Source organism: Equus przewalskii, chromosome 1, assembly GCF_037783145.1.
Source record: "Equus przewalskii isolate Varuska chromosome 1, EquPr2, whole genome shotgun sequence".
NCBI lineage: Eukaryota > Metazoa > Chordata > Mammalia > Perissodactyla > Equidae > Equus > Equus przewalskii.
The window spans coordinates 119,553,086-119,605,673 of record NC_091831.1 but is presented as its reverse complement, the minus strand read 5'-3'; the positions used below and the strand labels follow the sequence as shown (position 1 = coordinate 119,605,673).

The window sequence follows — 52,588 nt, the reverse complement described above, 5'->3', positions numbered from 1 at the left end:
AGTGCCTGGCTGGTGAGCTGCAGGTTCATCGGCACGCCCCTCTGTCGAGTGAGGTAGAGAGGGGTTGCCTTGCAAGGGTGACTGTCACGTGAGGCACTGGGTAACTAGTGCTCAGCTGCCTCAACTGTCCTTCCTCGTCCCTGACCTCCTGGGATTCCCAAGGGTCTGCTACCCAAAGACAGAGGGTGCCACTTTTAAGAAAGAACCTAAAAGGGCTAATTCTTATCCAGAGGTCTACAGGAGGGGGGCCTTCAGGCACCCGGTTCTCTGAGCCAGCCCAGCCAAACGGCCTTTCTCCCGCCCCTCCTGCTGGGCTGGGAGGGGTGCAGGGTGGTGGCACACTGCCACGGACCATTTGGGAGAAGCAGCAGGACCCCCTCGGGGCCCAGTTCTCCGTGTACCCTGCCAAGGCCGCCCACACCTGCCGACTCTCTGGGGCCCCTCAGCCTTGGCCTGGGAAAGGTAGTCCCCCTGAACTGTGGGTTCAGTGCCCACAGATGCAGGCCCCAGCCGTAGGCCTCACCCATGTCCCCATGGGAGCCAGGGCATAGGGCGGGGGAAGCAGGAAAATGGGGCACGGGCCAGAGCCAGCACTGGTGGTGGATAATCCCACTTTCCAAGGCAAAGCCTGCATCCTTTCTCTCCTCTTGTTGGGCAGCTCTTCACTGAAGACTGCTGTGTGCCAAACCTCGTATAGGGCCAGAGGGCAGAGCTGAATTCAATGGTCACCAAAAGCTGTTTTAGCAGCCAGCTCTCTGGGGTGCAGCAAGGAGCCCTGATCTGCAGCATTTGCCCATTTCTGTGGTGCCAGTATTCCTACCACAGCAGATATCAAGCCACCAACGCGATGTCCCTGAACACCATTATATAGTGTGTCTCCACCACCAGAAACGGTGGGCGTAAACAAACTCATGGGCATAGATAATAGTAAAATAATTAGGAAATGATGAGTTTTTGGTGTGCATTTCCCTTTTTCACAAAATGTATTTAATTGTAAGTTTATGTAATTTAATTATTAACAATGGCTGCATTTAATAACCAGTTCATAAAACTCCTGAAAGTTTAATCAACTCTCAAAAGTTAGTACAAGCCAGCTCCAGCCCCCTACTGGGAGTTGAATGTGGTTCCCACCCTCAAGGCCACACTCCCTGAGAGAGACAGGCCCCGCCAGGTCGGGTCACTGGTGAGGGACAGAGGGACACACTGGGGCCATGGAGAACCTGAGGAGGCACAGACCCCATGCAGGCACAGTTCAGGGAAGGCTTCCTGGAGGAGGTGGTATCACAGAGACCTGAGGGGAGAGTAAGAACATCCCAGGGCAGGTGGGGAGTGCGCCAGGCTGAAGGGAGTACTGGGAGAGACCAGGAGAGGAGAAAATGCTGGGCATGGGCCCAGAAACAAAATTACAGGTGTGGTCTGGCTGAGGGAAGGCTGGGTTCCAGTGCAGCTCTGCTGTTGACACGTCCGTCACTTGGGGAAAGTCCCTCCCTTCTTCAGGCTTCTCCCTCCTGTCACATTGGGGCCTTGAGCCGGACGAGCCCCAGGGGTCTGAGGAGGGGCCTTGTGGGTAAGTAAAGCTCGTGATGGGGTCTGGACCATCAGGCCCTCCACAACCAAGTCTTCACCTCTCCCCTCCCCCTTTCACCCCCAGGGGATCCCCGAAACTCCTGGTTTGGCTGCAGAAAGTAACCATAATTACAGTCATTTCTAGAACAGTGAACTGCTTCTCCTAATTACCAAGCCGTGCAATTCCAATTCTAGGTCTAAGGAAGCATGTCAGAGCCCCTTCCCCAGGGCCAGCCCGTCAACTGCAGCCCCCAGGCAACCCGAATGCAGTGGGACGGCTGCTGGGCCTCCCCCCTGGGAAAGCCTGGTTCAGAGGCCTGCCCTAGAGAGGGTGTTGGGTGAAGGGAGGCAGGGGAAGCGCCCCAAGAAGAGGGGCTTGAGACCCGGGGAGGGCCAGGCTCTCGCTGGTGATGCAGGAGGCCTCCATTCACACAGCAGCTACGCTGAGGCCATCACAGCACTGAGTCAGAGCCGTTGGCCAGAGAAGGGGGCTTTTGCACGTCTAGGAAGCAATGCTGATTCTCAGGCCTCCTATCTAGCCCCATCACCGCAAAACTCCCTGTAGAGACAGCCTCACCTGGCAGAGGGGCCATCCAGCCCTGCCTCACACACCTCCTCTGACGGAGAGCTCAGGACTCCAAAGGACCCCGAGAGGAAGCCACTGTATCTTTGGGGCTCTGTTGATGAGAAACCTCTCTCTGTGTAGTTCCTACCCACAAGTGCATCTCAACCCCCGGGGCTACTGATCCCACTGTCCTGGGAGAGCTGGATGGACCCTGCTGCCCACTGGCCCTCTCCTGAGCAGGCGTCTGGCTCCCAAACGGTGCCTGGTTCCTCAGCCCCACTGGTTTCTGAGAGGACCCTGATTTATGGCTCCCTGGGGCTTTTCCCTGCACACACGCTCCTGGGTGCCCTCATCCAGTCCTGCCGAGCTGGGCTGGGAACTCCCAAGTGGCTCGACTCCCAGGCCAGACCATTGCCTCCTCCCCACTCCATGGCCCAGCCCACCTGGGCAGCCCGGCCCCCACCATTCCCAGACAGCCCCGCCCGCTTCCTCACCCTGGCCCCCCTCCTCCAGTCTTCAAAGCCTCCAGCTCCAGGACCTCCTCCTCCTCCTCCCCAGGGCAGCCAGACCCTGTCCCTCCCTTCCAGGACCCTGCCCCACTCAGGACCCCAGCCCTGTCAGCTAGACACTGCAGAGCCCCTCGCTGGGCTCCCTACCTGAGTGCCAAGAGGCAGCAGACGAGGTGCATGGTTCCAGTGGATTCCGTTCCCAGCTCCTCCACTCAGCTGGGCTCACAGGCCTTGAACAATTACTTAACGTCTTTGTGCTTCATTTTCTTAATATTGGTACCTGTCTCCTAGGGTCACCTGTGAACAGTATGGTTACCAAGGAATCCAGAGTGGCTGATAGGGAATATGGGAAAGGGGGATAAATTGAGGCAGGAAGCGGCACAGGGGCCAGGTCCTGAGACCTGCAGTGTTCAACTAAGGTCCTTGACCTTGCTCCTGAGGTGAGTGGAGAGCCCTCAGGATGAAGTCTCTGATCAATTCTGTATCTTAGGTGGTACCCAGGGGACAACCTGTCTTCCCTCCTGCAGAGCTGAGAGCCTGCCCCGTGCAGCTCCAGGCCCCGCCTACTCCAGGAGCAGTGAGTAACAGAGCTATGGCAGCACAGTCCTCTCCTCTCACAGACGTCAGGCCTCTCACCACGAGGGACCAGGACTGGACAACAGGGATCCAACCTGAGTTTCAGCCCCGGGAGGGTGCGCTTAAGGCCACCCAGTACCACTTGTGCTGGTGTGGCCCTGCAGGCAGGGGTCTGGGGAAGAGTGATCTCAGGGACCCACCAGAGCAGCCTCCCAGAGTTACTCACTGCCCCTCCCCAGACGCAGATCCACCACCTACGAGGCTCTTCCACAAACATATTATTAGCTTGTTTAATCCCCATAACAGTTCTGGAGTTGGGGGTTATTATCCCATTTTACTACAGGCAAACTGAATAATGTTATGGTCCCATTATGTACCCATCAGGAGCCTGCTCAGAACGTTCAGTGCCTGGGTGGGAGGGCAGACGAAGCCGTGCTCCTTAAGCCCACCGGGCCAGCCAGGCCCAGAGTAGAGGGAGGACCAAGTGTGGAGGGCTGCTGGACGGGAAGGGGAACGATGTCACCGGGAGGCGGGAGGCGGAGGGGAGGTGGGGAGGCGCCTCTAGCAAGGGCTCCCGGGAGACAGATAGGGGAGAGAGGAATGGGGATGGGGACGAGAGGTAGGCTGAGAGAGGGCTCTAAAGCCAAGATCTGAGGGAGACCTCCTTGAGTCACCCTGCTCCTTGTATAGATGGGGAAACTAAGGCCCAGGCAGGAACAGAAACTTGCCTGAGGTCACTCAGCCTGCCAGAGGCCAAGCTGGGACCTGTCTCCCAGGCTGGGGCTCAACCTCTGCTCTCAGTATGTCTTGAGCTGGCCTGGGGCCTGGTGGGGAGGGAGCCCAGGGTAAGGCTGAGTTCCAGGGTGCACCCAGCCTGGCCTTGGGGAGAAACAAAGATCCAGCTTCTCTGGGGCCCCAGCAGCTTGCACTGGGCTGACCAACAGGGGGACTGGGTGAAACTTCCAGCCCCTTGGGCCTCTCTGGGTAGCCAACAGGGAGTGGTGCTGCCCCAGGAGTGAAAGCTTCCAGGCTCCCAGCCACCTCCCAAGGGTCCATCCCAAGGTCCCAGGGCAGGTCGAGGGGTTGGGGGTACAACAGGGTTCCCAGGGGTGTAAGGGCACTCAGGGCTGAATGTCAGCACTCCTGGGCCCCATCCTGATGCCAGTCCCTCCCCTCAGGGTCCAGTTTCCCCACCTGAATGCTGGAGAAGATAAGCCCTTTCCCCATCCTTACATGCCCACCAGCTTAGAGAACGTTTTGGAAATGCACCCAGCTCTGTCCAACCTCTGCTCTCTGGAGAAGAGCATGTGTCCTAGGCTGCAGCCCTGCACTGAAATTGTCTTGCAGAGGAGGCTAGACCTAAGGTGGAACTTCTCGGGGTCTCCACACAGTGCCCCTCAGGGGTTCTGGGGGTGTCCTTTTACCGAAATCCCACCCATGGGGCGAGGAGAATGGTCAGACTACTGTGGGGAGAGAGGGAGCGTATGTCTCTGCTGCTCTCTCAGGCCTCCCTTGGCAGAGGAGAGAGAATTTTCCCCAGGGCAGCCAAGGGACGGGGTGGGGGATCAGCCGCTCCAGGACCCAGGAGAGATGCCAGGACAGGGCAGCCAGCCTCCCCAGGTGAGGGCTCCGTGTCACCTGCAGCCTTAAGGGCTTTCCTGCTGGTGAGGCTCCTGTGACCCATCTTCTACACCTGGTGGCAGCAGGAATCCCTGCCCTGACCTGTCCTGAGGCCCCTCCTCCCTTTACAGTCCCAGAGGTCCAACTTCTAGAGGCGAAAGTTCCAGGACAGGAGGCAATGGACGATCTGGGGCATTGAGGCTATTGGGAGTCCTCAGGCCAGAAAGACCCTGCCGCCCTGCATCCCCTGAGGTCTGAATGCCCAGATGTGCTGTGCCGTGCTGTCGTAAGTCTCACCTTCCCTGGTCCTCAGCACCCAACCTGGCTGTGACCTATAGGGACCGGACCAGATGGTCTCCCAGGGGCCCCTTTCAACATCCCCTCCTTCGGTTCCCGTCAATGTCTCCGTATACCCAAGTCTAGGGTCTTTCTGTGGGGAAGCCCCCTGTAAGGGCCAGTTGCCCCACAGTTAACCCTTCAGTTCTCACAAGCTGACTGGCTCCTCTGCCCAGAGAGCAGACAAGGAGGGGCGGGCGGCAGGGGAGTCACAGCAGGCACCCTGGGGACAGAGGGGCAAGGAAAATGGAGATAGGGACAGGTGGGGGGGCAGCATCCTGGCAGGTCCCTGGTGTGCACTGTCTGGAGGGGCCAGTGACTCATAGGGACTGACAGAGGGGCATTTCCTCCCGGAGCCGAGACTAGACAGCCTGCCCTGCAGCCTTTGTTCTCCCAGGTGCACTTCCAGGCCAGCGTTTCTGTGAGTCACTGTGACCCCTCCTGCGCCTCACACCGACGGGTGACGGTGACGGTGACGGTGACGCTTCTGAGTCTGGTTCACGACCTGTGCTTTTGATTTTACAGTCTGAATACCTCACCCTGCCCCATCGACCCCCCAGCCCCCGTCTACTGCCATCCCCTCTGGCCTGGACCACAGGAAGAGCTTCTACAAATCTCCCCTTTCTGGAGCTTTCATCACGTTGATGATGTGAAGGCAGGCCTCCTGGGGTCCCCGTCTCCACTCCAGCCACCCCAGCTCTTCCTCAGCTCCTTCCACTCATCTGCTTACCAGTCTTTGCTCCTCTGTTCCCTCTGCCTGGAATTCCCCTCCCACCCCCTACTTTGCCTAGTCATTACCTACTTTTCAGGTTTCAACTCATGTCACCTCCTCTGGGAAGCCTTCCTGGACCTCTCAACTAAGTCAAATCCCCCATTACATGTGCCCTGGCACCATGCACCCATCTCTGTAGCCCTTGTGAGAGCCACATGTACTTCGTGAGGTTTAGCTATGTGGTTAGTCGTGAGTGCCTGCCTCTCCCACTAGACCAGAACCAGGTCTGATTGCCCGGCATTGTCTCCGCAGCAGGCGGCACAGTGCCGGGTGCATAGTAGGCCTCAGTAAACATGCACTGAATGGATGGATTCCCAGCCAGCTGATGTCTCACGGTGGGTCTGGAGCCCCTCTCCTCCCACCCCTGCAGGCTCCAGCTCCTCTCTCTCTGTGACCCTTCTTGTCTACGATCTCCAGAGCCTCCCAATGTTTGGGCTCTGTGGTGGGGACAGGGCAGCCTGCTCCCAGATACCAAGATCAAGGCCAGACTCAAGACCCCTGTAAATTCCACAATAAGTGCCAAGGATAGGTTCAGTGACACCAATTGCCCTGACCTAGTGACTCAGATGAACCCAGTCCCCGGAGAACCCAGGCCCAGAAAGGAAGACCCCTCCTCCCTGAGTTTGCATCTGGCTCCTGTTTCCACCTAGAACCAGATTCCCAGAGAAGGTCAGGGCTCAGCCCAAGATCACACAGCAAGGCTGCCACAGAGCTGCACTAAGAATCCAGGGCGCCAGCTCCAGCTTAGGGTTCTCCCGGAGCTAAAATAAATGTGGCTATTTTTAGGACTAATTAGCAAGTCGAATATGACTCCTGCTAATAATAATGCCGCCTTTACGCTTTTCAGGCTCTGCATCACCCCATTTGCTCCTGCAACATCCAGGTGGGTCAGGAAGTGAAGTAAGAGGTGATCTCATTTAGAAAGGTGTGGTCCAGAAAGAGGAAGTGACTGGTCCTCCATCCTGCCAGCCTCGTTCAGTGATGCTCCCAGAAGGACCCAGTGTCCCAGAGGCTCCCCTCCCGGGCACCTGGCTTGAAGTCTCTCAGGTGGCCTGCTCTCCTCAGAGGGCCCCTTACCCTTCCCACCCAGCTGAAGTCAACCTCCTGCTGCTCCTTGTCCCTGGCAGCCCCCACTACATGCTGGCTGCAGCCCCAAACCTGCCTGAGCCTTGGGTGGCCTTGAGGTCTGGCATCCACTGGTGTTTTTTCCACTGCAAATATCCAGCACATGCCAGGGATAGTTCTGGACACGGAGGCATGGGAAGCCTAGCTGTGTAGCCTGGGTTGCCTCTCAACTAGGGACCCCAGTAAGAATGGAGGACAGCTTTGTCCCAAGAGGGGTTGGGGTCAGGTCCAGAACCTCATCCTGCAGCGCCATCTCCTGCCCACTCCCTCCTCCCCTGCAGAAGTTCCTGGGACATCTGGTGGCACCAGAGAGGGCCGGATGGACGCAGACATGAGGTCAGATCCTCAATTGCTTCCTGAGCCCTTCCTGGAGGAGGAGGGCGCTTCCCACCAGGATGCAGCCGGGCCGTTCTGTCAGAGAAATGGGACAGGGCAGGGTGTGACAGAGCCCCTGTTTCTCAGATGGGCAACTGAGGCATAGGCCAGAGTGCTGTGAGCATCGGGAGCCCCTCACCTCTCGCAAGAGCCGGTGCTGAACCCCCAGGGCCCAGCATGTGCTGAGGAGTGTGGTGGGGTAAGATCAAGAGGGTATCTGGGCCACTTCCCAGTCTCGACTCCCAGAACAAGGACCACTTAGGATGGGTCGCTCACCCAGACTCAGGCTGAGGAGCTGCACGGCCGGAGGGCTTCTCAGAAAGGGGGCTCTGTGGGGCTCACGGGCAGCAATCAGGGAAGGCGGCATTGAGACAGGGGCACGGCAGGTGCAAAAGTGTGGAGGAGAGGATGGCCCGGTGATTCCCCTCTCAGACTAATGCCCCTGGCCATGTCCCACCTCAGCCGGGTAGGCTGGCCTGTGGGGGAAGAATCTGAGTGGTTCTCCACAATTTTGGCATGAATGGGCCCCCACATGTGGTAACTGCCCCGAGCACTGCCCCCCATCCCAGAGTCTCTTCACTGACAGGTCAGGCGACTGGTCCCTGTTGGACCAGGAGGGAGACAAGGGCCATCTCAATGGCCATCTCAATGAGGAAGGAGGAGAGGCCTCCCAGGGTGGCCCACAGCTGCCCAGGATGGGACGGGTGGCTCTCCCTCCCTCCTCTACCTGCTAGGATGTGCAGTCCTCACCCGGTACCTAGTCCCAAGCAACAGGGAGCCCCTGCCCTAGGAGAGCTGTGTTGGCTGCAGGACAGCAGCCACGCCTGGCAGCGGACAGTGGTGATGCTGACACAGCAAGAACGAGGCCCTGAGTGAACAAAGAGAGATGGAAAGGGGGGTTGTGTCTGCAGGAGTCGTTCCTGAGGTGGCTGCCGGCACCAGGGGCTACGTGGCTGTGGGAGGAGGCACAAGGTCATCTGTCCCCAAGGGTTCAGTCCAGCGGGTTCCTGATCACATACTTATCAACAGGGCTGGTACAGGCCCCTCCTGGCCACAGTTTAAGGCACACTTCAGCCTTCCCGGGAAATCCCTGTCACCCCCCAACCCCCGCAGGGCCCAGGGTCCTCCTCTCCCCACGGCGAAGGTCTCTGAATTGCCTCTCAATGCTGACAGCGGGGTCTGTTCACCGCCCCCATTTCCCCCTTGTCCTCCCCCCACCGCCCCCTCCAGGGTGGGAGGGGGAATGTACAGTAACAAGGGAGCCCAGAAAGGGCCATGCTGAGCCCCAAGACAGGCAGCACCAGTGGAGGAGGCGGGTTAGACACCAATAGCCTTGTGGCAGATGCTGTGCCCCCGTGAGGGAGGAGCAGGGCGGCAGCACAGGTGTGGGAGCCCTGCTGTCAGGCCTGTCACACAGCATCAGGGAAGGAGCTGCTGGGGCCCAGTGAGGGTTAGGAGCCTCGGGGGAGCTGTGGCTTTTCAGCTGAGTGAGCGAGAAACATTGGCTAAAGTAGAGTCGGTGTCCCACTTTCCTGGCACGAACTAGGGAGGGCTCCGCACTGCCCGCAGGGCCCGGGACTGAGTGGTCCTCAGAGCCAGACTAGGCAGGATAAGAGAAGGGTCCCGGAGAGGTGGGGGCAGGTGCCAGCAGACACCCCTCCCGACTCCGGCATGAGGAAAGTGAGGTACACTGGGTAGGAAGGAAGGGGCTGGCTCCGGAGAGGAGCACTGGTGTCCACGGAGACAGAGGGCCAGCTCCCTGGACTGTGAACTCAGCAAGAAACAGGGACCTGCATCACCCCGGTTCACTGGGGCCCCAGGATGCCTCAAGTGCTGGGATACAAACAGGGCAGGGACATTCATTCCAGGGCCAGGTCCTGGGAGTGCCCTGGAAGGGACATGAACCCCAGACTCCCAGGCTAGACCATCAGTCCCATGAAGCAGGGGGCCAAGTCCTAAATCTCCACTCCTTGTTTCCTTTCAGAGCTGACTCAGTCCTGGCACCTAGCAGCTGACAGTGGGTGTTGTCCCCGGGGGCTGGGGTCCTGCGGGAAGGAAGTAGTACTGACTGAGCACCTTTGGTGAGCCAGGCTCTGGAACAAGCTCCCCTAATCCCCAGAACCCTCTGGGAACAGTGTCATGGTTAGCACCCCCGTTTTCCAGGTGAGGAAATGAAGGTTCAGAGAGCTTACAGGCCTTGCCCAAGGTCACACAAGTGGCTTTGAAGCCTCATCTCTGAGCCCAGAATGTGTGCTCTTTGCACTCGAGTAGGGGGAGAAGTGTGGTGCATTTGTGGGCAGGATGTTTGTAGGGGGCTGGGGACAAGCAGAGAGCAGGCCTCTGTGCGTCACAACTGAGGAGACAGGTTCAGCCACCATTCATGGATCCTAAGCCCCAGCCAACAGCCCCCTCAGGGGCCAATCTGAGTCCCCAGTGGGGTGCCCTAGGGACTGAGGGGCGTCCTGAAGCAAGCTGTGCCAGGTGCCCCTCGGAGCCCTCTCAGGCCCTGAGTGGCCATCGTGAGAGATGGAGGAACTCTCATATGTCCGTGAGAGCCACAGGAAACCCAGGCATCCGGGAAACCAGCGCCCAAGATAGGAGGGGAGATTAGAAATTATCTGGCCACATGAAGCATCTGGCCGGCCATGTGCAGGGGACAGGCCTCTCCCGGCTCACCTCCCTGCCAGAGACCTCACTAGACCCACTCCACAGTGCAGCCTTGGGTGAGTCACCGTGCCTCCCCCAGCCTCAGTTTCCCCACCTGTCAAGTGGGGAGAACAACAGTGTCCTCTCCACGTGGTCTATATGAGGCTCACACCCAGTAGGAAATATCAGGCGTCTGCTCACACTGTGAGGGGGAGGGGAAGGTGCTATAACAAAGGTTAGTTCCTTTTCCCTGACGTTACAAGACTTTCAGAGAAGAGGAAGTAGGTGGATTCCTGAGAAACCTTAGACCAGAGGGGAAAGATCCGCCCGTGGGGAGAGTGTCTCTGATGATTCAGTAGGTGAAGTCCAGGTGTGCCCAGAAAGGGAAGGGGTGGCCAGACGCCAGCAGTCAAAGCCAGCGCCTCTCCCCTGGCCCCACCTCCAGATGTCCATTCCCTCCTGGGACCTCTGGCCCAGGCCCTGGAGAGGGCGGTGAGCACCCGGAGGCCCTCCCAGGCCGGGGGTGGCAGGTAGATGCAGGGCCAGGGGGCATCTCCCATCAGGTCATGCTCAGCAAAGACTCCGCAGCACCCGAGCCCGGCTGAGCAGTGAGTGCCCAGTCACCCCTGCCGGGCAGGCTGGTCTCCACACTCAGGCCTCAGCCTCCCTGCCCAGCAGTCCCTCCCATCCTGCTTCCCAGACGCCACAAGTCTTCCCTCCCTCCATGACTTAAGGCCGCCCTCCCGCCCTGCCCTCCCACCTGTCCCACCTCTGTCTGCAGGATTGCCCCACCTGGAAGCCCTTCTGCTGGGGACCCGCTGAGGGGAGCCAGGTTCAGGACTGGGGGCAGGTGAAGCTGGGAGGGGGCCTGCGTGTGCACACTCAGGAAATTTTTTCAAAAGACGCCCCTGCTTTCATGGGGTTTCCTTTACGGTCTTCTTACCACAGTGGAAACAACCACCATGTTATCTGTAACAGATGTTGACACTTCCCTCCACTCCTGCCTCTGTCCCTCGCTTCACTCTGACCACGTTGGCCCTCCCATAACCTCCTTAGCATCCCTCTCCTCCCTCCTCAGGACTCAGGAGCCAGAGGGAAGCAGGAGGAGGTCACCTCAGCCATGTCCCAGAGAGGCTCCAGCAAACTTGTTGACATTCGCCTTGTCTGCCTGCCCCCCAACCTCCCCCCACCTCCTGCTGCTGCCTCTTGGCATCAAACTGCTGCTTGAATCTTTCCATCCTACAGGAACCCTCTCTCAGCAGTCCCCTCACCCCCATCTCCAGCCTCTGCCTGCAGCTCTGAAAAGCATCCTCTCCACTCACTGCCTCCATTGCCACCCACCTTTCACCTCCTCTTAACCTCTGAGATCTGACTCCCGCCCCAACACTCCACCAAGGTCACTGGTACCCTCTCAGTTGTTACTCCGTGGCCCCTTCTCTGCCCACATCTGACTCGACTTCTCAGCATTGTTCCACTGCTGATCTCTCACTCTCTCTGCTTGAATCCTGCGGCCGTCTCAGCTCCTGAGACCACACCACACCTCCTCCCACCTCCTGTTAGTCCCTTCTTGGTTCTCCCTCCTCCTTCTCCTCAGAGCTCCACCCAGAGCTCTGTCCTGGGCCTTTTCCTCTCCCTCCCCCTCCCAAGGAGACAGACCTCTCCCACCCCCAGCTTGCCCTCCTCCTGCAGACTCAAGGCACCGGCCCTCCGGCTCCTCCCCTGAACTCCAGACCAGATAATTCCACTGCCTGCTGGACACCACCTCTAGGATGTCTCTCAGGAACTCACAGCTTGTCATCTCCCGAAAACCTGTCCTCCCTTCTCTCTCTCATTGTTGTCCCAGATGCTGAGACCAAGCACCAGCTTCACTCTCCCTCCTGATCTCATCCAGTCTCAAGACATTAAATGTCTTCTGTGCTGTCGACACCCAGACACCCAAACATGCACCCCGCCATCCCCCATCCAGACCTCTCCCCAGTTGCCCACTCTGCACTCCACTGATGCCTGAAACATCTCAGATGTCCCAGCTCCTGCTCCTCTGCCTGGAACGCCCTTCCCCCACGTGCCTGCAAGGCTCACTCCCTCACTTTCTTGTCTTCATTCAAATGTCACCTTCTTGGTGAGACTTACCCTGACCAGCCCATTTAAAACCAGAAGCCTCCTTGACAAGGACTGGCAATCCCCTTACCCTTATTTTATTTTTTCCACAGTTCTAACAGACTATGTAATTTACATACCTATTACCAGTAATACGTATTGTCTGCAAAGGCAGTAAAGGCAGAGATATTTGCCTGTTTTGGTGACTGAGTGAGCCCAGTTCCTAAGACAGCCCTGGCACCCAGGGGGCACTCCATCCGCCCCTCTACAGCCCTACACCCTACTCAACCACCAGGCCTTGTTTCTGCCTCCTTAAAAACTTCTAAATCTACACCTGGGTCCTCATCCCAAAAGCCACTCTCCCCCGCCACCCCACACACACACACACACACACATACTCGTCCCACCTCCTCACCGCCCCTCCTCACCTCCCCCCCCCCCCCGCATTGTGTCTTGCCTGGGTTCTTATAAGATCCTCCATCCAGCCCCCTCCAGTCCAGCCACCACTCTGAGAGGCAGGATAGCAAAGTGACGTGGGCTTGGGCTCAGGGCCAGACTGGCTGGGTTCTTTCTCTGGCTCTGCCATTTATCAGCTGTGTGACTTTGGGCTGGTTCCCTAGCCTCTCTGTGCTCCATTCCCTCATTTGTAAAATGAAGATGATGATAATAGAGACTTTCTCATGGGGTTTGGAGTTGTTGAGAAATTTAAATGAGACAACATGTGCGTAAAGCATGTTATACATGTGGGTTACTGCTTTGCAGTTGCCAGATCTCCTTGCCACACAGAGCGGATCAGCACCTACTGAAAACTGTCCCGTGGCTCCTGGTAGTTTTCAGTTTCTTTTCTGAGCCCAGGGGCCCTCCCAAGCTAGTCTCCATGTCACTTGCCCGGCACTGTCCTTTCGTTCCAGTCACACTGAACTCCCCACATCTCCTGAGCAGGTCATGCTGCTTCCTGCTCCCCGCCTGGGCATGAGCCACTTCTCTGCTTTTTACTGACTTGTACTTGCTTTTTCACTTGACAAAAATCCCAGAGCTTTTTTGCACATTCATACATAGAAAGCTTCTACATTCTTTTTTATAGCCGCATAGTATTCCATCATGGGGACATACCATAGTCCAAGCCAGTCCCACGTTGATGGGCATTGAAGGTGTTTCCAATCTTCTGCTGTCACACAGTGCTGCTGTGAATAATCTCGTGCATATGTCATATACGTGCAAGTGTCTCTGTGGGACAAAATCCCAGAAGTGGGATTACTGGGTCAAAGGTAACTAGCATATATGACCTGCTGTTTCCCCACTCTGTCGCCGCCTCGGCACACACCCCAGCAGAGCCTGAATCTGGATCCAGGACTGGGTGACTCCAAATTCATGCCCTCCCCTCTGCACCAACCTGCCTTCCCCAGAAGTAGGGCCTGGGCCCAGGGCGGGACTGAGGGCCAGCTCTGCTTTCTGCCTCTGTCAGTGTCGGCCTATTTGAGCCTGTATGTGGGGGTGCTGGGGGCCCAGCTGAGGGACATTAGAGAGGCCAGCCCCCAGACTCTTACAGAACACTCTGAACCTTCAGGCACCCCGGGGGAGGGCGTGTGGATTCCTGCCCAGGTTCTCCTCACGTGAGTCTCTTCTCTCCTGACCGCCTGCCTCTGGTGCCCCCGTCAATGCACAACAGTGTCCCGTGTGGGGCCCTCAGAGATAGAGCAGGGTGGGAGCCAGGGAGCAGGTCCCAGGGCCGGTTCCCAGCTGGGCCTTGGTGGTCAGCCAGACCCCTGGAGGAGGGAATGGCAGAACCCTGAGACATTGGGTCGAGGGCAGCCCCGAGGAGCCAGCCCAGCCCATGCCATGGCTCAGATGGCTCATGAGAGCAGCCTCTCGCAGGCCCTCACAGAGGCAGGGCTGAGTCAGCTGCCATCTGCCATGGGGTGGGGGCTGCCCATGCCAGCCTTGAGCAGGAGGCCTCTTTGCACAGATGTGAGGGGCTCAGGAGGGTCCCCACTCTCCATCCCACTACTGGCTTCCGGGAAAGTTCCCGCTCCGTGGCCAAGCCCTCAGGGTCCTTTCTGAGCCTACCTGCCCACTCTCTGCCCTCCTGTTCCTATGCGTCTACTCCACTCCAGGCAGTCATGTGGAAACACTTGCTTTCCCCCAAGTAGGTCATTCTGCTCCCTACCTCTGGGCCTCTGACCACACAGTCCCCCTCAGCTCCTTCTTTGCCCAGCTAACACCTACTTTTCCAAAAAGACAGAATTCAAGAATCACTTTGAGCAGCCTAGGGTAGTGCCTGCTGTGCTAACATGGTGCCTCGGTTTTCATGCCCCCGGCCCTGGGTTCACTGCTGTCAGAGCTCTGGCACCCCATACCACTCGTCCCAATGGCACAGACGATGTCCCGATTTCTGTCCTCACAGAGGCCCAGGCCTGGTGGGGCAGCAGAGAGGCTCATCCTTAGGCAGGTAAGCCATCCGGGGAGTTTCAGCCATACTGAGCCCGTGGTGTTGCCAAATTCCCCACCCCACAACGCCACGACACCAGGGCAGCCCCAAGGAAAACCCAGCCCCTCAGAGGCCCTTCCTTTACTAAAGATCCAAAAATTGCCCCCGAAGCCCCAAGGGAGCTCCGTGATGGGGAACTGAGGCCTTCAGGAGGCTGGGGTGGCAGGAGGTGCTTGGAGATCATCTTCTGGACTTCCCCCAATGACGTGCGTTTCTTCACAGCAGCCACTGGGACAGGCGTGGGGGCTGCCAGGGACCAAAATCAAAAGATGTCAGCCTGAGTGAGCAGAGCCCCAGATGAGGAAATGGGATGTGGGGGAGGGGGCAAGAGGGCAGGTAGTGGGCTTGTGAGACACATGGCCCCCTCTCAGCTCCCAGAGCCCCCAACTCCCAGAGCCAGCTGCCTGCGGAGGCCTCTGGAAGGAGCCTTCTGGGCAAGGATGTGGGGGAAGGGACAGTCAAGGCAGGCCTGAGGCCTCTCTGCCAGTGCCCAGAGCCCCTGAAGGATGCACCCCAACCCTGGAAAGACCCCAGAGAACCAAAGACATGGAAGCAGCCCCAGACACCTCCCCACAGGGCCACGAAGGCCCCTGACATGACCAAGGGTGGTACAAGACCTCAAATTGGGATCATCTTTGGTAAATCTAGGGCATGGTTCTGAGCTCACATCACCGTGGTGGGATAGAAAGTGTTCCTCCAGGCTCAGGCAGGGTCTGGGGCAGCCAACACACCCGCCTGAGCGCCCAGGTCAGGCTGGTCCCACCTGTCTGCAGCCCCATCAGCGCCACACCACCACCTCTTCCAGTGCCCTGAGCATGCTGGTGGGGGGACAAAGGCCTCTCCTGCTGTCCAGGAGGACAGGGGGCTGGCTGCATCCCACCCTGTCCCCACACACCCAAAACACCTGACATGACCAGGGACTTACCTGGGGCCCTGCAAGTCATTCAGGGCGTGTGAGTAAAGGGGTGAGCACCCCTATAAAGTATGAGTTCACTGAACAGACATTCCCCAAGCCTCACTTCGGGGGCCAGTCACTACCCACTGGAGACTCCAAGCTCCAAGATGGGAAAGCAGGAGAGGCCATTGACATTGTAGGCCAGCCAAGCCGGACCCTAGCTCACCTCTACCTGCTGAGGATGGACCCAGCCAGGCCTCCAGCCTCCTCCCTCAGACTGCGGGACCTGGTGGGGCCCCCACCCCGGGATCAAGATGTCCTTGACTAAGAGTCGTCCCACCCCTAACCCCAGGGTCTCAGGGGGAGAGTGAAGCAGAACTGAAACTGGGCACAGGAGAAACTGGTCTGAGCAGGCCCCAAGGGCCTCTATTGCTCACCCCTCAGCCACACACACCCTGCCCAGAGCCCCTTCCCTCCAACCTGGGAAAATCTTTGAAGCTTGGCTTCCTCCTACCTGGGCCCCCTTGCAGCCTTCTGCCACCTGCCCGTCTGTACCCCGAGCCTCATGCTACCCCAGGCCTCACCCAGTCAGAGCTACAAGGACCCCAGGCTGGGGGTCTAGAGACCAGGGCTCTGGTCTCCCCTCTGCACTGCCTTCTAGGATGACTTTGGCAGACCATTCCCCCTCTGAGACTCAGTTTCCTCGTCTGGCCTGGGCCGCTGGCATGTGATCTGGAGAACAGGATTCCACACAAAAGAGCAGGCTCTAGGGGTGGATGCCAGGTGAGGACAGGGCTTTTCAGATGGCAATGCAGAGGTGCTTGCACCGTGACCACCACCCTTCCCTGGGACATGGGTGCTGAGAAGGGGACAAGGGCAGGGACGGGGGACCATGGCATAGACGTTGCCTCCTCTGAAGCCTGCCCTGCTTGTCCCTTGCAGGTAGGTCCCCCGTCACTCTTCTTCTCTCTTCTCTCATCAGCAGCTGCCACTGTTTCGGGTCCCTGTCCCCTTGAGCAGCCTGAGCCTCGGTGCCCCTGCATCCCCTCCCCCAAGCACAGCCCGGCACAAATAGTGCTCAACAAAATATGTGCTGAAAGAATAAAGGCCCAGAAAATAACAAGTTTTGGTGAGGATGCAGAGAAATTGGATGGAACCACACGTTGCGAGTGGGACTGTAAAATGGTATAACCTCTGTGGAAAGCAGTTGGCGGTTCTCCGAAAGTTAAACATAGAATTACCATATGATTCTGCAATTCCACTTCCAGGTAGATAGATACCCAAAAGAACTGAAAACATATGTCCACACAAAAACTTGTACACCAATGTTCACACAGCATTATTCATAACAGCCAAAAAGTGGAAACAATGCAAATGTCTGTGAACTGATGAATGGATAAACAAAATAAGGCATATCCACACAATGGAACATTATTTGGCAATGAAAAGATGTGAACTACTGACCTATACTACAACATGGATGAGCCTTGAAGACATTACGGTGAGTGAAAGAAAACCAGACACAGAGGTCACACACTGTATGATTCCATTTATATGAGATGTCCAGTATGAGCAAACCCATAGAGACAGTAAACTGTTGGGGGCAGGGCAAGAGGAAGTGGCTGCTAACACGGAAGGAGTTTCTTTTGGGGTGATGGAATTTTCTAGTTGGGTGATGGTCACACAACATTGTGAATATACTGAAAACCACTGGATTATACACTTTAAAATGGTGATTTTAATCTCAAGAAAAAAATGAAGAAATAAAGGCCAACAACCTCCCTAAGGAGGAGTAGGAAGGCCGAACCTGTCTGTCCGGCTGGTTTGCTTGCCTGTGGTGTCTGTCTGGAAATTCCATCCCACAGGAGACATTCTTTGCCCTGGGAAGGCCCCACCCTCTCACCCCATCCCTGTCCCCAGAGTCAGCCTGTGAGGAGTAGGTGGGAGGGGAGAGCCTGTCCCCTCCTTCAGCTTCCCCATCAGCAGCCTGCCTCACAGGGCTGGATGTATGTATGACAGAACCTGAGAGCTGGGGCACCCTCCCAAAGGCCTCTCCTTTGGCATGCATTCCAGCAGTATATGGACAAACAGTTAGGAAGTTTCTCCTTCGGTCTGATTGCAGTATCTGGCTTGGAGACAGCAGAGGGCGGAGTTTTCCGCTGAGTAAACCTGATTCAGCTTTACTCAGCTTAGGGCTCCCATGGAGGTCCTCACCCCAGATGCTCACTTCATAATGATGGAGCAGGATGTGGGATCCCTCTAGCCCCCAAAGCAGCTGCTCCCTGAGATGGTTGTGGTGGGAGTCAGCAAAGGAGAAGGCTGGTCCCTCCCCCACCCTGCGGCAGCCCCAGCCAGAGCAGAGGCTCTAGGCCCCTACGTAGACCACCTCTGCTGCCTCAGAGGATAGACTGGCAGGTGACCCTCCCCTCTCTGAGCCTCTTGGAACAGGTAGTCCCATCACCTTCCTCTGATGTTCAAGTATCTCAGGTCCAAGAGGATGGTGGATGAGGTGCCCTGGTCCAGGGCCACTGGCTCTGCCCCAGGCCTGACCTTTTTCCTTGCCAGAGTGACCCCATCTGTCTGCTCGCCTCCACTGTGCCTATCCCCCATGTCAACACCAAGCCCAGCAAAGAAGGGGATCTTAATAAATAACCACAGAATGAATGAACGAGATCAGATAAAATGGTCTAAAACCTCAGTTTCTTGAGGACAAAGATTAGATGCATCTTTTTGCTGTGATGTTTTGGTAAACTGCTTACAGTCTCTGTGCCTCGGTTCCTTTAACTATAAAATGGAGATAATAATAGTATCAACCTCATAGGGCTGGTGAGAAAATTAAGATAATTCACGTAAAACTTCTAGAACAGTGCCAGGCATATGGGTGATATATAGTGTACCATCACCACCATCACTATTTGTAATACTGTCCTCATCATCTTGCCTGTTGAAGCTGAGCAAGGCAGCTGGCTGAACAATGCCTCTTTCTGGCAAAGAGGTGGATGAGTGACACCTTTCAGAAAGGTCTGTAGGCTCCTGTGAGGTCAGCCCCTGGCCCTGCAGGGCTTTAACTCCTGCCCCAGAAGTGAGAGGTGCCCGGGTGCCCAGCCCCGGCTCCTCCTGCCCCTCGCCAGCCTCCTCCACGCAGAGCCTGCACTTAATAGGGTTCACTAAGTGGGTGGCTCTGAACTGAGAGCAGACCCACGAGCTGTAGGTGGTGGATGGAGACAGGCTCTGGGGACCACCCCAACCCAGATGCCAGGAGGGCAGGTCCTTGGTGACTCCAGGGGCTTCCTGCCTGCACAACCACCACCCTTACCCCGACATCACCCTAGTGGGATCACTTCGACACTGGGAGACCAGGAAGGTGGGGCATTCCAGGAAGCCCTGACCCACTCAGGAAATCCAAGTGCCTGGTAGGCCTTATCTGGCCCATTGTCCTGAAAGGACGGAGGCCTTTGTCACCATGACCCCCCCACCCCCCACCCTGCCCCGCCGGGACGTCCAGTCCCCTGCTTTATTTGGGCAAGGCACACTTTCAGTCAGCCTTCCTCCCTGCAGCCACCACACCCTGGGGCTTCCTATGGTCCAGTCATCCTCTGTCCCCAGCTCCCAGGTGAGTCATAGGGTATCTCAGCAAGACCACAGGGAAAGGGCATCAAATGGGACAGGGGCTAAAGACCCTCTGGGCCAGTGCATCATCAACACCGCATTGCATCTTCACATTCCGCTCTCCTCTACTCCCTTCCAGGCAGGTCTCTCTCTCTGCAGGTCATGTTGGCCCAGGGATCCCCACTAGAGTCCCCAGGTATCAATGGGGGTGCAAGCCTAGGTCTTCCAGCTCCCAGATGCCAGTGCCAGGGAGGCAGGGACAGCCTGGAAATTAGATGTGGGTTTGCCCTGTGCCTGCTGACACAGGAAAAGAGAGCTTCATGGCGCCCCTTCTCTGAATATGTGGACAGAGCCTGTGGAGGGAGGGTTCTGTGGGTGGGTGCACATGCACACAGGTGTGCATACCTCCACGTGTGTACATGCGAGCAGGTAATGTGCGTGGTCCCGTGTGCCTGTGTGTAATGTGTGTACATGCTTATTCCATGTGAGTGAACACAGGAGAATACGTCACAGAGAGAATCAGAAAGGACATGAAGAGACAGAGAAACCAAGAGAGCAGGAAAAAGACTGAGACACAGAGAGACCAACAGAAAGGCACAGAGGTAGAGAACCCTACAATTCCATCTTCTGTGGCTCGGGCTGCCAGGGCAAACGGGTCTCCTCTCCTTACACTGATGCCCTGCCTATTTCCAACCACAATTGAAGCAGGTCTCCAGAGGAGGTGAGTAGGCAGCAGGTGGAGTTTAGGAAGGGAGGTATCAGGGCTAGGATGTCAAGAGTCCCAGACCTCCTCACTCACAGGGCCTTCTCTAGGAGCTGCAGTTTCCTCAACCTGAGAAAAGTGTCTAGGGTCCCAAGGATGCTATCCAGGGTGCAGAAGAGCTGTAGGTGGCTCTCGGCTTTTAAGGTGGCTGGGGGAAGGGAGCACCTCTGACAGGCCCCAGAGCCAGGGACAAACGTCCTAGGACTGTCTGACATCTAATGGTGGACGATGTGCACACAGAGCAGGGCTTCCAATGCTGAGAAATCAGGGGAGCTATAGGGGTGAGAAAACCTCAAGAGTCTAGAAACCTCCCCCAACAGCTTCGCCTTGGCCAAGAAGCACCTGGATCACACCCACCCCTGCTTCCTTGGGGGAGGGTGCTGTGTGGGGGCGGGAAGAGGGCAGAGCCCTGGGTTTTAGCCCAGGTTCTCATGGGCCAGAGAGCTCTGGGCAAGAAGCTCCCTCCCCCTGGCCTCATCCCCCGGTCCATCTCCTGGAGGAACAGTGAGGCCCACACTGACACTCGGCCTCCGAGTGCTGTGGCCAGCCTAGCAGGAGATGTTGGGGCAAGAAGGGGCTTTGGTAATAGGATTCTCAGCACGGGCTGTGGGAAGAACCACTGCATGAGCTCAGCATTTCCCCTCAAGTCGCCCCCCAGAAGAGGAAGTTGTGATGTCTGCTGCGCCCACTTCCTGCAGGTGGGACCCTGCTCAGCTCAGAATGGGGAAACCATCATGGGCCAACAGTGTCACCTGCACACTCACTCTTGCCACCAGGAAGGCTCTCCACAGAGTGGGCCCTCCAACCCCATTCTTCAGACTCAGACTAGAACACGCCCCCAACAGTGATAGCCCAACCTCAGAGTGAGTTCCCGGCTGGGCATCAGGATACCTGGAGGATCCAGGATACCCAGGAACACAGAGGTTCTGGTCCCAGCTCTGCCAGATGCTCCAGGTTGCCTTGAGTACCTCTTCTCGCTGGGCCTCATGGGAAGCCCTGTCTGCCCACCTGCAGCCCTCATGAGCAGGCAGGAACCCCAGAAGCTCAGACCTGGAAGGCACCAGGGTGTCCCACAAATCAGAGATGTGGAAGGCCCAGAGTGGGGAGATGGACCCTGGCACCGAGGGTCCCCCTGGGCTCTACACGTGGAGAGGACAGAATGACAGTAGCCCTACCCTGGGCTGCCAGATCCAAGTGGGGCAGGACAGAGACACCTGGAGGACACATGCATGGGAGGTTGGAGCCAGCAGACCTGCCCACTGCCTTCCAGCCTGTGCCTGGCCCCACCGCTCCATCTTGTTCAACCAGCCTTGTAAATGGCTAACCCTTTCTCACGTGCCCTGGTCTCTCACACCACTTGGTTTTGCACATGCTGGTTCCACTCCCTGGAACACCCTCAGCCTACCTCTGTGTCTGGCTAATATCTCCCAAGAGCAGGAGAGTGGACAGAGCGTGGGCTTTGGAGGTCCGGGGAGTCAGGGTCCAGTTGGCTTGGGAGGGCAGAGCAGTAGGCAGACCCTTAACAGGCCTTACAGTGGGAGCGCTGAGCTCAGGGTCCCCAGGGGCTAGGGTGGGACGGAGGCCAAGCAGACAGGGGTGGGAGTCAGTGGCTGGGGCAGACCATGCAGACAGTCTGGCTGCGGAGGAGCTGACGGGCCCACAGCTCCACTCAGCAAGGGTGACTGCAGGGGAAGCTGGAACTGCAGCCTATTTTTAGGCTCCTGCTGGGTTGGAGACACAAGGATGCTCCCGGTTACAGCCCTTGCTTGCTGGGGAAAGACTAAGGTGGTCCCGGTTCGCCCTGAAACTCAAAGTCTCCAGAGCTTCCTCTTTTGTCCCTAGGGACCAGGGGCTGGGCCAGGAAGTGAACCAGCAGCACCCGCAGACATGCAAACACCCATGAGAGGTGACTTCCTTAGCTGCACGCTGCTCTGCTTCCTTATCAGAAGGAACTGAAAAGTTCCCTTTCAGAGGACGCAGCACATTCACCAGAGTGCCCCCGCACTGCCCCTCCTGGGTATTGGGAAAGTCCGGAGGCAGTGATACAAGTTTTAAAATCAGAAAGCGTAAACAGGGGGTTTCAGCCCTGTACTGGAGCTCCTGCGCAGCCTCTGCGTAGCAAATACGGTCCATCTGCTCAACTGGGGGTGGTTCCCTGGAGGGCAGTGTTGATCAGGATTCATTCGTTCATTCCACAAATAGCTATTGAGTACCTACTGTATGCCAGGCCCTATTCTAAGTACTGGAGATTTAGCATGAATAGAAAAGACAACATTCCCTGCGAATATTCTACTGTAGTGCTGTCCAATGGAAATCTAATGTGAGCCACACAGGTCATTTTAAATTTTCTAGTAGCCACATTAAATAGAAGTAAAAGAATCAGGTGAGATTAACTTTTACAATATATTTTATTGAACCCAATATATCAAAACATTTTCACTTCACGTGTAATCAATGTAATAATTTATTAATAAGGTAAATTCTCCTTTTCATATGACATCTTCAAAATCCAGTGTGTCCTTTATACTTACAGCATATCTCAGTTCAAATGAGCCACATTTCAAGTGCTCAGTAGCCCTAGGAGAATGCAGTTCCAGAGGAAATGGCCATGTGAGCTCAGAAGAAAGGAATGCCACAATTGATTGGTGATGTCTGCTATGGACATGAGCAGGCCTCACAAGCTGGATAAAGTTGCAGGTCATGTGTCTGCCCAGGTGGTACAGGCCCAGCCCTAAGCACGTGTTCACCTCCACGTAAGCCCTTCTGAGCCCACTCATTTTGCTCAACCTGAAAAAACTGCCAGTCTGACTTCTGAGACTTTAATCAGCTGTGCGTCCAGCAGCTCAGGCATGGGCACTGCCCTACAGAAAGGCACCAGCACACTAACAGGGCAAGTGCCTCCTGGGTGTAGTCCTGCTCTTTCCTCGTGTGGCCACTGGTGACCTTGGGAATGTGGGCTTTGTTTTTGTTTTTTCCCAAGGCCTCTTCCTCCCACAGTTAACCAATACCAACATAAAAGTATTTCCTGAGACTGAATTAGCCATTTCAGTCCCACTCCACCAGCCCGCGCCCGCAGACGTCCTGGCCCGAGCCCTAGCTGGGATGGCCCAACCCAGACTCTCCACTTGCTTCTCTAAACAATGAGAGCCTAAAATTGGAGGCAGCTGGAAATGCCTGGCGACGCAGGGGTGAGCATGGAGGGAGGTATGCAGGGATGAAGTGTGAGAAGAACTGGGTCTCAGGTCCCCATCATCCTTACCATTGCTACCAAAATCACTCATTCCACCCCTGCTCAAAATCCTTCAGTGGCTCCCTAGAACCTGCAGGTTACAGATCTGGGGCCCTAGCTCCCAGGAGCTGGCCCTAACGGAGTCACTCAATCTCTCTTCCAGACATTCTCCCCTTTCATCTCATTCAGTCGATAAGAATGTGTTGGAGGCACTGTTCTGGGTGCCAGAGATGCAGCTGCGACCGACCGCAACTGACAAGATTCTCTCCACCTTCCTGGAGCTCACATTACTGCAGCCAAGCCCATAACACCCCAGGCCCTTGCACGCCCCCAGGCCTTTGTAAATGCTATTCTCTCTTCCATTGCTCAGACTTCTCCACCTAGGGGACTTCTACTCATCCCCTGAGGCCCATCCACAGCTTTCCCTGACCCCTGCAAAGGGTTGGGTACCCTCGCTCTTAGGATAATCACATGCACGCTCACCATCCAGCCCCACATCCACCTCCCCTACCAGGCTGCGACGGTCTTGAGGGCAGGGCCTGTGCCTTCCTGTGCCAGGACCCCAGGGCCTGATTCCAGGCACACCCACCTTCAGGCTCCATCTCCCCCACTGAGCAGGCAGAGGCATTAGTGGTAGTGGTGGAGGGGATGGTCAGGATTCCTCTGAATTCTGAATTCTTGAATTCTGAAGAATTCAAGGTCATTCTGAAACCTCTGCCTGGGATCATCCTACTCCTGGCATTCCAGGGGAGAGACTCACAGGAGCAAAGGTATGGAGTATTTCCAGCAAAAGTCGGTAGAAGACTTAGGGGAGAAAAGGATAGAGAAGACAGGGGTGTGCGGGGCTGTGAATGGCAGTCAGGACATCAGGCAGTGGAGAGATGAGAAGGCTGTGGCCTTCCCCCAAGAGAGACAGGATGGCGGGACACAGACTGACTGTGGCCCTTAAGATTTATGAAGCGGAGGGAGGCATATAGGAGTCTCCGGTTCCCTATTGGCTTCCCCAGGAGAGCTGAGCTTTGGTCTTTCACAGCTTTGGTCTCCCCACTCCCGTGAGAGGCGGGGATGTACAAGACAGAGGGCAGAAAGATGGGCCTTGCACCTGGCTGCAGCCTGGTCTCCAAGAGTCTGATGTTGGCATCAGAATATAGCGCAACTCTCCGCGCCGTCCAGGGCCCAGCTTAACAGTCCTGCCACCCACCGCTGTCTGAGGCCTGCTGTACTGCTTGCCCATCAGGGAAAAACAGGGCAGGAGCCTGTGCCCAGCCTGTCCCCTCCCCACCAGCTCATTTACATGGGATTTACACGGGCTCATTTCATGCATCAATGCACACGGCTTCCTCCTGCCCGGCCTCTCCTGGTGCCTCCATAGAGACAAAGGAGTGTGTTCCATCCCTCAAGTCACCTCCTGGAGGCCATCAGGGCACCAAGAGCATCCCCACAGGAAAAAGGGAGCCTGCTGAGGTCCAGAGAGGGCAGGGACCTCACTGGAGGTCACCTAGCAATCTAGGCGGGGCCAGAGCTTGAGCTCACACTTTCTGCACTAGCCGCTCCTGGAACCTGCTGCATCCATCCTTTCCCCTACTCTCGAGGCCTTGCTGAGGGGAGCCCTGAAGCCCCTGTGCTGCTGCTGCTGCTTGGCTGTGAGCTGGGAAGACAGACGGACGGAGCCGGGACATAGACTCTGAGCTCCTCCAGGACAAAGCATATTGGTCTTAGAACCCAGAACAGTGTGCAAGAAGGCGGGTGCCCCACAGAAGCCCTGGTCCAGCCCCTTCCTCTTACACGAGGAGACCGAGGCTAAAGGAAGGCAAGGTCTGCCCGGGATCAGGAAGGGTGATGGTGGCCCAAGTCTCTGCCCCCAGCCCAAAGTTCTCCCGGGTCCCCCAAACTCCAAGACTCCTGACCCAGAGCCCCTTGGCCACCCTGGGAAGCTGGGTGTGGGAAAGGAAAGAACCAGGCAGCATCTTCAGTGCAGGGCTGGCCCAGGAGAGACAGGGCAGACTGAGGTGGGAGGGAGTGCCCTGGGTAGGTGCTATGCCAGCCCTGTGGGGTCTGTGAGAGCCGCCCAGAAGCTGGGCTCAGGCTCAGAGAGGGGAGCTGTCTCAAGTCTGCCACATCCCCCTCTCCAGCAGTTACGGCTCAGGAAAAACTCCCAGCAAACCCCAAAAGGCCTGGGTCCCTGTAGCAAGTGGCAGGTGAAAAGGGAACAAAGGGAGGACAGAGGAGAAGATGGGAGAGGCCTCTGGGAGACATCCGGGGTCCTCTCCACATCCCCCAGCGGGCCTCCCCTCCATCCCTGTCCTGCCCCCAGCCCCCTGAACAGCCTCTAACTCACCTCCCCAAGTCCCACCCCAGCCTTGAGAGCCCTTCTCCCATGTCCTTCTGGGTTCTAAAACCTATTTGCTTTATCTTGGAGGAGTTTCTAAGGCATAAATCCCACTCTAGGCCTTGTCACTGCCCTGGGGGTTGAAAAGCCAAGCTCTGGGGCTAGCACTCAAACCCTGCCCACTAGTCCCACCTTGTTCTCCCGCCCATCCCCTCTGCATGCAGCCCTCATCCAGACCCTTGCGCTGCCTGGCAGCCCAGCCTGGAGTGAGTACCTCATCTGCACTCAGGCACCACCTCCAGGGTCCCCTAGCCTCTTGCACACACACACTTCGATCACCACACGTTTATCCCACCAGGTTCTATTTCATCAGCTTTCCCTCCCAGAATGGGCCCCTTGAAGGGAGGGAGGCCAGAGGCTGTTTTTAGCACAGCTGGCAGGCCAGGCCTCCCAAGGGAAGTTGGGGGAGGTACAGGCGGGGAAGGGGGAAAGGCCAGCTCCCCAGGTGTGCGGCGGGGAGGTGGGGTGCAGGAGCTGCCTGGGCTCCGGGGTCAAAGGCTCAGCAGGCTGTGCACTGCTCAGGAGCCATGGGTTCAGATCTCATTCCTGCCTCTCACTGGCTTGGAGCCCTGCTGAGTGTCTCCTCAGCTCTAAGGCTCCAAGGAGAGGGCCAGTGATGCTCACACAGGCAGGAGGTGCTGAGTCCTAAACAGGAGCCCCCACCCTCACCCTCTGACTAGAATGGCTTTGAAGGCAAGGAGCAGGCACAGGTAAATAAATAGCTTGTTTATTAGTAATATGTTACATTATTAAAGTGCATTGAGAAGAGATGCAGGGACCGAAGCTGGAAGGCCGCTAGCCCCAGGCTCTGCCCCGGGCTGGCCTGACACAGCCAGAGAGGGGCCCAGCTCTCTGCTGAAATCCCTGGACAGGGCCGGGGGCAGAGCCGCCCACCTGGAGAGTTTGGCCCAGGCCGTCCCCACCGGAATTCACAGTTTAGCCTAAGTTATAACATGTCCTGAGCTGAAGGTGGGAGGCTAGGAGCATGGAAGCACAGCCCCTGGGGAAGGGGGCTGAGGGGAGGGGAGAGGCCCCCCCACCCCCCAACCCCCAATGCCAAGGGCAGAGTCCTGGAACCTCCCCGAGGACCTGGCTCCTCCTTCTAAATGAACTTGGTGAACCTAGGGCTCAGTTTTCTCCTTCATTTTCCCCTGTCTCCCTCACCCCACCCCCTCCCATAACCACCCTCACACCAGGGTTTGGACGATGTCCCCTCAGACTGGGCTCCAGGGCAGAGTCAGCTCATGCCGTTCTCCCTGAAACCATGCCCATCCCTGGCCTCTTATCCCATCCCCAGGAGCCTCCAACTGGGACCCCCCACAATCCATCCCTTTCCCAGCCCCTCCCTCTCCCACCCCACCCCCAGTATGTAGTTTTGGTATTTTCATACAGATGCAGTCAGAGTAGCTATACATGAAATAAGCCTAACATAAAAATAGAGCCTTTTCCGTCCTTCTGTCCGGAAAGCAAACATCCTTCAATAAACATGCAAGGCGGCTGCCTAGTGGGCTCAGGGCTGGCGAGGTGGCCGCAGAGGGCGGCCCTGGGCCTGCAGGAACACCAGCCACCCCCAGCCATGGCAGGAGGGAGGGTGAGGGGGCAATTTGGGTATAGCGAGTCCGGAAGGACTCAGGTCTCGGTCCCAAGGTCCAGAGATGGGGTCCCAGCTCTCCTTTCCAAATTGGCTCTTGGGCCAGGAGCATCACTGCATTTAGTCAAGTTTGAGGAGGAGTTTTTGAAAAATAGTTTCAGGAGGATAAAGTCTTGGGTCACCGATGCCCCAGCTTCACAGTCAGTGCCTTCGTTCTCCAGCTCCCACACCCCCACCCGACCCAGGCCCAGCAGCCGCCCGCGGCTGGCCATCTCCAGGCCTGGTGACCCATCGGGTTATGCAGTCCCCCTGGAAGAAGTGGTGGCTAAGGAGCTCCCAGGCCCGGACAGCTCTGGGTGTGAGACTTTTCTAGTGCCCTTGGCACTAGAAGCCTGCAGCATGCCCAGCCCCATGAGGCCCTAATGGACAAAGAGGGCAAGAACAAGCATGGGCAGGGCACCTAGCCACAGGGAAGCCGCTAGGGTGCGGGCGTGGCCCAGCAGGTGCTCAGCAGTGGCACCGTCCTCACGCAGCAGCTCCCAGTGCTGAGCCTCGTGGAAGAAGGAGCCCTCCTGGGCCTCGCAGTGGTAGTGGCCATACTGGTCGGTTGTGAGGTTCTCAATGAACAGGATGCAGTTGGGGCTCTGGTGGCCGGGCTCACAGCTCTGCTCCACATTCTTCCCATGGCGCCATGAGTAGATGGCATGGCGGGACTCCATGGGGCAGCTCAGGTAGTAGCGAGAGTTCGGGGCCAGGGAAACCTTCTGCAGTGGGGCCTCATCTGGGGAGGGATGGGAGGCCACTGTGAGGAGGGGCCAAGGGCTCTCAGGGCAGGCTGTGTCCTCCCCTACTGACTGGCCTCCAAGGCCAAGGCTTCTAAATGAACATGGGGAAACTGGCGCCCAGTGTCATCCTTACTCTCCCCACCTCCCTCACCCCACCCGTCTCCCAACCACGCCCACACCAAGGGGGCTCCCTCCACAGGACCGTCCTGTCCCACTGCCTGAGGCTGCCAGGACCAGACCATGTCTCCCTCAGACAGGGCAATGGGACATGGCTGTACCACCCTCCTTGGACTGGGGCCCCAGCAGGGCCAGATCAGGTACCTGGCTTTGGGTTGGGGCACTCTTTGTGTGGCTCAGCTGGATTAATGGACTGCAGCACCGGCCTGGAGTTGGAAGGAGGAGAGAGGCTAAGCAGACAGGAAGCTGCAGGTCTGGCCCCTCCTCTGTCCTCACCCCCCACCCAGTATCAGCAGTTGTGTCCACCAGAGGAGGGTCTGGCCAGAAGGGTCCAGAGGGCTGCCTCCTGCAGCCCGTCAACACCACCCACACTCCCGTCTACCTTCTCCCGGGAACAAGGGATCCTGGGGAACGTACTCTTGGGAGCTGTAGATGGAAACACAGCGGCCCTGGTCCCAGCCGCAGTAGGGGTCTCGGGCCATGAGGCAGCCGTGGCAGCCACCACCATAGACCTCACATAGGTCGAGAGGCACCTGGCTCACCTCCCACTGGGAGCTCACATACAGCTTCCGCTGAAAAGGGAATAGGACTCAGTCAGGCCAGGGCTCCCATGCCGACACTGAGCTCTATGCCCCAGGACACAGTTCCAAATGTTTGGCAGGCCCTGGGGCCCAGAGGCTCTGGAAAGGACATGCAAATCACATGCAAAGTATCTCTGTCCTCGGCTGGCCATCACTGGGTAGCCCTAAGGGGTGGAGGTGGGGATGGGGAAGCTCACCCGGTCAGCGTCCAGTGACATGGCCTGGATGGCAGCTGCGTGGCGGAAGGGCTGGATCTCCACAATGTTGAAGACGAGGCTACGTTCCCGCTCCCCTGACTCCACCACCTTGTGGATGGTGCCCCTGTCTGTGGGCGGGAGGCAGAGGGTCAGTGGGCAGGAGTCCCACCACGGAGCCAGGCAGCCTGTCTCTAGGCTGGGCTGGCCCAGGAAAGACACGGGTGAGGGAGGCTGGGAAGTCATGGCTCAGATGAGGGTCACAGGACTGGGGTGGGGTGTGGAAAAGAGGGCGTGACTGGGGAGGGACATGGGTGCCCGAGGGCAACCCAGGAAGTTTCTAAGGCTGGGCCAGGGAGGCCCTCCCAAGAGGCCCAGGGCTCCCCAAGGCCACAGGGGAAGCTGGAGCATGAAGAACAGAACCCCAGCAGTCCCAAGCGCCCCACATCTGCCCTACACATTAGCATTACCTCCTTTAATCCTCCACACTCTGGAGGTCTTATCTTCCCCAATTCGAAGACACGTAAATGCGGCTCAGAAAGGCTAAGCAACTTGCTCAAGGTCACACAGCTGGTGACTGGAACCCACAGGCATCAAAATGCCACCCCTCAGCTTCTTCTCTGACTCCCCTGCCTCCTGGACTCTCTGAGGATTACTTAAACAACCTTTTTATTTTGGAACAATTTCAAATTTACAGAAAAGTTGCAAAGATAGTACAGAGTTCCCAGATACCCTTCACCCAGTTTCTCCTCACATCACCATCTTATGTAACTGTGGCACATTTGTCACAACCAAACAATTGACAAGGCACATTTAACTCAACTACACACTTTACTGGGATATCACGGGTTTTTCCACTAATGCCTTTTGTCTGTTCCAGGATCCAATCCAGGACCCCACATTGCATTTAGTCTTAGGGGATTTTTTAATTTTTATAAAATCTTGGATCTGAAAAGGACCTTAGATTCCACATAGGGATTCCCAGGTTCACATATTAGGCTGCTGCCTCCCAAACCAGTGCTCTCTCCATTCACACCTGTGGGGGACCAGTAGGCATCCTGACCCCTGCATTTTCCCAATCCCACCTCACCCGCTGTCCCAGTTTCTAGAATAGCCTACCTCCCTCTTCCTCCCTCCCAATTTCCCAGGGCATCACTTGCCCCAAAAAAGCAGTCAGATGAGCAGATGATCGCCTGCCTAAGAGTTTCCTCTAGTGTCTGTGAGCCCCGCTCTGCAGCTCTGGGAGGGGCCCGATGCTCCTTTGGCCTAGCTAGCTCCCAGCCCAGTCACTGCCTTTATACACACAATGCCCTTCTCCTCCTTCCACAACAGCCCCATGACAGACTGCCATGGCTTTTCCCAGCTATGAGAGCCTCCCATTCTCTGCAAATGGCCTAGAAAGTTCTATTTCTTCTCTGGCCCCAATTCTTCTTGCTACAGGCTCCAAAATGGTGTCTCTCTGATGGCCCTCAGGGAGAATTGAGACAGCTGCCTTCGTCACTCAAGTGTGCTGGCCTCCCAGGTCTGGAGGAAGGGAGCCCACGGTTCCCTCAGCCCAAGCCCAGCTCCCAGTCCTGCATGTGTGACCCCTCCTCTCCTGTATCCCAGTGCCCCAACGTCCCCCTGGCTGACCACAACAGCTAGGCCAGCCGCTGCTGGAGGTGAGCAAGGACAGGGGCCAGTGAGTGCAGCGAGGATGAATGGAGGAGTAAAGAGGTGGGGTCTCAGGACCCAGAAGCCAGGCCCTGCTCAGTGGGAAATTACTGTCCCAGAGGCTTCCAGGAACCAAACAAATGAGGCCACTTAGAAACAAATGACCCTTAGAAAACCCCAAGGTGAAGCAACAGGAGGAAGTCACATGGTGGGTGGGGGTAGCTGGCGTGAGCAAATGAGGAGCATACCTGAGGCCTGGACTGTGTGGCCCCAGAGGTGCTAGGCACCTGAGGGAGACACTGCCCTTTCTGATGGCACCACCACCCAGTCTCAAGGAAGGCCTGCAGCCCTGCCAACACTCACCTCCAGGCCTGCTGCCAGGAGCCCCCTTTGCCCATGGCCTGGGACCAGGAAGCTGCCATAAACCCAGCTCAGGGCTGCCTCCTCCATGGCTGGAAGCTTCCCAGAATGCAAGGGCATCTCTCACAGCATCCCACCCAGCTGCTGGGGTCAGCAAGACCCTGCTTCCCCAGGGAAGCCTCCTCCAGAGAAGAGGAGGTGCCTCTGCAGTCCTCTGCAAGACTGCAAAGGCTCTGTCATCTGGAAGTCCTTCCTCACATCTCACTACACTCTTTGCACCCCACATCAAATGCTTCCTCACACTTGCATAATCCCAAAGACAGGAAGAGGGTCTGACTTCCTTATTCTCCGTGGCAGAGACCCACAGGATACCCAGTGACCAGGTCCTTTTCCCTGACTTTCCATAGCTCTTCCTACCATCTTCATGAGTAAGACATTTGGACCAAATCTGCACTGGCTTTGCTCAGACTCGCCACATTTCTGCCTCTGAATCCCGGCACCTGCTCTTCTCCCATCTTAGGATGCCTTCCCCTTTTCCCTCTGCCCCCACCTCCTCCAGGAAGTCCTACCTGCCTGATTCTTCCACTAACCCCTGACAGCGCTTAGTCACTGAATTCTTCTTTCCAGGTAGAAAGATCCAACCTGATGTTAACTGCATTATTCTTTATACCTTTCATATCGATTTTTACAAAGCAGACCCAGGGGATTGCAGGTGGCCCCTCACCTGTGGTTAGGTAAAGCACGCGGAAGGTCTCCCCACGGCTGGCGTGCATGCGGTGGACGACCACTTTCTGGTAGTGGTACTTAGAGTGGAACAATGGTGTCTTCAGAGGCCCCATGGGCTCCACCCTCTGCGCCACCTCAGGGTGACTGTCGGCCACCTGGAAGGTCTCTGTGGGTATCGGCTGCCGGTCTGGGAGGCACTGGGCAAGAAGAACAGGTCCAGGTCAGTGGGGTCGCGGGGAGGTGGGGCTGGGGCCTGGGTCATGGCGGGTGTCACAGCTCACCTTGCCAGGCCGAGGGTTGGGAAGGCCCGTGTGGTAGCCCTTGAGCGAGGAAGTGCGGAAGACCTTGTCAATGTCACCAAGGGAATACACACAAACAGCCGAGTAGTTCCTGCGGGGACACAGAGCCCACCTCAGGGGAGGCCCAAGACCCACCCACCTCCACTCACCCAGGCCAGCCTAGCACCAGACAGGGTGCTGCAGACAAACGCAGCCTTCCCACCAAGCTCCCTGGCCTGAGAGTTCCATGAGGGCAGGGACTATCCTGGGGGCCAAACACCATTGAGGGAGAGAGGGAAGGAAGTTCAACCTAATTCCTTTTTGCTGCCATCTAAAACTACAACCTGTGTTCTGTCACAGAATCACTGAGTTCAGAGGCCAACCCCAGGGCAGGAGGACTCCCAACCTGTGCATCCCTGGGGGTGATTCTCCAACCTCTCTGGGCACAGTTGCAGGACACTGACACCCAAGGAGGCCAGAACCATGTCTCCTTCTCAGCCCGGCCGGGTCCACCCACACAGGAGCCACAGGGCCTTGGCTTCCCCACCCTTTCCCCCACCTCTCCCCACACACACTCAACACTTTTGCCTGCCTTGTTTTCAATCAATAAGAGTGATTAAGAGGTGTGAATTCTCAGACGCAGGCAGTGCCCAAGCAGGTGTGATAGCACCCAGCACCCCGAGAGGCCTCAGCAGACTTTTCCCAGGGCCCAGCCCCTGCTCTGAGCACACAACTGGTGGGCACACAGACACAGGTGCAGCCATGAATGTGCATACGGCATGTGCACGCACGCCCATGTGTACAGACTCACAACCATACCAGCACACACATCTCCCTGAGCACTGACTGTCTCCTGCCCCAGGCCCAGCAACAGCCCTGTCGATTGAGCCTGGAGTCCCTATTCATGCTACGTCAGCCATCCCCTCAGCAGGGCCCACGCCCTCCAACCCCTACTGGACATTTAACCAATGCCAGCCCCAGGACGAGGGTCACTCACCAGGGGTTGGAGAAAACACCATAGACCCTGGTATCCCTCCACTGGCCATTAGGATCAGGGAGCAGGAAGACGTCCTGTAGCCTGTTGAAGTTTCTATTGGTGGCGGTGTCACTGCACACCAGCATGGCTTTCAGGAAAGTGTTCCACTTGGAGACCGACAATGAGCTCTCACCACCCTGGTCCCCCTGGAAGGGGAGAGGGGAAAGGAGGCCACTCAGCACTCCCACGGGCTATCCCACACCTGAGGCACCTGCTGCCAGGGATGCCAGCACCCAGGCTTCAGAGGAGGAAGGGAGGCTCTGAAAGGGGCCAGGACCTGCCAGGGACAAGGCAGAGATGCCCCATGACTCAGGCCAGGTTTTTGGGTCAGGCTCCAGCCGGCAGGCCTGGCTGACCCAGAGCACACGGCCAGCAGTGGGGACCTGCAGGGTAAGGGTATCAGGTCCCCACAGAGCAGAGCAGCTCAGAAACACATTTGCCCACTCTCACACATGCACACTCACACACGTGACATGGACTCACAATCCCAGCACCTTCATGCAAGTGAAACACACACACACTTAAGCACATTTTCATACTCATGCACACACCCATATACACTCATACGAATATACACATTTGTACACTATCACACATGCACAGGAGCCTAACCATCTTTACCCACCCAAAGATGCACACTCTTGTACACACACATTTACTTCCACAATCCCACAGACTCACACGTTTCACACACTCCTTTACACAAACATGCACATTTGCACACAGGCACTCACACACTCACTCACTCCCATTCAGGCACAGACACACAGTCTTGCCCACTCAGCCACTCGCTCACCCTGCACAGCTGGGCCACGCGGGACACGTTGAGAGGGGCCTCGGGATTCTTGTCAGGGTTGTCCTCTCGAAAGAAGTAGTAGATCTTGTCATCGTAGGCTTGGTCTTGGTGCACGATGGTAGCCTTGATGAACTGAGGGTCTGCCAGGGATGCAGGCGAACGGGTGTGAGGCTGGGGAGCCTGCTCAGAGCACCCACCCCAACCCTGCACAAGCCCCAAGTCTGTGGGGCAAATCAGATCTGGGATAAAACTCAGAACATCAGATCCAACACCCCAAGGGCCCTGAGACTCTGCACCCCGAACCCACACCTGTTTTGCTCTCTCATACAAAGGTGTCATCGGCCCAGGAGCAATGACTTCATGCCTGGGGATTGTAAGGAGGTCCCTGGGGCCCCCTATGTCACTTCTGCCTAATTGGCAGAGCCCTAATGAGGATGGTGGGGGTGTTACTCCCACATGAGCTCAGCAGAGGGATATACTATGGCTCCCAGGGACCCCACACTGGGCCTGGGTCTTCCTGCATTTTGTTCCCAGAGTGTGTTGGGCCCATCCTGTCTTCACATCATTGTCTCTGCTGTTCCCCTGCTCCCTGCCAGGCTAACTCCTCAGCTCTGGCTACTCAGGCCTGTACCAAGCTCCTGCTTTCCTGATGGCCTGTGGCCCCAGCAGCCTTCCAGGAGCCCTCCCAGGGAACATGAAGATCTCATCTGCCGCCCTGCACATTCACACCCCTTTGTCCACCTCAGCCCAGCAGAGCCTGACTCACTCTGCATGACAGTATCACTGGTGTACAGCTCGATCTCGCCCTGGATGCGACGGAACCGAGGGATCTTCCCATTGTATTCCTGCTTCCGGATTGTGGAGTACACCTCGTCCCCTGGGTATGGTGGGAGAGGCATGGGTAAGAGCAGATAGCTCCTAGAAGTCCCACCCCAGGGCCTGGGCCACGGGACACGGAGCTGACCACCCTCCCCCAGGCTAGGGCAGCAGCCCTCCGGGGCTCCAGTCACAGCCCTACCATCAAATAGAACCAGGGAGTTCTCATCTGGACTGAAGGGGGCATAGCCTCTCCTCTCACCAAGCGACTCCACGGTGCCGTTCACCTGGGAGAGACCAAGGGGGTCAGACAGCCACATGATCCCATGGCCACTGCCTCCCCTGGGTGCCAGCTTCCCAGCCAGGGTCCCCATCCTCCCAGGGACTCTATACAAGGTGAAGTCAGCCTCAAAGTTCCCCCACCTCCTTCCCACCATCAGGGGCAGAAGCCCCCCCAGACGAGGGTGAGCTGAAGGCACATGGGGAGGGGCCTTCTCACCAGGTTCCAGCAGCTGGGGCGCCGGGCATTGGTGCCACAGACCAGCAGCCCCTCGCCCTGCCTCTCCAGGAGCGTGATGTAGTTCTCACAGTCCTGCAGGGGGAAGGAAAAGGAGACAGGTCGGTTGGAGGCCCTGGCAGGCCTAGCACCAGGACCCTCAGACTTAGGAAAAAAGGCATCAGAAGTCTGTGCACAGGAGGCAGCCCCCAAGAAGAGCCCAGAGGGGGTGCAGCTGAGTCCAGCCCCCCAGGAACAGAGGAAGGACACAGATGCCCCAGAGAAGAAGTGTGTCTCCCTCTCAGACTGGGAACCCTGGAGCAGGGCTGCCTCTCAACTCCCAGACTAGGGCTCCCAAGGCAGGGCCAAGACTCCTTCCTTAGATTCTCAGGGACTCCCATACCTTTTCCAAGGAACTCAGCCTCCCCTCTGCACTCCCTCCCCTGACTCACCAACTTGTCCAAGCAGGACCCCTTCGTGGAGCCAATGTTCACCTAGGAGGAAGGCGGAAAGCATTAGTCCACTGTGCCAGGGCAAGCTGCCCCTGTAAGTGCTTTCCATGCATCCCTAGGACAAGCTCACTTTACAGATGAGAAACTAGGGCTCTGAGAGGGTGAGTGATTTACCCAAGATCACACAGGCTGCTCAGCCTGATGCCTGGAGCCAAAGCTTGAAGCTCAGGGCCAGCCTGAGATCTCAGAAGACAGGGGCCATGGGGTGTTAGCTCCAGGCTTTTCTCCATACCACCCCAACACCCATCCCAATCTGGACTACCTTTAGGGAGCCTCCCAAGGACTATTTACAGGATACAACGAAGGGAGGACCAGCTTAGGAAGAGATGCCAGCTCCTTCAGATTCCCCGAGGCCCCTCACCAAGGCCAGGAGGGAGATCAGAAAAGAGATGGGGGTGGGCTCAGCTGTGTCCCCAGGGCTGGCAGAGAGGTCCAGGCTTACCGTGTGTACCGAGGCGTTCTTGCCCTCAGGGAAGTCGAAGAGATAGACCTTGCCGCGTCCACCCACCCACACGGAAGAGCTGCCTGGCTCATGGAAAAGCACCGTGTGAGGCTCGGCTGAGCCAAAGTCCACCCGGTCCTGCCCTGCGCGGCCTGAGGAGGAGGCAATTGATAGAAATGTTGAGACTAGGCCCTGGGCAGGAAGATCCTGGCCCCACCTCCACCCCCAGGCACACCAGTACCTGCCTGGCAACTAGTGCTTGGGTCTGGGCTAGGACGATGCCAGGACTTAGAGCCATGGGAGGGAGAAGTGAGAGGTCGCATGGTGGGGTCCAGCAACTAGCTGTCCTCACCCCAAAGCCATGGCCCCTACCCTATAATATGTGTGACCTCAGGGTAGTGGCAGGATTTAGGGACCCCTGGGAAGAACAGACCCCACACATACACACACAGATGCACTCTACTGTTCCTAAAGGGCTGGGCTTGGGCAGGAGGGACCAGGGCTCCCTGGCTCTGCTCTGTGAGGTGCTCTGCTTCCCAGGGCATAGCAAGAGCCACCTTCACCCCCTGCAGGTAGCAGGGCCTCTGAGCACCCCACTTAGAGCTCAGGTTCCCAGGAATCACTTTGCTCAGAACCCCATCCCACCCTTCAGGAAGCCTTCTCCAACCCCTCCCAGCCTACTGCAGCCCCTTAGTGAGCCAGTCAGCTTAGATCAGAGCTGGAGAGGAATTTTAACGTCCACTCCTTCCAATTTTACATGGGAAAACAGAGGTCCAGAATGGGGCAGCTCAAGGTCACACGGTCAGTAGCAGGCCCTGAATCAGAACCCATGCTCCTGCCCCCAGCTGGACTCTGCGGCCTGACCTGCTGTGGCCTGGTTTCACAGAAATGCCAGCCTGCTGTGGGGGTAAAGATCAGCCCTCCCTCCCCAGCAACTCTGGGACAGGGAGCCCTTCACAGAGCACAGCCTGGGCCTTTAAGTAGAAGGGCTGACCAGGACAATTTTACCCAAAAAAGAAACTATCTGCAGCCACCGCCTCCGGGGAGAAGATGTCTCATCTCCGGTGACATTGCTGAGGTTGTCCTGGTTGCAGGACTAAATTATAGGGACAGGACGGCCTGTGGCTGTGCCCCCAGCAATCAGCCACAGATAGCATCTTCCTACTTCTGACCAGCCTGGGGCCTCACCCAGGAACTCGGCCTGACCACTGCTTATTCAGCTGCAGCAAACTCAGGGGCAGCCAGCCTAGCAATGACACCCAAGCAGGACACACTCCAGCCCAGACAAAAAAGAACTGCCATTTCCTCAAGTCTTCCCCAAATCCATCTTGCTGCCATTGAGCCATTCCTACCGATTCTGCATTCAACAAGGGGCAAGGAGCACTACACCCCATGTTACCCACACCTGCATTCCCTTTCCTTAAGATACACCTCTGCAAGGCCAAGTCATCCCTGGAAGTGGGATACTGTCAGTCTTCACCTCAGCTGCGGCCTGGCTCACTGTACAGAGGCCGGAACTGAGGGTCCCTAGAGGACACACTAGTCCAAGGTCATACTAGGAGGCAGGGTAGACTGGCTCGTTCAGACTGAGTATCAGTTCTCAGGAGTGTTCAGGGAGATGCCAGCACCATGAGCCATAGAGAAGTGCTGAGCTCACTGCCCTGGGGTTCACCTGGCTCTCCTCGGGCACTCCACAGACAGCCTGAGCAGCTCAGGATGTCAGGGCTCCTCACCCCGAGGCTCAATCCCCCTCATCCCCAGCTGTGCAGGGAAGGGGCTGAGAGCCCAGCTCCATGCTGGGTGGGAGGAGGAGTACTGCCCAAGGCTCAGGCAGGGCTGGCAGGTCTCAGGCCCCCAGGCCTTTCCAGCCAGAAAATCAGAGTGCTGGGGTCAGCAGGCCACAGACAGGCGAACTTCCTGACTCAGCTCCCATGGCTCCCCTTCCACCTGCAGCCTGAGCAGTAGCCACTGTCCCCAAGGCCCAGCCAGGGATCCAAACAGTCTGCAGCCCCAGCTCCCCGCCCACTCCCCCAGCCAGCTAGGTGGCCAAGAAAAGCTTCATGTCCGCATCTGGAGATGCTGGGCTAGAGCCTAAGATCTGAAGTCCCCCCACGCTCAGGCCAAAGGGAGCCGCACCCCTCAGTCCTTGCTGGCCACCTCTACCAGTCACCTCAGCCCAGGCCTCAGAGGAGGGGCCTGCACAGCCAACACAGAGCTCCAGTCATGGGGAAAGAGGCACCGGAGTGGGCCCTGAGACAGATCTCGTGTGGGGGTTGCAGTGCTGTCAAAGGGAGGTGATGCATTTCCTGCCCTGAGGAGTCTAGTCCAATGGGGGAGACAGAGTCTTGCCCTGGGGAGTCAAGCCTGATGGAAGAGGCATGGCCTAGCCCTGGAGAACAAGGTCTGAGGGGGAGGCCCGGCCCGACCCTAGAATCCAGTCAGAGGGGTGAGACAGGCACACCAAAGCAAGCCTCCACAACTCTCAAGCAAAACCATCTTGGCAAAGAACTCTGCTGCTCACAAAGTGTTTCCAAGGACACAAAGGGCAGGTGAGGGCTGCCTGCTGCTGGGTGGGGTGCAGGGGGGCTGCAGTGCCAGGGCCAGGACAGTTCTGCACTGATCTGCAAGCCTGAGCCCAGGTCCCCTCACATCCTGGGTGCAGCTGCCGGGAGGCAGGGAGGCAGGGACTGCTCCCCCCATTTTGCAGAAGGACAAAGAGGAGCCCAGGAGCATTGCCTCCCTTGACCCTCAAGCTCCCACCCCACCTCACCCCCGGCTCTGTGCCTGGTGATGTGTATGGGGGGATGGCACCAGCTCGGGCCCAGGACGAGGCCTTGGCCCATTCTCCACCCCAGCCCCAGCCCGGCTCCCGCACTGCCTGAGGCCCTCAAAGGGCCTGATTGTGCCGGGGAAGTGTCTGAGCGGCAGCAGCTCCATGAATACATGAAAGGAAGCTTTGTTCAGGTCGCAGGAGCGGGGGGCTGGGGGCTCAGGAGCAGGAGGGCTGCCTGGAAGTGAAGGCAGCACCAAGCCTTCGTGGCCAGGATCCATGGCCCCATGGCACCGACACAGAGAGGGCTGGGCCAGGGAGGGGGTGGCCTTCAAGGCCCTGCCCATGCAGGAGCTGAGCAGGCCAGGGGCTGCCCCTACAAAGGCCCAGCCACAGGAGAAAGTGCCGCATCCCTAAATCCGCCTTTTTGCTTGCTTATGAATCCAAAGGGATGGGGAAGGCAGATCAAAACTAGATGGGTCAGGAACAGGCAGGAAGAGAATTCCAGGCATGGCGAGCAGCCTGAGCAAAGGTGGGAAAGCTGACTATATGGTAGGTACAGAGACCTAATGAGAGAAGAATCAGGAAGGTGGGCTGAGGCCCTGAGTGTGATGGGGGAGGAGAGGTGCGGCAGGCCAAGGATACACCAACCCACTGTCCGTCAGTCTCCAGTGTTGCCCATTCCTCCATTCCAGCAAGGCCAGCATCAAGCTTGGCCAGGTTGGGAGAGCCTCCCCTCCTCCAGCATCCCCCCACCACCCCACTCCCCCTGCCTGACCAGTCCCCTCTGCTTCCCCTTCTGGATGTCTAAAAGGAGCACCGTCTGGCACCGTGTCTCCCCCCTCACTCCCCGGCCTGACGCATTAGTGGCTGACTAAGTGGTAGCTAAAAGCTCCCAGAATAACCAGGGGTTCAGGCAGGGGAGGGGGCTAGGGACACCCAGGGTGGGCCTGGCCCCAGAAGCAGGCTGGGCACAAAACCCCCCACCCCCATGTGATTCTGAACCAGTTCTTGCTCCTTCTGGACCGAAAAAGAGAACACTCAGGCTGCCTTCTACCTGGCCAGACTCCATGGCCCGCTCTGAGTCCCCCAGCTCCTCACATGGCAGGACCAGCAAGGCCCAGGCCCAGCTCCAGCTGGAGATGAAGATCAAGAAGATGGCTGGGTGTGAGAGGCAGTCCCCTCTAGTCACAGCCCCCAGCCAGGTTGGCCATGGGGCTCTGATACTGCTAGAACGAATAGGATCAGATTCCTCTCATGGCCCCACCCTCCCACCACTGTCCCAGCAGCCGAGTCTGCACGTCTTTAGGGTGGGTTTTCCTAATGCAGGCCTGCCTGGTGGAACATCATTCCTTTCATTCACTCTTGGTGCTGTCACCTTCTGGTCCCTGTCATCCCCATATCCTCATTGCTTTTGAAAGAGTTGCTCAAGGGGAGGGTGGAGTAGGGGCTGGAATACAGGGTTGTTGTTGTCCTCATATGAAGGGAGCAACAAGATATAGGCCCCACAGTCTGGTCTCGGCAGGGACAGCCTTCCAACCTGACCCACTGATCAGACAGGCCTGGAATGCTAACCTCAAGGAGCCCTTGAAAGTGGGCATTGAGGCAGGCTCTGAGAACAGCAGGAACACGGGAACCCGGCAGGGAATGGCTGAGTCAGGCAGCCAGAGAGGCCCAGGGCACAGAGCAGGGACCAGTCAGACCAACCTCCACATCTGGCAGGAACCTCCTCCCACAGCTGCACTCCACCCGGCATGGCCCAGCCCACTTCACACCCTTGCCTACCACATACCTGGCCGAGAGAGAAGAGGGACGGTCCATGTGGAAGCCAGGAATTAGCCTGCAGCCTTTCCAGCCTTTGGAACCCACACCCCACAGGTCAAGGTGGAAAGGAGAAGATCTAACAGTCATTGAGCTGAGGGGGCACAGAGGCCAGAGAGGCTGTGCCACTGGCCCAAGGTACACAGCAAGGGAGGTAGGGGTAATGCCTGGCCAAAGCTCAGGGTTTCTGGTACCCATCACCCAGCTCCAGCCCTCCAGGACCACATCCCTCTTGACCTGCAAAAAGCTATAGTATATCACCTTCTCTCTACTTCTCTGTATCATATCCTGCTCTCTACCTTTCCCTCCTTTGCCCACTAGGTGATGTCATCAACCTGATAACTGAAGGGAATCACCCACCCACCTACCTTCCATGGGGGGCCCTGATCTCCCAGGGGTTTTCAGCAATTAAAGCCTCAAATCCAAAGGAGTGACTAATGATGGAACTCTGCTCCATCAGAGCCGAGCGGCAGAGGAAATCTTTCCACCGGGGTGGGGGCAAAGGAGCAAATGTTTCAGTGACTTCGTCTCTCCCCATATAGCCAGGGACGAGGATGTGAGAAACTGCTCCTCATACACCAAAACCTGGTTTCCAGAGTGGCTCTGACCCATGCTAAGGAGGGGTTATGGTTGCTGTCAGGGTGCTGGTGACACTCGGCAGGGCAAGGTCCCAGACGGCTGCGGGCAGGGCCAGGGCCGTGTGCTGGGGCAGGTGGCGTACCCTCAAGGCAGTACTAGGGGGGAGCGGGGGCGTCTGCCTCTCTTTATCAGCCAGGGAAGAACAAGCTGTGTGCTGGACTGAGGGGGAGTGTGCTCCCACCCACAAGGTCAGTGATGCGTAGAAGGGGAGCATATCTCACGTGTGGCCTGAGCCCTGGCTCCAAGAAGCCTTGTGCTCCAGTTGGCTGGTTGGCTGTGACTGTGCCCAGGGGCTGGGCCTTCTTGAGTTCACTGTCCTCCCTTATGGATTGGAGGGGCTGGTACTTGCTAAGGTCTAGGTTTTATGACCCACCGTGATTCCGGGAACAAATCACAAAAGAATCAGGGTTAAGTTCATGGGTCATTTTGGGAAAGCGTGGGATTTTGAGCGCTGGAGAAGTCAGAGACGGCTTTCTGGAGGTGGAGGGAGCAGAAGAGGCCACATCTTCACCTGCCCCTACCGACTAGCCCACCAAATCCCCCAACCACCCTGCAAAGAAGGCAGGACAAGAGTCTACATCCCTGTTTTATAGACAAGAAAACAAGAGCCCTCTGAGCCAGCAAGGGCTGTGTGCTCTCTGCACTGCATCATGTGCTCCAAGGACCAGAGGCTTGGTGGGTGGAGAGACCAGCTGTGGCAAACACTTGGGGGGAGAACAAGTTATGGGGAGGCTGAGCCGAGCCGGATTTGGGGGCTCAGGGAGGGAAGGCTGGCACTGAGGCCTAACTGGAGCAAGGAGGAGGCTCCAAGCCCAGGGACGGCAGGAAGCCCAGGATGAACACCATGTCCTGTCCACCTTCCGCCCGTTCTTCAGCCCAGCAGGTTCCAAAAGCCCCAAAGTGAGGCCAAGGTCAGCTGGTGGCTCCTTCAAAGGAGAGGATGGGCAGAGTACAGGGCCTGCCCGTGGGCCCAGAGCCAGGGCAGAGGATGGCCAGACCACCCCAAGCAGAGGGAGGCAGGCAGGACGGGAAGACTGTTGAGAAACAAACGGTTCCCCAGCTCCCTTAGCCTGGGCCACTGGCAAGGGTGGGCGGAGGCCCAGAGCAAGGGCAGCCAGCCAGATCAGCCACTTAGGGAGAGCTGGCAGGGGCTGGGCTGCCAGGGCTGCATTTTTTCAGAAATCAGAGATGTTGAAGAAGAAGGAAGATGCTGATGACTGTGATGATATCCCCACCACCTAGCCACTCCATAGCATTTGCCATGTGCCAGGCATTATTCCAAGTGATTTTTAGATATAGTAACTCATTTCATCATCACTGAACTCTTATGAGGTGGGTTCTCTCATTATCCCCATTTTACAGATGAGGACAGCAAGACACAGAGAAGTTGAGTAACTTGTCCAGGATCACTCAGCTACTAAGTGGTAGAGTAGAGGTTGAAATTAGGCAGGCTGACTCTGGAATCTGTGCTTACAACACTGTGATCCACAGACAGGCCCTTAGAAGCTTCCAGGCCAGCCCCTCCCATAGAAATGAGGAAACTGAGGCTCAGAGAGGGTAGAGCCTGGTCAGAGGCCACTTGGTCAATGAAGGCCTGACCTCCATCCATGATGCCCTAAAGAAAGCATGTGTCAGCGAGGTGCGTGTGCAGGCCCAAGGTGGGAGGGTGCAGGGGAGGGATATGGGGGTGCAGCAGGGCACTGAGTGCTGATCAGCATGACTAATTGGGAAGATAAGTCTGCCTGAGATCTCTGCCCACAATGGAAAAAATGGTATGGTCCAGGACGGACCACAGCAAAGGACAGGGTATGCTCATGAATCCTTCTTCACTATCTGCCCAGCCAGGTTCCCACCCAGCCAGCACTGGCCAGAAACACTCACCTCCACCCCTGGCTCCTCAGCTCAAGAACCTACCATGGCTCCCAACTGCTCATCTCAGCAGGACCCAACTCGCCTCCCAGACAGTCCAGGCCCACCCATCTCTGCTCACCTCTGCCACGGCTCCCTGCCACTTCCACACCTTTGCTCATGCTCTCCCTTCCCCTGGGTTGCCCCGTCTCCTTCTCTTTGTGCACATGGTCTTACCTGTCCTTGAAGATCTAGCCTCAACCCCCTGAGCCCCAGGAAGTATTCCAGACCACTCCAGCCCTCACAGCTCCGTCCTTCCTGTGACCTTGTGCTACACACCATCTGGCACACACCCTCTTCTCTCAGATTACACTGTCTGGTGGGATTTCACCTGGACTGTGGGATCCTCAAGGTGAAGGCCAGGCCTCCTCTCATTCCACGGTCCCTGAGCCAAGCTGAGGCCAGGGCTGGCCAAGTGGAGGCAGCTCAGAAAGTAGAGACAGGCAGGACTGGAGTAGGCCAAACTCAAATGTCAGACAAGGAGACACCCTAGACCAGGTTCCTGGGCAGCTGACAGGGTGCCGAGCTGATCACGGTGACCTTTCTTCCTCACTAGGCTGGCCCAGAGCTTGGGGTTCAGAAGACAAACAACATGAGCGGCTCCCTGTGTCACACTCTGCCCCTACCACACGTTCCTGCCCCTTGCTCTAGCCTGGCTCTTCCCTCTCCCCCAGGAAGTCTTCCCTGGTTGCACCACCCCACTCTAACCTTTCCTGCTCTCACATTCTGTCACAGTCCTTGGCTATACCTACAGGTTCCTGATGTCCTCAAGTGCCCGCCCCCCCCCCCCCCAGCCCCAGTCACAGGCAGCAGGCACCTCTCCAGGCACCTGTGTGCTCCCTGAGGGCAAACCTAGGGGTTTCTCCTCCTCTCTCCCCAAGAAGAGCTGAACACAGACCTAGGGCCCGGCATGGGGGTGGCTGCCCTCCACCACGAGGGCTGCCCCTGGGTGTGCTGGCACAGAGCCCAGCCCCTGTCTGGAAGTAGGGGGTGCAGGAGGCACAGCAGGATCAGCCTAATCCCAGGCTGCCGTGATGGTTAAACCCAGATTAGCCCAAACTGTGACACAGATCGACCTGCCCTGGAGACCCGAGGCCCAGCTGCCCCGAGGAAAAGACCAGAAGAGGTGTGTTGAGCTGGCCCAAATCTAAGATCCTGAAGGGAGGACAGTCATGAAGAGTGGGGCTCCTGGGAGCAGACAGTGCCGGGGCAAGAAGATCTTAGGCTCAGCTGAGCTGGCCAAGGAGGAAAGGGAGCTCCAAGCCTGGGAACAGAGCATGAAGACAAGCAGACAAGTCGGGGGAGCCAAAAGCTGAGGCCAGGAGTAGGCTCGGGGCAGAAGACAGAGCCCTGGTCCCAGCACTACCAGTCTCACTGGGTAACCTGGGGTCAGTCCCTGTCATCTATGGCCTCAGTTTCCCCATCTGTGGAACGTGTGATTGGCCCAGCTCATCTCTGACATTTGTTTGCTGACGTGCTCTGTCCATCAGGCTGTGTGGGCTGGAGTCATCCAAAAAAGTCCCTTGGAGGAAGTGAGATAGAACTGGGAGAAAGGAGGAGGAGGGTGAATGGGGTGCAGGGCGGCCGAGCAGGGCAAGGCCCTGAGGCAGAAAAATGTAGGGAGCTGGGGAGTGGTGAGGGGAAAAGTGTGGGAGATAAGGTGGGAGTGGGGCCTGGCTACCACGCAGGACCGGGGACGGCAGCAGCTCTGTCATCGTGTGTTCTAGGAGAATCGCTCAGCACAGCGACACGGAGGGACAGAGGGGCCTTGAGGAGGCCAGAGCACAGTCCTGGAGACACAGCAGGGCCTGGGCCCCGGTCGGGGGCAGGAAAGGGCTTAGAGGCTGACTAGCGGGGAGCCCAGTACCATGGGGCAGGGAGGAGATGGATCTCCTGGTCCCTCAGGACCTGCACTGGTTGGGAAGGGGGAAGCTCATGTTCTCTGAGGAAGGGGCCAACAAGGGGCAACAGTCCTCCATGCTCCAGGAGGGTCCCCTCCTCCCCGATCCTGAGAGAGAGGAGACTTCTGGGGCAGCCAGTCCTGGCCAAAAAAGGAAACCAAGAGAAGGGGAAGCTTTCTGGCCCCCAAGCCGCCAACCAGAGGAGAGGAAGTGTAGTCAGTCTCTTATGACACAGCCAGACGGCCCTGCAGTGGCTAAAATGACGGACATAGGGCTGGGGGTGGAGGACAGGACATCAGCTGGGGCCCCAGAGGCCAACCAAGAGTCACCCACTCCCACCACTGCCCCCTGTAGTTCACTGGACCCCTTCCCCTGGGCTGAGCCTCAGCTTCTCTCCTGCACATTAAGAGCCCTGGCCTGGCCTTCCTCAAAGAAGGGTGCCCAGCCCTCCCTGCTGCTGTCCGCCCAGGGAGTGATCCCCACCCCCACTAAGGAGGTAAAGGTTCCTGGAAGGGAAGCTGCTCAGAGAAAGGGCATCTGCCCCTCCCCTGCCAGCAGGGCCTGGCTGGTGCTGGAGGAGCTCCTGCCCCCATGGAGAGTCTCTGCTGAGGGACAGGCCTCCTCACCTGGAGAACCCCTATGGTCAGGAGTAAGGCGGAAAGCCCTATTCTCTCTGGACCCAGTCCCAGCTTCCTGTCAGGGAGCTGTGACACAGGAGGCCCTCCCTGCCTGCCATGGTCCTTCTTTCCCACTGCTGGGCTGGCTGTGGAAGGTCAGGTGGCCCAGCTCAGATGTTCCCTCCTGCAAGAAACCTTCCGGGAGCCCCCAGAACCAGGCTGACTCAACATCTCCCTCTTTGAGGCCCCCACTTGGCTCCTCTCCTCTCCCTGGTCCTAGATGAAGTTTTTGGATCTGAAATCCTGTCACACCAGGTGCTTCCTCCTGTCCCTCTCTTCCCCCAGCCCATCCTGACTCACCACTTCTTCTAGGAAGCCCTCCTTGATTGAGCAGACTGGGTTACGTACCTCCTCAACTCCCACAGCTGCCCTCTGTTACAGGCCCTGCCACATTTCATCGTAACTGCAGGCTGACCTGCCAGCTTGTCTCCCCACCTACAATGAGAAGTCTACAGACTTGTCTAGTTTCTCATCCCTGGATCCCCAAGCCCAGCGCTGGGACCAGCATAGGGCTGGCCCCAGCAAATGTCAAAAATGCTGAATTACTATGTCCATCCTTAAGGCCACAAATCAATGATCAGCTTTCTCCAGTTGATCCTCAGCCTTCGGCTCAGGAGAGAAAAAGATAGGAAAGAACACACAACTCAAGGATTTCCCCTGACTTCCCAGGTTTCAATTTCTCCTCAAGCTAATATTTGCACAGGCCACCAGAGCCTCTGCCCATCCCAGAGAGTCAGGAATCCCAGAAGGTTAGTGCTCTGATAAGCATATGCTTCTCCCTCCACCTGCTTTGGACATTTGAGGAAACTGAGGCTCAGAAAAAGGCAAGAACTTGCTCAGAGTCACACAGAAAATCAGGCCAGAGCTGAGACCAGAACCAGGCTCCCGCCTTCCCATCTCTCCCCACACCATGGTCATCGCAGGCCTGGGCCAACATCTACCCCACTCCAGACTGCTCTCAGAATCTTCACTAGCCAGGACTGAGAGGCCACAGAGCTTGGCAGGAAGCTTCTGGTGACATCACTGGGCATCTCTCCCATTTCTCCCAGCTTAGGAAACACCCCCTCTCCTCCTGGGAATTGCCTTCCTTCCCTGTTCTGCACGGGGAGTTCACCTTGAAGGTGATGAGCACATCTAAGTCCCCAAGGGGGCAAGGATTTCCACTGGAAATGCTGATGCTTGGGGAGCCCCAGCTGTGACCTCATCCCCTGGAGAAGGTGACAACAACCCCTGCCCTAGGGAGAGGCCCCATAATGGCTCCCCCAGCAGCAGGCAAGTCAACAATAACATCCTGTTGTTTAACAAGACAAGGAAGAGGGCAAAGCCAGCTAGGCGGGTGGAGACTGGGCTCTTTTTCTCGCTGTGGACAGGCTGGCTCACCTCTGACATTGGGGGTCAGGACCTTCCCGGGCTTCTTCATCTCCCCCAAACAAGGATGGAACGCAAGAGGAGTGTACAGCTTACATAGGCAAGCCAACCTCCTGCCCTCACCTGCAACCCGCTCCCCTCCAGCCCCTGCTTACAGGGAGGTTAGGCCCACACATTCACATTCTTGACTGGCCCATGTGTCAGTGACAGCCCCTGGAGGACAACCTCCAGAGCCTTTCCTGCTCTGGTGAGCTCTGAGGGTCAGAGACAGGTGCGGAGCTCAAGGGCACCCAGCAGGTCAGCGCTGGCACATCCCTCTCTGTGTTCAGAGCTGCTCTGGGCCAGGACTCATCAGGCTGGAGAGGCATCGAGATTCAGACAAGTGCAGGCTGGGACCCTCCCAGAACTCCCTGATCTAATCTTTCTCTAGGGATTAGGGGTCCAAGCAGCAGAAAATAAATGACAAAGAAGAACCCTCCATACCTATTCCGGTCCCCACACCTGTCCTGCCTTAAAACTAAAACCCCCATCTATGCCTCAAACAGAAGTGGCACCAGAATCACCATTATCCTTGATCTAGTTGTTCCTGGAGGCCAGCTCCTCCTGTACTCCCCACCCACTGGTATACAAGGACCTAGGCCTATACTACAGCAAGGCTGGAGGGTCCTCCTCTCACTCTACTCCTGGGTTTGCCCTGCCCAAACCCATTCGTGTCCGACTGCCATGTGCCATCCCACAGGAAATAGAAGACAGCTGTCAGCCAGGCATACCATCACCAGCTGGTGGTCCTGGGGGACAGGCTGATGGCAGAGTCTGTCCGGTCAGTGGGGCGTTTGGCACTGGCAAAGAAGACCACAGACTGCCCTTGGACAAGATAGGTGAGGGGCTGGCGGACTCCAGTGGGCCATTACCAAGCAGAGGGCACAGCCAGTGTGGCTACAGCAGTGAACAGTGTGCAGGGGAAAGAGAGGTGGAGCTGGGTTGGGAGCTTTGAAAGTGGGTAAGAGGACTGAAAACAGCTTTAAATAGCCTCAGTGTGGGGACTAAGTGCCCATGATGGAGAGGTGCACATTAACTGCTAAGAGGTGGGTGTGCATTATGTGGGGGGAGGGATCTGGTGAAGACTAGGGGATAGGGGTAAGCAGAGCCAAATGCAAGGGGATTGGTGCAGGGGGAGATTCCAGAACACTCAGACATAGCCATTTGTCCTCTTCAGAATGCCCAAATGTTGTGCTGCCCAGGACAGCCAAGAGGACTGAGGCAAGGCAAAGATGCTGGGAAGGCAGAGGAAGCCTGGGCTGGAGCTGGTATGACTGAGGGGTGTGCAGGTGTCCACCAGGACTAGATGGCCAGAGGTCCAGCTGCCCTGTTCCACTCCCACCAGGAATATCTGCCTCTGGGTAGCAGAGCTGGCGCCCAGAGTCTCTCCTTCTTGGCCAAAAAACTGCCTAAATCCTTCTCTCCTCCCTAACCCAGAACCAGCGCTGGTCCTGTGCCAGATCAGAGACCTCTGTCTGCACTGTGAGCTCACTCGCTGCCCAGTGACCTTGGACAAGTCACATTTCCTCCACTGCAGCCGCAGTTTGGGCCACTCATTTTATGTGTGGGTTTTTTTTTTTTTTTTACCCTCTCTCTGCTAAGAATACCTGCCCCAGATAATGCTCAGGCTCAGGCAATCCCTGCCAACCGCCTCAGGCATCAAAGGGCTCCAGCAGGGCCAGACCAGACCAGTCTCTTCAACCCCCACCGACAGTCCACCACCACCACAGGGCGACCACCAGGCTGCCAAATTTGGGGACAGAGCCCAGTCGGCCTAGGGGCAGGGAGGCATTTGTGTGTGATGTAGAGGAGGGGAGCTCAGTCCCTCGCAGCAGAAAGCCTCAAATCCCCACCTAGCTGGCTTTCTGTCCCATTGTACAGGAGTCTAAACTGAGGCGCCCCTGGGGGAGAGACAGGTCCCCCAGGTTAACATATCCACCGCGGCCTAAAAGCTGCACCCCTGCCCCAGCTCCACCGCCTGGGGGTCCCAGCGGCCGCCCCCCATGCAATGGGCACTGCCCCCTACGCTGGCACCCATTCCTGGTGACAAGTGCCACGTGCGGACAAGGGGGGAGCGGCCGGTCCTGGCATTGCAGAGGCAGCGCCCGGGTGCCCCAAGCCTCCGCACCGCATCGTGTCCCGGCTCGCCATAGGGTGCCTACCCCTTTACCCGGCCCGCGCTCGGGGCCGGGGCGAGGGCGGGGGCAGGCAGCGGGGTCTTTGTTTCCGCAGCCGGAGCGCAGCGGCGGCGGCAAGGGGTCCGCGCCCCACTTGCCGGCCCAGCCTGGGCCGGGCGCTACAGCAGAGCCCGCAGCTCAGGAAGAGGAGACCTGAGTGGGGGTCCCAGCAGGAGAAAGGCTCCTGCACAGAGGCCCCGGCCCTGGAGAACCGAGAGCGGCTCTGAGCCGAGACAGGGGCCCGCTCCCTCCCCCTGCGCCCCGGCGCTGCGGCTCCCGGCTGCGCGCGGACTTGGAGCGACTTAGCCGGGGCTCCGGGCCCCGCCGCTCGCTCGGCACCGCGCTGCAGCCCGCTCCCGCGTGCCAGCTCACACAGACACACTCACCCACACCCGCACGCTCCCCGCGGGGACAGCCCGAGACCCGCAGAGCCGCGCTCACGCACTCCCTCCGGTGCCGCACACTCCGCACCCGCCCCGCACGGCGTCCGATCCCGCGCGCCGCCGGCCGCGCGGCGCCACCTACCTTTCCAGACAGCCGAGATGCGGGGTCCGCTCCTCGGGTGGCCTTGGGTGGTGGCGGCCGTCCAGACCAGCAGCAGCAGCAGCCGCAGCGGGAACCCGGACCGAGCTAGCGGACCGGGGACGCGGGCGCGCGGGGCGCCGAGGGCGGCGCATCGGGGCGGAGGCGGTGTCATCCCGCGGCCCGGGAGCGACAGCGGCGAGCAGCCTAGACTGAGCCAGCGCCCGACCGCAGGCTGAGCCCAGCGCGAGGAGGCGGAGTCAAACGCCTGACCCCACCCCGCCCCTCCCCCGCCCCGACAGCCCTGCTAGCCTCCCGGCTGCGCAAAGGGGCGCGAAGTGCCTGCTGCCCCGGGAACCTTCGCCGTCCCCTCCCCGGCACCTCCGCGGGGAGAACCCGGGCGGGCGGGGACAGGACAGACTTGTGGTCTTCTGTGCAGGCCGCGTCCCCTCAGGGCCTTAGATCCGCTCTCCCCAGCGGATGGACTAGAAGTCAGGGAGGATCTCTTGGAGGGCACACACAAGTCTACTACCTGGCAACCTCGAATTGCCAGCTAAGTGGGTTGGACTCGAGGGCTGTGGTTCTCAGAAGATGGGCTGGCCTGAGTGGACACGCTCCCTCTGAGCCTACAAGCAGGAACAAGATACTTTCCCCTAAGGGGATGAGGGGGTGGGGCAGAGGGTCGACCATCTGTGGGGAGCACTCAGGACCCCATCACTGTTCTACTGTGAGAACACTGGGGATTTTCATCTTGGCCTGGCTCCCTCCCCTCCCTTCTCCCTTCTCCCCCTTCCCCACCCAGCAGTCTTCTGGGCTGCCTCCCCCCAGCCAGCTGGTGTATGCTCAGAAAATCCAAACTCATTTCCATGTGAGTGGAGGGGGATATAATTAAGAAGGCCCCTTCCCCAAGTAGAAGGAGAGGGAGCATCCTGCATACCCAGGACTCACTGTCCAGGAGGCAGGGTCAGACCAGCTTTAGGGGATCTCTGCCTACCAGGTGCACAGGGCTCAGCTAGGCAGGCAACCTGATGATCCACTGGTGACCCCCTGCAGGGTACAGACCCAGTCCCTCTGCAGTCACCTGAGCAGGCCTGGCAGCTCTGCCATCAGCTCATCCTCTCAGAGCCACATGCCTACCCTTTGTAAATGGGTCTCCTCTCCCTCAGGTCAGCGAGGGCCCAGACCCTCCACCTCTGCTTATGCCCGAGGGAACCGTGGATGGGAAATCCACTTATTCAGTGCTTACTGGATGCCTATCCCCAGGTGGGCTGCACTCAGAGGAGGCAAAGTGAGGAGGAGGTAGCAGAGGTGTGTGGGGGCCTCTAGGACCCACACAGCTAGCTGGACTTGATTCGCGCACTGCAGACACCAGCAAAGACAGGGAGCAGACTGCCCTTGCCCCAGCCCCAGCTCTGGCCCTTTGCCCTGCTCCTCCACCAGGGAAGTTTTGTTACCAGGAAGTTTTGCTTTACCATTCCATATTTTATTTCCAGCTATCCCATCCTGCTGCCCTCAGAGCCCAAGACACCCCCAAAGGTCAAAAGGTGAAATCAAGATGCTTCCAGAAATAGTGCAGAGCTAGGTTCCTGGTCCACTGAGTGGGGCCAACAGTTTCATGATGCCCAGAGATACACTGCCCCAAAGACAGGGAGGCTGTGGACAGTCAAACAGCCCCTCCCCAGGCATGCACCCAAGCCTGCAGCCCTGAAGCCAGCAGTATGGCCAGGCCTAGGGTAGCCTCCAAGACGGACACTCCGTTTTCAGCCCAAGGCCGCATCTGCTGAGCTGTATGGCCCCCAGTGTCTGTCTTCTCTGCAAAGGTAAGCAAATTAAGAAATCACCTGCCCCTGCCTTTAAGAACTGAGAATTCAGATTTAATGATAACACTACCCACGTGCACAGGAACTCAAAACACACAACCCGCTTCCACCCACCTTATCCCTTTCAGTCCTACATTCTCTCCCACACTGAGGGAGAGAACATAACCCCATATTAGAGAAGGAAACTAAGGCACAGGGGAGAGGGATTTTCCCAAGGTCAGCTGGGGAAGCCAAGAAGCTGGGCTCTCTGATCGCAATAGCAATAGCTAATGCTGAGGTTACTATGTGCTGTGCACGTATTATAGCCTTATTTTAGCTGATTTCATCTTCACAATCTTATGAGGTAGCTGCTATTTTTGGCTCCTTTTGCAAATAAGGAAACCAAGGTACAGAGAGGGAATGTGATGTGCCCAAGGTCACACAGCTAGTTAGAGAAGGGCTGAGATTGAAGCTCAGGCAGTCTCTCTGTGCCCACAGCTTTATCTTCTGTAGCATAATACTCTCAATGCAACATACCCTTTTGCCGCTGCCTCCTGTGTGTGGCTGGAATCTGGATACAAATGATCCTCAGAAACCCCAGAGAGGGCCCAGGTTACCAGGTGCTCGACAAGAAGACAGACTAGGAGCCAAGTTCAGCCTCCTGAGCAAGAGGAGAGCAGATGGACACTGGGGCAGATGCCAGGGGATTTTTTTCCCAGGCTGGGGCGGGGTGAGGGGGAAGTGCTGAAGACTGTCCCACCTCATGTCCCAGAGCAGCCTCTGCTGAGCTCCTCCATGCCCACTTCAGCACCTGCTTCACCCGCAATGGGCACCCCTGAGGCAGCCAATCTAGTGGCAAAGGGCCAGGGCCAGACAGCAGCCCCTCTTGGTTGGCTACAGGCAGCCAGGGGAGGGAGCACTGGGCCCATGACTGGGGTAGTAGCTCTATGGAGGGAGAGGGAAG

The 52,588-nt window shown here is 57.6% G+C and overlaps 1 protein-coding gene across 1 annotated transcript; it reads right to left on the bottom strand.

The window, feature by feature from the left end:
- Positions 1-26,271: 26,271 nt before the first annotated feature.
- SEMA7A (semaphorin 7A (JohnMiltonHagen blood group)) lies at positions 26,272-50,165 on the bottom strand. The gene is made up of 14 exons (XM_070621335.1): positions 49,829-50,165; positions 36,004-36,155; positions 35,502-35,543; positions 35,053-35,145; positions 34,756-34,840; positions 34,504-34,614; positions 33,738-33,877; positions 32,903-33,087; positions 31,909-32,017; positions 31,626-31,824; positions 28,892-29,019; positions 28,531-28,685; positions 28,258-28,319; positions 26,272-27,932 (listed from the first exon to the last, which is right to left on the bottom strand). Exons 1-14 carry the CDS (start codon positions 49,998-50,000, stop codon positions 27,571-27,573), a joined length of 1,995 nt encoding a protein of 664 aa, XP_070477436.1. The 5' UTR covers positions 50,001-50,165; the 3' UTR covers positions 26,272-27,570.
- Between the last annotated feature and the right edge of the window lie 2,423 nt (positions 50,166-52,588).

Excerpts from the sequence above, each read along its gene's own strand:
- SEMA7A (XM_070621335.1), bottom strand. The coding sequence starts at position 50,000 with ATGACACCGCCTCCGCCCCGATGCGCCGCCCTCGGCGCCCCGCGCGCC. Across the intron at positions 35,544-36,003 it reads AGAACGCCTCGGTACACACG|GTGAACATTGGCTCCACGAA; the intron begins GTAAGCCTGGAC and ends CCTTCCTCCTAG. Across the intron at positions 31,825-31,908 it reads CCAACCCTCGGCCTGGCAAG|TGCCTCCCAGACCGGCAGCC; the intron begins GTGAGCTGTGAC and ends CTTCTTGCCCAG.